The sequence below is a fragment of the Scardinius erythrophthalmus genome (assembly GCF_964197995.2).
Source record: "Scardinius erythrophthalmus genome assembly, chromosome: 7".
Lineage (NCBI taxonomy): Eukaryota > Metazoa > Chordata > Actinopteri > Cypriniformes > Leuciscidae > Scardinius > Scardinius erythrophthalmus.
Genome location: NC_138227.1, coordinates 33,518,730 through 33,590,818, shown reverse-complemented (window position 1 = coordinate 33,590,818; position 72,089 = coordinate 33,518,730). Strand labels below are relative to the sequence as shown.

Below are 72,089 nucleotides of genomic sequence, written 5' to 3'. Positions count from 1 at the left end.
AGGATAAAGCTAACATTAAACAAACCTAACATAAACATTGACCGACAAGTGAAGACTGAAACACTCAGGGCTTAAATACAGGGGAGAACAGATCAGGGAAACAAGACACAGCTGACAAGACTAACGAGGAACCAGGTGATACAAATGAACTAATGAGGGTAACCATGGAAACCAAGGAGTGGCGGGAAAACAGAACAAAGGAAGACATGTGACCAGTGACAAAAACACTCAAACAGAACAGAACTGTGACATAATTTCCCCCTCCCGGTAGGCGCGTCCTCGCGCCGTAGACAGACCAACAAATAGGGTGGGAGGGTGGGCGCCCTGGAGGCTGACAAGGGCGTGGCTTGGCAGGACAGGGAGCCTCCAGGGCGGAGCTGGCAGTTCAGGTGACCAGGGCGAAGACAGCCTTTCAGGCGGCCATGGCGGAGAAGACCCCTTGGGTGGCCATGGCGGTGCGGACCCTTCGGGCGGCCATGACGGAGACAACCCCTCGGGCGGCCATGGCGGTGCGGACCCTTCGGGTGGCCATGGCGGAGACGACCCCTCAGGTGGCCACGGCGGAGAAGACCCTTCGGGTGGCCACGGCGGAGAAGACCCTTCGGGTGGCCATGGCGGAGAAGACCCTTCGGGTGGCCATGGTGGTGAAGACCCTTCAGGTGGCCACGGCGGAGAAGACCCTTCAGGTGGCCATGGTGGTGAAGACCCTTCGGGTGGCCATGGCGGAGAAGACCCTTCAGGTGGCCACGGCGGAGAAGACCCTTCAGGTGGCCATGGTGGTGAGGACCCCTCAGGTGGCCATGGCCCCTCGAGTGGCCAGGACGGAGCCCTATGGCCCCCCCCCAAAAAAATACTTGGGAAAAGTCCCGGGTACCAGAGAGGGCTCAGTGCTGGGCAGCGACGAGGGCTCGGTGCTGGGCAGATCCAGCGACGAGGGCTCGGTGCTGGGCAGATCCAGCGACGAGGGCTCGGTGCTGGGCAGATCCAGCGACGAGGGCTCGGTGCTGGGCAGATCCAGCGACGAGGGCTCGGTGCTGGGCAGATCCAGCGGTGAGGGCTTTGTGCTGGGCAGATCCAGCAGTGAAGAGGGCTCTGGGCTGGACGGGACCAGCGGTGAAGAGGGCTCTGGGCTGGACGGGACCAGCGGTGAAGAAGGCTCTGTGCTGGATGGGACCAGCGGCGAAAAGGGCTTTAAGCTGGACGGAACCAGCTGTGAAGTGAGCTTTGAACTGGACGGAACCAGCTGTGAAGAGGGCTTCGAACTGGACGGAACCAGCTGTGAAGAGGGCTTTGAGCTGGACGGAACCAGCGGTGAAGAGGGCTTTGAGCTGGACGGAACCAGCGGTGAAGAGGGCTTTGTGCTGGGCAGGACCAGCGGCGAAGAAGGCCCTGAGCTGGGCAGGACCAGCGGCGAAGAAGGCTCTGAGCTGGGCAGGACCAGCGGCGAAGAAGGCTCTGAGCTGGGCAGGACCAGCGGCGAAGAAGGCTCTGAGCTGGGCAGGACCAGCGGCGAAGAAGGCTCTGAGCTGGGCAGGACCAGCGGCGAAGAAGGCTCTGAGCTGGGCAGGACCAGCGGCGAAGAGGGCTCTGAGCTGGGCAGGACCAGCGGCGAAGGAAGCTCTGAAAAAAGGTCAATTAAGTCCTTCTCGTCCGGACTCTGGCTGAGGACAGGAACAGGAGACACTGGGCGGACAGTCTCTGGCTTGGCGGGCACGGCGCATACTGCTTTGGACTCGGCAGATCTAGGCAAGGCAAGGCAAGGCAAGGCAAGGCAAGGCAAGTTTATTTATATAGCACATTTCATACACAATGGCAATTCAAAGTGCTTTACATAAAATAAATTAAAATAATAAAAATAAATAAGAATAATTAAAACAGTTAAGAAAAATAAAAAAATAAAATACAGTACAGTACAAACAGTCGGACGAGCATTGGCACAGTGCTCATTCAGTAAATGCATAGCTAAACAGAAGTGTTTTGAGTCTGGATTTGAAAGTGACTACAGTAGGAGCACGTCTGATCTCCTCTGGAAGCTGGTTCCAGCTGCGGCTGGCATAATAGCTAAAAGCAGACTCGCCATGCTTTGAGTGAACCCTTGGTATTTCTAGCTGATATGATCCTAGTGATCTGAGTGATCTGTTGGGTTTATATTCAGTGAGCATATCTGCAATGTATTGCGGTCCTAGGCCATTGAATGATTTATATACCAGCAATAATACTTTAAAATCAATCCTAAATCTAACTGGGAGCCAGTGTAAAGACCTGAGGACTGGTGTGATATGTTCATATTTTCTAGTTCTGCTCAGAATCCTGGCGGCAGCGTTCTGTATGAGCTGCAACTGTCTTATGGTCTTTTTGGGAAGGCCAGTGAGGAGTCCATTACAATAATCCACCCTGCTGGTGATGAAAGCATGCACAAGTTTCTCTAAGTCTTGTCTGGAAACAAAGCATCTAATTCTTGCAATATTTTTCAAATGATAGTATGCTGATTTAGTTATTGCTTTGACATGACTACTGAAACTAAGGTCTGACTCTAGTGTCACACCAAGATTCCTGACTTGATTTTTAGTTGTTTGACCCCTAGAGTGAAGGTATGCATTCACCTTGAGAACTTCATCTTTGTTTCCAAATGCAATGACTTCAGTTTTGTCTATGTTTAACTGAAGAAAGTTTTGACACATCCAACTTTTGACTTCATCAATGCATTGGCACAGGGAGTCAATGGGGCTGTAATCGTTAGGCGATAGGTTCTAAGTAGAGCTGTGTGTCGTCTGCATAGCTGTGGTAAGCAATTTGGTTCTTTCTCATTATTTGGCTCATTGGGAGCATATACAGGTTGAACAGGAGTGGCGCAAGAATTGAGCCTTGAGGTACTCCGCATGTCATGGATGTCCACTCAGACTTATGGTCACCTATACTCACATAATAACCTCTCCCATCTAAGTATGACCTGAACCATTTTAGGACTATCCCAGAAAGCCCCACCCAGTTTTCCAGCCTGTCAAGAAGTATGTTATGATCGACAGTGTCAAATGCAGCACTGAGGTCGAGTAACACCAGCACTGATAGTTTGCCTGAATCAGTATTTAAGCGAATATCGTTTATTATCTTTATGAGCGCTGTCTCTGTGCTGTGGTGCGGTCGGAAACCAGACTGAAAATTGTCAAAGTATCCATTCGAGCTTAAGAGTTTGTTCAGCTGATTGAAGACAACTTTTTCAATGATCTTGCCTATGAAAGGAAGATTTGAGATCGGCCTATAGTTGCTTAATATGGTCTTATCCAGATTGCTCTTTTTCAGGAGGGGCTTGACAACTGCAGTTTTCAGGGAGTTTGGAAAACTCCCAGAGCGAAGTGAGACATTTACCACTTCTAGAAGATCTGCTTCTAAACTGTTTAACACACTTTTGAAAAATGATGTGGGAAGTGTGTCAAGAGCGCATGTTGATGTTTTAAGGTGCTGTACAGTTTCTTCCAAAATTTTGCCATCAATTTCTTTGAAATCAGACATAGTAACTACTTTCTCAAGTGGTTTGATCTGTCTGACCCCTGAGCAACTCAAGCATGTGCTGATCACCTTTCTGATATTACTGATTTTCTCAGAGAAGAAAGAAGCAAACTCACTGCACTTGTTCTCTGAGAGCATTTCACTGGGAATCTGGCTTGGGGGGTTTGTCAGTCTCTCTACAGTAGCAAAAAGAGTGCGTGTGTTGTTTAAATTGCTGTTTATAATATTTGAGAAGAAAGTCTGTCTAGCTTTGACTAGTTCCATATTGAAAGCATGAAGGCTGTCTTTGTAGATGTTATAATGGACTACAAGTTTAGTCTTCCGCCACATGCGCTCTGCTTTTCTGCATTGTCTTTTCATAGTCTGCACAGCTGTTGAGTTTCTCCAAGGTGCTTTTTGTCTGCCACTCTTCCTTCTGACTTTCACAGGAGCAATATCATCAATTATACCTTTAACTTTTGAGTTAAAAGAATCAAGGAGAAAATCAACAGAGTCTGCAGATATGCTTGGTGTTAAGGATATAGCCTTCATAAATAGTACACTAGTGTTCTCATTTAAGCATCTCTTATTGACAGACACAGATCTAGCTTCAGTGGCAGGAGAGATCAATATATCAAAGAAAATACAGAAATGATCAGATAGTGCTACATCCTTAATAACAATCGATGGAATGTTTAGACCCTTCCTGATAAGTAAATCTAGAGTGTGTCCACGATTGTGTGTGGGTCCATGTACATGCTGAGTCAGATCAAAAGTTTTTAAAACACTTTTGATTTCTTTTGCCATATTTTTTTCTGCATTATCTATGTGGATGTTAAAATCTCCAGCAATGGCAAAACAGTCAAACTCTGAGGTAATTGCTGATAACAGTTCTGTAAAGTCCTCGGCAAAGGCTGGAGAGTATTTTGGAGGCCTGTAAATAATGATAAGTGAAATGCGTGGAGCACCTTTTAACACAATACCCAGATATTCGAAAGAAGGGTAATTCCCAAATGATATTTGCTTACATTGATAGATATCTTTAAAAAGAGCAGCTAGACCCCCACCTCTCTTAACAGCTCTGCAGACACTCATAAAAGTAAAGTTAGGAGGGGCTGTTTCATTGAGGACTGTTGCACTAAAGCTGTCTTCAAGCCAGATTTCATTTAGAAGCATAAAATCCAGGTTGTTTGTGGTTAATAAATCGTTGACTAGAAGTGATTTATTTTTAAGTGAACGAATGTTTAAAAGTGCTAACTTAACAGTCTTACTTTTTGTCCCCACATCAATCTTACTTTGACGTGTAATAGGCACCAGATTAGTTAGGTTTGCTGCACGGCTATTGAAGGCCTTAGACTTTCTATCTTGTAATAGAACAGCAATAGAGAAAGATACCGGCACACTGGGTTCCCGCTTGTTCTGTAAACATTTGAGAAAGTTACTGTTATGAGAGCGGGGACCCAAAACACATCACTGAGAGCTGGTATCAGTTGTTTTTGGTTCACCTCAAACAGATGGAGGAGGGTGTGGGCCCTTGCGTTGTGGCAGAGGCCAAAGAGCTCTCACAGGAGGGGGAGGGCGAGCTGGGCCCGCAGGCTTTGGTGCGGGTGGTAATGGTGCCTGTCGTTTTTTGGTTGGTATCTGGGGGCTTGCAGCAAAAGAGTGGGATAGTCTGGTTCCAGCATACACCAGTTCTTCCATTTTCTGTGAGAAACACAGAAGAGGCGAGGCTGGAGAGAGGGATAGCGTATCTGGTGAAAGGGGCTGTTGCTCTGGTGTTATAGGAGGCTGTGATATGCTGTCCTGGCTTCCCTGGGTGTTTTCCAGGAAGTCGTCCTTGGGTGCTGAATCTTCAAGCAGTTCTGATATGTTTCTCTGCGGGCCGGGCTCAGCTGAGATTGTGTCCGTGAGCAGAGGTTGTTGTGGCGGAGTGGTGTTATCATTGTCCTTGTGTGATATGTCAACCGCATGTCCATTTTGCTGCTGAAGTGAAGTCCCGTGGTCATTCATACTGTGTCCAGGTGTGTGTGTGCCGTTCAGATTGAGTGGATTGGCAAAAACTGCAGAAGGATGATTGAGGGAGAAGTAGATATTGTCCTTTAACACTCTTGAACCAAATTTGTTTGGGTGATGGCCATCCCGATGAAACAGTTGTCTCTGACTCCAGAAAAGATTGAAATTGTCAATGAAGTTTACTCCTTTTATATTGCAGGTTTTTTGTAGCCATGTGTTTAGCCCAAGCAACCGTGAAAACCTATTTGTTCCTCTTGCTGGGAGAGGTCCACTGATGAATGTTTGAACTTTCAGTCTTTTAAGTGTTTCAAAAAGTTCATTGAAATCCTTCTTAAGGAGTTCTGACTGCTCTTTATGAATATTATTCTTCCCCACATGAATGATGAGTCGATTTGCAGTCTTATGTTTCATCAGAATGTTTTGAAGTTCCCTGTTTACATCAGAAGTTGTTACTTGTGGAAGGCAGCACGTAGTTGTATCCCTGCCGCTAATGTTTCTAATTATGGAGTCCCCCACTATCAGAGTCCTGGGCTCGGCTGCGCTCTGAGCTGAGTGCCGCTGTCTGCTCGACCTTGAGCGCCAGTTAGCATCAGTGTTAGCTACTGGCCCATTCAGTCTGTGTTCGATCACATTCATCACATTTGGGGATTCCTCATTTACATTCATTAGCACTTCAAATCTGTTCTCAAGATGTATAGGCGGTGGTAGGAGACCAGTGTTTGCAATCCTTGTCAGAGCTGTATCTGGGGTAGAGGATGCTACTGCAGGAATATGTGATGCTCGTGACAATCTGATGTCTCGAGTGCCTTTGGGTCTCGCTCCCTGTTTGTGCCATCGATTAGTAAGTCGATCGGCTTGTTTCTCTACCTGTCGAGGAGCACTAGTTTCATGGGACTCACCGGTATGCTGAGGGTGTTCATGACGAAGCTCTGTTGTGTGCTCCGTCTGGTTTGATGGTCCCGTAAGTAACTTTGTTTCGAGAACTGCAATCCTTTGTAAAAGTCTGTGGCAGTTAGTGCAGCAAGTAGATTCTTGAACCTGAAGAGGCATTTTCTCTCTTATCCGTATGAATGTAGGCAGTTGTGTTTTCCTTTCCCGGAATGTAAGCTGGTCGGGTAAAAGAATTCTGCGTTTTTGTAGTAATCCAAACTTTGTTGTCTGAGCACTGTGCTGTTTGCTGAGGTTAAAATTAGGTGATAAAAGGAAATAAAATATAAAAATATAGGAGATAAAATGTAAAAGCGATAGAGCAAAGCGCGGAGCAGTGAGCAAGAGCGTCCGAACAGTAGCTGAGCAGGAAGTCGAATCTAGCGTGAAGTGCGGGCTCGGCTGGACTGGCGTGAAGTGCTGGGTTGGGTGGTGTTCTGGACCGGGTCGCAACACTCTCCAGACACCGGGTTACCGTCTCCTTCCAACTCAGTCCGGTGGTGTCTGGGAGGTTGAGAGGACGATGGAAAGAGGCCCCGATCCAGAACAGGGTGCTGAGGGTTTCGTCCTTCAAAGAGCTTAAGAGGGCGAGCTGCCAAAACTCCTTGGCAAAGCTCAGGATGTCGTGGTTCTCCTGAGCCACGAGGATGAATTTGAGGTGTTCATCCATTACCTTGGTCGGTCAATCTTTCAGGCTTCCTGGGTGGAAGAAGTAGGAGACGAACACGAAGATGATGAATTCCAAGATTTTAATTCTAAATATAAACAAATACAAACAAAAAGGGAGCATGCGCTCAGAACAAGGATAAAGCTAACATTAAACAAACCTAACATAAGCATTGACCGACAAGTGAAAACAAACACTCAGGGCTTAAATACAGGGGAGAACAGATCAGGGAAACAAGACACAGCTGACAAGACTAACGAGGAACCTGGTGATACAAATGAACTAATGAGGGTAACCATGGAAACCAAGGAGTGGCGGGAAAACAGAACAAAGGAAGACATGTGACCAGTGACAAAAACACTCAAACAGAACGTCTCGGTTACGTATGTAACCCTCGTTCCCTGAGTAGGGAACGGAGACGTTACGTCGGATGACGACGAATGGGGTTTCGCTTAGAAATCCTATCATCTTCGAGTATTAAAACACGAGCCAATGGCAATGAAATGCCATGGGTCTGCGGAATTTGCATAGCGTAACTCCGCCCCATGCAGGGGGTATATAAGGAAGTGCGCGAGCAACATGCAGACTATGTCTTCGCTGAGGAGCCGAGACTGAACTCAGGCGTTCCAGCGGTACAGCGGAAGTGGCAGGGAGACGTAACGTCTCCGTTCCCTACTCAGGGAACGAGGGTTACATACGTAACCGAGACGTTCCCTTTCGTTGTCACTCCGAGTTACGTCGGATGACGACGAATGGGGTTCCCAGTGTAATCACGCCACTTCTCGACTGTCTTCCAGTGCCCTGCGTAAGTCTGAGCTCCCTGTCGTGAGACTAGCACGGACGAAGGACTCCTACTTAACACAGGAATACCAAGGTACACTGGGAAGCATATCCAGTAGAAATATGCAATCATGCCCAGCCCGAAGGGGGGGACTTAAGAATACACATATGACCCGAAGGAACTGCATAAGGAGAATCACTGGGGTGTCCAGCCGCAGGTGGAATATTTCAACCCCAGGGGTGGCAAGGTGGCTTGCCAAGGGAAAGACACATGCTCAAGGAGGCTTACAGTGGAATACACATGTGGGGGTCGCCCGGAGGGGAACCATGCACATGGAGGCACCTAGCCAACGCGAAAGCTGCCGGTGGCATAACTCTGGCGTTGACGTCGTCAGTGCTGGAGGAGACTCAGGGCTTATTAGGCTCACCTGAGGAAATATCGCACGTATCCCGTCCGTGGAGAGGAATGGCGAACAAACGAAGACACCTGAGCAGAATCTAGTACCGGCTAGTTGAGGCGAGTACATGAGAAGAAACTGGCTCCACTCGGAGATTGTAGAATCTCGCGAATGTGTTAGGTGTCGCCCAGCCTGCAGCTCTGCAGATGTCTGTTAGCGAGGCGCCATGCGCTAGAGCCCAAGAGGATGCCACACTCCGGGTGGAGTGGGCCGTCACACCAAGGGGGCATGGTCGACCTTGCTGCTGGTAAGCCAAGCAATGGCGTCCACTATCCAGTGAGACAACCTTTGCTTGGAGAGAGCCTTTCCCTTCAGCTTCCCACCATAACAGACAAAGAGCTGGTCTGAGGTCCTGAAACACTGCGTTCTGTCTACGTAAGCACAGAGGGCGCGTACTGGACAGAGCAGTGCCAAGGCTGGGTCTGCCTCCTCCAAAGGCAGCGCTTGCAGGTTCACCACCTGATCTCGAAAAGGTGTGGTGGGAACCTTGGGCACACATCCAGGCCGGGGTCTCAGGATCACGTGAGAGTTAGCCGGCCCGAATTCCAGGCACGCTTCGTCAACCGAAAATGCCTGCAGGTCCCCTACCCTCTTGATGGAGGCCAATGCAACCAGGAGCGCTGTCTTCTTCATTGACAGGAACTTAAGCTCCACTGATTGCAGAGGCTCAAAGGGAGCACTCTGCAGGGCAGTTAAAACCACTGAGAGGTCCCAAGAGGGTACGAGGGGAGGACGAGGAGGATTCAATCTCCTCTCTCCCCTCAGGAACCTGACGACCAGGTCGTGCTTCCTCAAGGACTTACCATCAACTGCGTCGTGATGAGCGGCAATGGCGGCAACATACACTTTCAGGGTGGGGGGAGACAGCCTTCGCTCCACCCTTCTTGCAGGAAGGAAAGCACGACACTGATGGGGCATTTCGTGGGTTCAAGATTTTTAGAAGAACACCAGTTGACGAAGAGGTTCCACTTCAACGCATAGACATGTCTCGCGATGCTCTAGCGGAAGTGATGGTAGCCACCACCGCTGGTGGTAGGGTACTCAAACCTACCTCGTCCCGTCCAGGAGCCACACGTGGAGGTTCCACAGATCGGGACGAGGGTGCCATAAGGTGCCCCGTCCCTGAGAAAGCAGGTCCTTCCTCAGGGGAATAGGCCAGGGAGGTGCTGTCGCGAGGAGTACTAGTTCTGGGAACCAGGTGCGGTTGTGCCAGTATGGGGCAACCAAAATTACCTGCTCCTCGTCCTCCCTGATCTTGCGCAAGGTCTGCGCAAGAAGGCTCACTGGGGGAAACGCATACTTGCGGAGGCCCCGCGGCCAGCTGTGCGCCAGTGCATCCGTGCCGAGCGTGCCCTCGGTCAGGGAATAAAACAGGTCGCAGTGGGACGAGTCGTGGGAGGCAAACAGGTCTACCTGTGCGTCCCCGAACTGATCCCAAAACAGCTGAACCGTCTGGGGATGGAGTCGCCATTTTCCAGCGAGAGGCCGAAGCCGAGACAACGCCCGAAAGCGGTGCAGGGCAAGGCGTACAGCCAGCAACTCGAGGCAATTGACATGCCAAAGGCGCTGGGGTCCTGTCCAGGAGCCCGCGGCAGCATGTCCATTGCACATGGCACCCCAACCCGTGGCGGAGGCATCTGTTGATACAACAACATGCCTGGAAGCTCGTTCTAAGGGAACTCTGGCCCGTAGAAAATTGAGGTTCGACCACGGGGAGAAGGTCTGATGGCAGGTCGGAGTCACTGGGACTCGGAGCCTGCCGTGTTGCCATGCCCACCTCGGGACTCGATCGCGAAGCCAAAGCTGAAGCGGTCTCATATGAAGCAAACCGAGCGGCGTTACTGCGGCTGTGGATGCCATATGCCCCAGGAGCCTCTGAAAAAGTTTCAGTGGGACCGCACTCTTGCCCTCGAACTGACGAAGACAAGTCAGCAGTGACTGCGCGCGCTCGCTCGTAAGCTGCGCGCACATGGCGACCGAGTCGATTTCCATACCGAGAAAAGAGATCCTCTGCACTGGCAGAGTTTGCTCTTCTCCCAGTTGACCCGAAGGCCCAGACGAGCTAGGTGCCGGAGCACAAGGTCCCTGTGTTCGCAAACCTGGTCTCGAGAGTGAGCTAGGATCAGCCAGTCGTCGAGATAGCTCAGGATGCGAACCCCGTGTTCGCGTAGGGGAACAAGGGCTGCCTCGACGACCTTCGTGAAGACGCGAGGAGACAGGGCTAGCCCGAAAGGGAGAACCGCGTACTGTATGCCTGTCCCTCGAAAGCAAACCGTAGAAACGGTCTGTGTCGAGGAAAAATGGAGACATGGGAGTAGGCGTCCTTCAGGTCGATCGCTGCAAACCAATCCTGCGGCCGCACGCATTTGAAAATGCGTTTGGCCGTGAGCAACTTGAACGGCGTCCTCTTTTTTGAAGGGAGCGGTTCAAGACGCGCAGGTCCTGGATTGGTCGTAACCCACCGGATTCTTCGGTACAATAAAGTAGGGGCTGTAAAACCCAGACTTCATTTCGGCTGGAGGGACAGTCTCGATCGCACCCTTCGCCAGTAGGGTAGCGACCTCCGCTCTCATGACAGGGGCATTGCTACCGGCCATAGTGAGTGGATTCCCCTGAGGCGGGGAGGAGACCACGCGAACTGAATCACGTAGCCGAGCCTGATGGTTCTCCGACCCGGCGGGACAGTCCGGAAAGCTCTAGCCAGGCCTCCAGAAACTGCGCCAGCGGGGTTATTCGAACCACAGACGTACCGTCGGGGGTGCAGCGAGGCGGAATGACCGGCCCAGGCGTGGGTGGCATAGCGGCCCGGTGCGGGGGCACGGCCATAAACCGCGTCCTGCCAGAGGAGGCCAGGGGAGGACCAGCGTCCCACGGGGGCGTGCTCTGGCAGGGGTCTGGCGACAGAGGGGGATGAGAGGAGCGTGGCCCGTGGGCGGCGCGTGCTGTCATCCACAGCCTCTTGGGGCTCAGAGAAAGAGCATTAGTTCTTTTGTAGAGATCTTCACCCAGCCCTCAAGCGGGGGAAGGAGTGATCCTGCTACCAGCTCCTGAAGAACTGAGCCCTAACTCCAAGCTGCCTGTCTCAGGTTTTGTGCTGCTCAGCCAGGTGTTAGCCGGCTAAGGGGCAGAGACAGGCGGTGCCAGCCTCCAGCGACCCCCTTGTGCTCAGGCCAGTGAAGGCTCGAGGGGAGGAGCCGCAAGGAGGCGGCGTCGGCGGGAAGCAGACTAAGCAGACCACACCGACAGATGACCGTCAGTGCAGAAGCCTCAGTCTGCTTGTGGATTGATCGAAGACTGTTGGGCGCAGTCCTCAACCACCCCGCCGACCAGGCAGCCCACCTCAAGGTGCTGCTTAGGCTGGCGTGGCAGTCTAAGGGGCGGAGACGGGCAGCGCCGCCCTCCTGCGGCTTCCTCCTGCTCAGGTCCGTTTGCAGGCCAGAGGGGAGCAGCCGCATGGATGGGGGCTTGGCGGGAAGCAGACTGAGGAGGCCGCACGGATGGATGACCATCGGTGCCGGACCCGAGTCTGCTTCAGGTGGTCGAAGCCACACCGCCAAAGAGCTCAGCCTGGGACATGGGGGAGCTGAGAAAATGAATTCTCAGACCCTGCCACATCAACCTGGCTAAGCCCATGTCTGGACCACATAGTGGACATCACCTGACCCAGGATCACGCAGGTACCGATGTCGCCCGAGAGCGAGGTCAGTAGTGTGCGTGGCGGAACAACCAGGCCGGGCATGGGAGGCATAGCGTCCCAGCATAGGGGCGTGGTTAGAATTTCCGCGTTCTGCCAGGGTTGGCCAGGGAAGGACTAGCGTTCCACTGCGGCCGGTTCGACAGAACTCCCGGGACAGCACTGCATCGAAGGCGCAGGCGACACACAGCACTGCATGACCGTGCCACTATAGTGACAGGGAACATACAGACCATGATCGCCGTGCGATCGAAAGCAGCGAAGGCGGAGGACACCCGCGGGCCGCGAAAGTCACGTGGAGTTTCGCGCAGCGCAGGTGTCCTGATGCACGTCCGGGAGAAGCTTACAGCGCTCGGGGGGAGGGCGGGGCCACTCCAGCCGATGCTTTCAGCTGCCCGGGAAAGCATGGCTGACAGCTCTGGATCGGTCCCGGCAACGATGGCACTCCCGTGGGAGGCAACGCAGTCGAAACTTCATTTCCAGAGGAATCAAGCCCGCCTTGTGATGCTGTGAGTGCATGGTCTGCGATGTGGAGGGGGGTGTGGCCCGAGGAATTGACTCGTCGGTTGTTGTGCCACACCAAACCCTCAGATCACCCTGGCCACCAGCCAAAGTATCCCTTCTCGAGGAAGAGATAAATTGGGGTGTGGCAGAGGGGACTCTACTCACATGGAGATCATTGAGTCTTGATCTATAAACATCGCGATGGTCATGTTCCCGCAATGAAAACATGACTCATCAACGAGCGCTGCCAAGCGTGATTAAGCCCAACACGCAAAACAGCGCTCGCGACCGTTAGGCAGATGACTGACGCACACACATCCAGAAAATACACGGGCGAACCGTCTTGAAAAAGACGTGCCGCGTGCAGCTCTTTTAGAGAGTGGAAAAGCTCAGCAGAGTGCTGAAGCACCCAGGGAGAAACACACTCACTGTCGGCAGATTACTGCACAAATCAGCAGCAGGAAATGCGATCTCGCTGGAAGCGCCGTCACACCAACACACTGAAGAGCCGCTCGTCTCGAAGAGATTTGAGATGACACTCAAAAGGCTTGTGGAGTGAAGTACTGAACTTGGCTCCGAAGCGAAAACATAGTCTGCATGTTGCTCGTGCACTTCCTTATATACCCCCTGCATGGGGCGGAGTTACGCTATGCAAATTCCGCAGACCCATGGCATTTCATTGCCATTGGCTCGTGTTTTAATACTCGAAGATGATAGGATTTCTAAGCGAAACCCCATTCGTCGTCATCCGACGTAACTCGGAGTGACAACGAAAGGGAACAGAACTGTGACAGTATCAGCCCACTGCTTGACTTCACTGATCCACCCTTGAAGCGCATCGTCTGTTACTGTCAGCTCTCTCTTTATTGCATCAAGGTTTAAGGACTCCTCCTGAATTTTAGCTTTTGTCTAATGAATAACAAAACACCATTAAGTGCATTTATTAAAACATAAAAACTACTGACAGATGCATACATGATTCATAAACATGGGCATGGAAAACTGCATAAAAAAATTATAAGTAGCAATTGAGTTTTGACTTTCTAAAGTTTTTTCCACATACCACTTACCTAATTGTTGGCACTACAAACTGAGACAGACATAATTAAAAACTAAAAAATAACTTCACCTGTAAAAGAAAAGGGCAATTTAGAAATATACCTTCATTAATCTTCGGGACAGCACTTTTGCGAGGTTCTCAATCTTGCGTTTGTTCCATGCCATGGCCTGGATGGTAATCAGGTCTGTTCTAGCTAAACAATACAGAGAAAAACAAATCAAGTGTTAAAAAAAAAATCAATTGTTACTTTTTTCATTTTCAATTTATTTAGAATGCAAATATAAAAATGGTCTTGGACTTGCGCTAACACCTCTTGGCACGGATACAGGATCAGGCAAAAGTTTAATTCTTCTGTATTTCATGTGTAGCTTTAACTTATATTTGGTAACTTTGTATTGTATTGTATTGTATGTTTGCAGCTTACACTTACCTCCTTTGGTCATTTATTTGCTGCATATAGCAGTTCTTGACAAGAAGCTATTAACTTGTTGTACCTCTTCACCCAGGGTGGTGCCTGCTCCATCTTGGTTTCGACCTCCCCACTTAATCTTGTTCATGGATCAAATATTTAACAGGGTTAAAATAATCTCAACATTGTGTTTTAGAATATAAGTAGCAATTACTGAAAAATAAATAAAGAAGTCGCAAATTGTTATCTTTATTTTCTGTAAAACAGTTTACCTCACATTTCCAAGAGTGGGCCTTTGCATGCATCACTGACAGGAATGGCTTCATGTCCAGGAGAGGAGAGAGCTCTGGACAACCATTAACCACTCTCTGTAGGTATGGCCAGTACTTGCAGATTACATCAGTGCACATGAACTGCACATTCTTTGGAGTCATCTCTTTTTGTAGATACATGGGATATGCAAATATTTCTCCCCTCATCATGTTTAGACTCCTCAGAAGCACACCATGTCGACAGACAGCCACCTCCATGCCCTCCTCATCCAACTTGTTGACTTTCTTCGGGACGGACTCCCGTGCTGCAGTCCACTGACTCGTTCCACAGACACCTTTTCTAACTGACTATCAAGATGACAATAAAGTGAAAGAAAAACAATGTGATGATTTAACACAGTATTAAATTTCCTTTAGGATAAATGTCTAAATAAATATGTGTAAAGATATTGTAACGATCACCAGCTGGAGCTGCCCTTGTGAGCCACCAGAGGGCAGTCCACATCAGACTATCATATTCACTCACTAACTACATTTCCCATAACTCACTGCCCGGACTCATCATCACTTATCACTGATCACATTCACCTGTACCTCATTCACTGATTGCATTCACCTGTCTCATCCTGTTAGTCTGTCTATATATACCTTGTTCATTCATTCACTCACCGCGAAGTCTTGTTAAGTGTTACACTGCTATTCTGAGCGTTTCCCTGGTTGTCTTGTTTCTTGTTTTTGGATATCTTGCCCTGTTTCCTGGATTACTCTCTTGCCTCTGGTCCCTGGATTACTCTCTTGCCTCTGGTCCCTGCCTGTTTTGTTTGTTTGTTTGTTTCTTTGTTTTGGACTGCTTTCCTGTGTATGACCCTAGTCTGTATGTTGGATTACGCCTCTGGATTGCCCCACAAAATAAAGCTGCATTTGGATCTCCTACTTCGTGTCTCTGAGCAGTACGTGACAGAAGACTTCGCCACACTTCAGATCCAGCAGCTATGACCTCCTGTAATACAGCAGTACGGATCTCACCTGATCTTCCCAGTATGAGCCGGGAGTTCGCTGGACAGATCGCAGCCTTAGCCCTGGATAGCCTCGATCTGTTCCAGTACACCTGGGGTTTTTTTCCTCTCGCTGCCTCTTGCTCTCTGGGTGACGAGGCTATTAAGTTATGTTACCGGCTGGGGGCTAAGGAGGTCGACCCGAGGGAGCTCCCCGATCTCTCTGGTCTGGATTGGAGAGAGCCACTCTCCAGATTTCTGGAGAGCTTCCTTCCGTGGCACCCCCGTCCAGCCGAGCCTGCACTTCACGCCAGTCCAGCCGAGCCCGCACTTCACGCCAGATCTGCCGAAGCCAAGACAGCAAGCGACATGCCCGCCAAGCTAGAGTCTTCACCGCTGGTCCCGTCCAGCACAGAGCCCTCTTCACCGCTGGTCCCGTCCAGCACAGAGCCCTCTTCACCGCTGGTCCCGTCCAGCACAGAGCCCTCTTCACCGCTGGTCCCGTCCAGCACAGAGCCCTCTTCACCGCTGGTCCCGTCCAGCACAGAGCCCTCTTCACCGCTGGTCCCGTCCTGCACAGAGCCCTCTTCACCGCTGGTCCCGTCCAGCACAAAGCCCTCTTCACCGCTGGTCCCGTCCAGCACAGAGCCCTCTTCACCGCTGGTCCCGTCCAGCACAGAGCCCTCTTCACCGCTGCTTCCGTCCAGCACAGAGCCTTCACTGCTGGTCCCGTCCAGCACAGAGCCTTCACTGCTGGTCCCTTCCAGCACAGAGCCTTCACTGCTGGTCCCGTCCAGCACAGAGCCCTCTTCACTGCTGGTCCCATCCAGCACAGAGCCCTCTTCACCGCTGGTCCCGCCCAGCTCAGAGCCCTCTTCGCCGCTGGTCCCGCACAGCTCAGAGCACTCTTCGCCGCTGGTCCCGTCCAGCTCAGAGCCCTCTTCGCCGCTGGTTCTGTCCAGCTCAAAGCCTTCTTCATCGCTGGTCCTAACCAGCTCAGAGTCCTCTTCGCCGCTGGTCCTACCCAGCTCAAAGCCCTCGCCGCCGCTGGTCCCGTCAAGCTCAGAGTGCGCTTCTGCTGATCCAGAGACTGTTCACGTCGCTTCTGCTGATCCAGAGACTGTTCATGTCGCTTCTGCTGATGCAGAGACTGTTCACGTCGCTTCTGCTGATCCAGAGACTGAGCTTCACGTCACTTCTGCCGATCCAGAGACTGAGCTTCACGTCACTTCTGCCGATCCAGAGACTGAGCTTCACGTCACTTCTGCCGATCCAGAGACTGAGCTTCACGTCACTTCTGCCGATCCAGAGACTGAGCTTCACGTCACTTCTGCCGATCCAGAGACTGAGCTTCACGTCACTTCTGCCGATCCAGAGACTGAGCTTCACGTCACTTCTGCCGATCCAGAGACTGAGCTTCACGTCACGTCCGCCCGTCAAGTGTCTCGTCCCGCCGAGACTGAATCTGTTCCTGAGCCTGAAACTGATCCGGATACTGAGCTTGAATCTGTTCCTCTTCCTCTTTCTGCGCCTGTGTCTCCAGACACGATGACCTCCGCCACCAAACCAGTGTCTCAGGACAAGATGGCCGACTCCACGCCTGTGTCTTCGGACAAGATGGCCGACTCCACGCCTGTGTCTTCGGACAAGATGGCCGACTCCACGCCTGTGTCTTCGGACAAGATGGCCGACTCCACGCCTGTGTCTTCGGACAAGATGGCAGACTCCACGCCTGTGTCTTCGGACAAGATGGCCGACTCCACGCCTGTGTCCTCGGACAAGATTGCCGACTCCACGCCTGTGTCTTCGGACAAGATGGCCGACTCCACGCCTGTGTCTTCGGACAAGATGGCCGACTCCACGCCTGTGTCTTCGGACAAGATGGCCGACTCCACGCCTGTGTCTTCGGACAAGATGGCCGACTCCACGCCTGTGTCTTCGGACAAGATGGCCACCGCCGAGCCAGTGTTTCAGGACAAGATGGTCTCCGCTGAGTCGGTGTCTGTTCCTGAGCCGGTGTCTGTTCCTGTCCTTGAGCCAGTGTTTGTTCCTGTCCCGGTGTCTGTTCCTGTACCTGAGCCGGTGTCTGTTCCTGTCCTTGAGCCGGTGTCTGTTCCTGTCCCTGTGTCTGTTCCTGTTCCTGAGCCGGTGTCTGTTCCTGTGCCCTGGCCGCCTGAAGGGTCGTCTCCTCCCTGGCCGCCTGAAGGGTCGTCTCCTCCCTGGCCGCCTGAAGGGTCGTCTCCTCCCTGGCCGCCTGAAGGGTCGTCTCCTCCCTGGTCGCCTGAAGGGTCGTCTCCTCCCTGGTCGCCTGCACAGCCTGCTCCGCCCTGGCCGCCTGCACAGCCTGCTCCGCCCTGGCCGCCTGCACAGCCTGCTCCGCCCTGGCCGCCTGCACAGCCTGCTCCGCCCTGGTCGCCTGCACAGCCTGCTCCGCCCTGGCCTTCCGCCCTGCCGGAGTCTTCAGGTCCCCTTCCGCTGCACGGGCCTGGCCCTCCGTACCGCCCCCGGGTCCGCCTCCGCTCCACCTCCCTCCTGGACACTTTTAGGAGCGTCTGGAATCCGCTCCTTAAAGGGGGGGCTATGTAACGATCACCAGCTGGAGCTGCCCTTGTGAGCCACCAGAGGGCAGTCCACATCAGACTATCATATTCACTCACTAACTACATTTCCCATAACTCACTGCCCGGACTCATCATCACTTATCACTGATCACATTCACCTGTACCTCATTCACTGATTGCATTCACCTGTCTCATCCTGTTAGTCTGTCTATATATACCTTGTTCATTCATTCACTCACCGCGAAGTCTTGTTAAGTGTTACACTGCTATTCTGAGCGTTTCCCTGGTTGTCTTGTTTCTTGTTTTTGGATATCTTGCCCTGTTTCCTGGATTACTCTCTTGCCTCTGGTCCCTGGATTACTCTCTTGCCTCTGGTCCCTGCCTGTTTTGTTTGTTTGTTTGTTTCTTTGTTTTGGACTGCTTTCCTGTGTATGACCCTAGTCTGTATGTTGGATTACGCCTTTGGATTGCCCCACAAAATAAAGCTGCATTTGGATCTCCTACTTCGTGTCTCTGAGCAGTACGTGACAGATATGTCAGCCTGTTAGCATTTTTTTTTACACATTTCAAATTCCCACAAGTGAATTTTTGCTTTACTGGAAATTCAAGCCATGCAAGATGGCAAGATTTTACAATTCAATGCATTGTTCTTAATTTTGCTATTGTAGTTAAGTAAAAATTTGCATTCCTATTTTTTGTTTAGGATACAATTTCAATGATCATTAAGACAAAACAGACAAAACAACTTACATGCTTTGTCTTCTCATTAATGTAGTCCACAAACTTGGAAACATCGTCATCCTCACAGACAAAGACACCCTTAAACAAGCCATGATCTTCATCCCTTGAAGATAATTAGAAGGGCTTCATTTAATTATCTAATGAAAAACTAACTGGAATAAAATATTATTTTGAAATGCTTTTTGAAAGACAGATATATAACTTCTCCTACCCTCTTTTGAAGCGATACATTTTTCTGTTACCATCTACTGCCACAGCAAGCATAAATGGAGAACAGGCTGGACAGTCAAACACTTTCAGTCCACAGAGCTGATCGATTTCGAACTGGCAGTATCTCCATTCGAAAAAACTTCGTTGAAAATCATCTGCGCATATCTTTCCATTCTATAAAACAAAACCAATATAAAAGTCAAAAACAATATAAGAAATAGCTCACTGCCAAAAAAGAAAATAAATTATTTGGTAATTAATTAAATTCATACTCTGCCAAAAAACTCTGTCCGCTGTTCTAGTAAACTGGTGAAGGACTGTCTAGACATTCCAGGGGCAGTCAGTTTCATGTGGTCATAGGAAACAAATACATCTATTTTATATAATGTTTCACAGCTTGCTGTGGCAGGCCAGTAACCAGATTTGATCAGTTGCGGGACGCTGGTATTTCTGCTCACAAGACATTTCGGACATTTGAAGTGTGGCAAGCTGACATTGTAGCGACCTATTGAAATAACAATGTATTTATAATGTATTTGCAATATATATATAAAAAAAAAACAATAATTAAAATATTTGTTTTATACTGGACTCACCATCGATTCCTATGAGAATGGCCCTTTTACCTTCTGACACCTCAATGGAATCAGTGGCACATTGGCACATTTGCTCAGGAGCCTCAAGATGCAAAAGGCAATCTAGAAAAAAGAAATTAAGCTACCGTAAATAACATTGTTCCATTATTATTTTGACTACATGAAATCCACATGATAGATTCTAAGGTTTTATAATTCTGGAAAAAAAATAACATACTTTTTTCTTCAAATTGGAATTGGCCTTCAATATCCACCTTGACCAAAGTTGTTGGGGATAGGGGTTGAAAGAATCCTTTCACATTTGTCTCTCGGTTGTGAAGTTTCCTTTCATGGGCCAGTATATAACAGTCTGCACAGTACAGCTGTTTAGGAATGCAGTCCTTACAGCGGATAATAGATCGCTTTAGTCTGCAGTGCTGGCACTGCTGGATCTCTGTATACTCTGCCCTTAATAACGACTCCACTATCTCTGGCCTCAAAGCTGCCCACTTGTTCTTACTCTGGTCCATGCGAATAGACCAAGTGTTTGAGGAAGTCGGATCTGTGTACTGAATGTCTTCACTATCAGCTAGCAGATCCTCTACCTCTTGATGAAGAGTTTCTGTAAAATAAAAAACTAACACAATATAGTGTACAGTACATGCCAGTTAGTTAGATTGATCATTACAAAGCAGTAATGACACAATAATACACACCTATATCTTCAACAGCTGACCAAACAGTGCGAGCAGACAGTGATGGCCTTTCACCTGTGAACAATGAGACATAACAAATAATTAATAATTATAACCTCTGCATGATTTGTGAAAATTGTTGGTGTTATTACTCACCATGATCAATGTATCCTTGCCCAGACTCCAAAGATGATGTACTGACTGGATTGTTGATCTTTGTAGCTACAAATAGAGATTTATTAGAGATTATTAGAAATATACAGTACAGACAAATGATGATGATACACATTATCAAAGGGAGAAAATGGTATGAAGTGCTAAAATACACTGTGCAAATTATATAAGACATACCATTTAATTTTTTTGCCTTTGCAGATATTGGCCTTCTCCGTTTAGGCACAAGATGCCCATACTCATCCCTCTCCACAAAACAGACCGGCTTGAGAAGAGTGCCACTGGCTCGTTTGGTCTACTTTTTCGGCTGAAAAAAATAAATAAATAAACATGTTGAAAGAAATTGCTAAAAGTGATTGAAAGTAAGGACTTGGAAATCTATTGACAGATAAAACAATATACATGTATTAAAGCAACTTACTGTAAATACAAATGTAATTAAATGAAGAAAACTGAAATGTTATTAACATTACCAGTGGAGGATTGAACGTTTGTAGAATTTGTTCAGCCTCCCTGGTAGCCGCTTCAAGTTCAGCATTGTCAGCTTTCATTTTAAGATCCTTTGAAATAATTGCAGCTTCCTGACATAACTGGTCAAAACCTGAAGATGCCATATTGAAGAAAAGAAGAGAAAGAATGCAAAGAGAAATAGGCAAAGAAAAATTGAAAGACAGAAAGACAGACAGACAGACAGACAGACAGACAGACAGGGGGGGGGTGTCTGGGAGTGTGTGTGTGTGTGTGTGTGTGTGTGTGTGTGTGTGTCTGTTTGTGTGTGTGAGTAAGTAAGTGAGTGAGATAGCGAGAGAGAGCAAGTTATGCAAGTGATGGCTCTTAAAAGAGCCGTTGGTTTAAATGTAGAGCGCGTGTAGATGGAGTAAGAGATGTATGTAAAGAAACTGCAAGACAAATAAAAATAAAAAAGAGTTACAACTTTAGGATATTATTTTCTGAATCTTTATTTATTAAACATTTTGTGTGTATAACTATTTACAACAAATCCCGAGATCCCCCCACAATCATAAGACTATATTAAAATAAATAAATAAATAATATGGCAATAAAATAAAACTGATGAAAAAAAGAAGGATCTGAAAGTTTCAAGATTTCTGAATTGTACATCAAATGTATTAAAAGCATGGTAAGTGTTGTTGTAACTGTTTTTACTATGTATAACAAGGCTGTGGTAAAAGCAAAGTAACGTTTGCTGTTACTGTAAGTAAGTTACTACAAAATAGTAACGTTACAGTAGAAGTGGGCTAATTGCGGTAAAAACATGGTAGGATTTGTGTACCAAACACAAATACCACAGTGGAAGTACAGTGGTAGTTACTACTTCCATTAATTCCCAAAAAATATTAATATAATAAAATGATCGAAGATCTGTCACGTTAAGTTAATGCTGATATGCTAGCAGTCACCCGCTAATTGATAATATGTTGGGTGGGTTGAACTTATTTTGAACAAAAATAATGTAATATTGATGACCAATACAATTCAGAGAACATTCAGAAGCCGATCTGGATTAATAAAGCACATATAATGAACTTTATATCGAACAAAAAGACACCGCCTGGTATATACTCACCGAGATATGTGGCGTGCCGCGTGCGTATGCGAAAGCTGCTGATAAATAACGCGATGTTTGTGCGAACGAGAATTGGGTCACGCTTCTTGAATGCGATGAACAAAATCGTATGATATAGTACGATTTAAACAATTCGTATTATTTAGCACGAATTCGCTGATACACTGGGATGTGTTAATGCGATGAACCAATCGTACGATTTCGCACGAGCCAGCTCCAATACAATTCAGAGAACATTTAGAAGCCGATCTGGATTAATAAAGCACATATAATGAACTTTATATCGAAACACCGTCTGGTAGCCTATACTCACCGAGATGTGGCGTGCGGCCTGCGTAAACTGCTGATAAATAACGCGATGTTTGTGCGAACGAGAATTGGGTCACGCTTCTTGAATGCGATGAACAAAATCGTATGATATAGTACGATTTAAACAATTCGTATGATTTAGCATGAATTCGCTGATACACTGGGATGTGTTAATGCGATGAACCAATCGTACGATTTCGCACGAGCCAGCTCCAATACAATTCAGAGAACATTTAGAAGCCGATATGGATTAATAAAGCACATATAATGAACTTTATATCGAAACACCGTCTGGTATAGCCTACTCACCGAGATGTGGCGTGCCGCCGCGTGCGTAAACTGTTGATAAATAACGCGATGTTGTGAGAACGAGAATTGGGTCACGCTTCTTGAATGCGATGATCAAAATCGTATGATAAAGTACGATTTAATACATTCCTGCGATTTAGCACGAATTCGCTGTTACACAGGGGTGTATTAAATGCGATGAACAAAATCGTACGATTTCGTACGAGCCAGCTCGTATGATTTCGTACGATTTAGCCACTTGGTTAAATCGTGCGAATTAGTACGAATTCACCGTGAGATAGGGTTGGCTGTTCAGGTGGGATCTTTGGACATTGCACAGAGATCTGCTGTGTTAAGAAAATTCCCAGATGTGGAAACAGTCTCTGTCACTCGTAAAGTGCAATTCTTTGGAACAGAATATGGTCAAGGCATGATCATCACAGCTGGGCAATGCTATGGTCAGCCACAGTTTTTCAAGATTTTGAGCATTTTAGTTGATGCTGACAAAGTGTCATTCCTATCCAAAAAGCTTGTAGCATGGTACCTTGAACATTATAGGTCTTTTCAACTTGATGACAGCAGCTATGGTGAGGTCATCGTTCTTGATATGAATGACTTGAATCATTACTATCCTTTGACAGCCTACTCTGTTGGAGGAAAGCTCTGGGTGACCCTTAGAACACATTCGCGCTGAGAGAAAATGGTGAGCTATCTTAAGATTTTTTTCAATGTCAATTGATGAAGATATCAAAATTTTACTCTAAGCTAAAAGTCATTGTTGTTGTTTCTTTGTAGACTTTGCTACTCCGTGTTGTGGTTTCTGATGATGAGGCACGGCGTGTTCATCTTTCACAAGTGCCAGAGTCAGTGGATGCCCTTATAGACGTGCTAAAAGAAAAGCTACAGCTACAGGGGGACTTTACATCACAATTTGAGGACCCTGATTTCGCAAACGCACTTTGCACTTTGTCAAACATATCCGAACTACCCCATGATCGTGCAGTTTTGCACATTAAGTGGAAAATTGCATCCCAGCCTGACAATAGTGATAGTCAGTCCCTTGGATCCATATCGTCGTTGGATACGGCAAGCTTAAATTCTCCAGTGCACACCTCAACTAACCCCTCACCAACCACTTCAGGGAATTTGCGCAGCACTTCAGTTTGGCCTTCTCCATTTACTATCCCCCCTCTGTCTCATGATGTGGAACTGAAATTAAGAAAGGCAAATGAAGCTTATGAAAAGACCAAAACAGGGATTGATGTGACAAGAGACATAAAGACGGACATTCTGGACAAAATTACTCAAGTGACTTTTGACATTACGGCATATCCTAGGCCTCATGAAGTCGAATCCATTGCTGTCGCTTTGATATCCAAGTACCCGTGCCTCAAAGAGAATGATGGCAATGGTTATGAGGGATGGTTGACCAGCATTAGGAATAGGTTCAGTAACTTCAGAGCAAAGCTCAGAGTGGCTGGTTGCAGTGAAGTCTCTATCAATAGCAAATCCAAGGGAGACGGTGACATGACATACACTCTGAAAAGGGCTAAACAGTGTGAAATTAACCATTGTCCTAACCATCCAAATGAACATGATGATGCTTCACTTGAGGAACAAAGAATGCTCTTGGTGGAAGCATCAAAGAAAGCCCGAGTAGATGACTCACTTATCAGAGTGAAGATGGACCTGACATTCTCCCACAGGAGAAGGGAGGTAGTTGAGGAGCAACCCATGGTCATGGTGATACAAAATCAATGGCCTGCTTTATTCTTTAAAGAACAGGTATGTTTTTTACAAAGCTGACAGTAATGTTTTTACTCTTGTCATTTAAATAGCTGTAAACTTTCATTTACATGGTAATATTGTAGCGCGGCCACATAAGGGAAGAATATTTATATTGCAGTATATTAGTCAAATTAATCTAATAAGCCAGCTGCTATGTTATAATTATTCTACCTGTGTTTATTGCCCGGAAAAGTGATTGAGTTCCCGTTTACTCACGCGAGAGTTCTGTCGCACAGCTCCAGGGAATTCCCGTGACGTCATTTGAATCAGCTGTTTTTACTGGACTTCCGTTTAAAGGAGGGGAAAAAAACCCGGCGTACAGTAGCTACTTTTCAGTGCTCAGAGATTTGCGATCGATCGCAGGATTATATCTCATCAAGCTGTGCAAGACTGTGACTGGAAACTTCATTGTGGAATAATCAGAACTCTGGATTTTTTGCCTTTGGGATTTCGTCACAGGACAGCGTTGCTTCACATCGCGCTCCCGGACTTTTAGGAATTAGCCGGTGAGGCCGATTCTACTACACACACACACACACATATTGTACATGATACGGGACTAATAAGGACACTTCCTCCGCTTATATTACGAGGTATTTTTTGTTTTTCTTGATATGAGATGTATTTTTGGTACAGCTTGGTGTTTATTTTTTATTTAATTTTTTTTGTAAATACACTTTGGGTTTAACTGAATGGATGTTCTCCTTGAGTTCTTTTTGCTAAACACTCAGACATAACATTTAAGAAGGGTCAAGGCCGTAAAGTTTTATTTGTGTATTATCACCTATAATCTAGGCTGAGCGTTACAATATTCAGAGCAACACTATTGCTTTACTCACTGTTCTTCTGTACATGTTAACAGATTGGTGAGGAGTTTTTTCGCATCACCAATAAGAACTTACTGGGGACATTTAGAGCTGCAGTGGAGAAATACACTCCGAAACTCCTTCGGCTCTACCGTTCCCGGAAAGCATCCTTTGGAAAGGACCTAGAACACATCCTGATGAAGCTTGATGATGAGGTATGAGTTATAGTAGAGAAAATCCCTCTGCTCACTGAGGTGAATGTTTCTTTGTCTGATATAAAGACATTTTTCCCCTGTCTTTTTTGATAGACCTCTAATATTATCCGGCACCGCCAGGATGCTGCACTCAGAGGACTTCCCATTTTTCTCTGTGAGGAACCTGGACAACTTTTCAAGCAATGTCTTGTAAGTGTCAATTATCATAACAGAATAACCACTCATCATTCCAGAAATACATGGAGAAAAAAGTAACACAGAAAGATGGGATGGAAGAAGATTGCCTCAGCTACTAGTGAACACACAGAGAATCGAACCTGCAAGCCTTCGATTACAAGCCCGAACCCCTAGCCAGCAGGCCACGGCTGCCCCATTACAATTACAAGATGAAGATGATGTGTGTGTTTTGTGTTGTGTGTTGAAAATCACCTTTTAATGTTTTGACATCTCTATTATAGGAAACTGATCCAGATGATGTGGCCGTAAAGGGAGTGGCTGTGGGGGTGCTTTATGTCCTCGAGGACTGTGCTGTGGAAACCTCCTCTCCAAAGGTGCAAAACATTTCATTGATTGTGGAGGAATCTGTAGTTCTACAGGACATCGCTGATACTCCCACTGCTGTGGCATACCTTTTTGGCCTTTTATACGCCCTCAACATTTCCTACCCAAAACATCTCAAGTACACTTTTGATACTCTACAGAGCGTCTTTATGGAAATGGGACCTAAATGCACAAAGCGTGTCCGATCGCTTAAGAACAAACTAGCATTGTGAAATACTGGAAAATGAGGCCAAGGGCAATTTCTGTATAGGCCAATAGTAATATGAATGTACTGTTCTTATTGAGTAGCTCATGTTAACAATAGTTTGCACCTTCATGTGTGGTTGATTTCAATGTTTTGTTTTTTTGCACAAATGCAAGAGACACTTATGGCATTCTTAAGGATATCGTTAGGATATCTTTCAAGTTTTTTGTTTTGTTTTTTGGTGTATGGTGCTTACAGTACCATACAATATCCCAAATCTCTCCTGCCTTGGCCTTCTCTTCTGTTTTGCTCCTTGGCAACTCTAATGCTGATGGACTCTTCTAACCAAATGTTCAAACTTCCACACATCCCAAGAGGATTGGTTACAGTTGCTCAATAACCATCATAATACATGCATAAGATCATCACAGACAAACATTTACATTAAACACACAATCATATGCACACAGCCTAAAAAAACACCATATTTTATTTTGTATCATGATGCTCTAACGTAATGCTGGATGGGCTCTTTTAACCAAAATGTTTTTGAACTTTTCGCATTGCCCAAACAGTAATTCTGTGTAAGTTTCAGGTTTTTGTGGACGTATTTGATGTCAAATTTTATGTGTATTAATAGTTTTTCATTTATGGTGGTTGTGTTGATTGCATATTTACACTTTTCACATTTTAATTGTAATTTGACCTGTATAGGCCCATGTTTCTGAGCCCCAGAAGTTCTGGATTGTAAACCTCTTAAATTGGTATCCTTTCTGTGGTTTCATTTTGGAGTTATATGGTATGTCATTTGACATGCATTTATAGTTCTTGTATGTTGGTTACAATGGTAACATTTACTCCCAACACGATTTCATGTTCAGCTACTGTGAATTACGGCTGTTAGGGCTATGTTCTGAGTGCCAGAACACTGTGACAATGTCTACTGTGACATTTATCTTAATTGAAAACATTTATGTGGCCTTTCTGTGTTTATTTTTCATTAATATTATTTTGAAGAGGTTTAATTGCATAGTGCCACCTATTTTTTTGTTTTTAATCAGTAAAATACACCCTTGGTCACAGTGAAATAAAATACTTGAAATGTATGACATTGTTTGTTATGGATTTATTTTAGTTTGTGAATTAAAAAAAGATATGTAGGCCAAAGGAAAATAAGTGAGTTTCCAGTATAGTGGAAAGAGAATCAATATATTCTTGATAAACATTTTCTAGTGCTGTGAACGAGGCTATTGACTGAGCAAACATATATTCATTGGTAGAACGAGGAATTTAAAGTGCTGTTCATCAACAGAACTAAGTAATATTAGTAAGGACAACAACATTATTGTTGTTGGGGTAATCACATGGCTAAAGCGCTGTCCCTTATCAGAACTAAATAATATTAGTAAGGACAACAACGTTATTGTAATTGGGATAATTACATTGCTAATCGTTGGGAAAACATAAAAATGTGAATGCAATGTGTTGCCTTGAATTTTTCAATATTAGCAATGATTTTTTTTTACAGTGTAGTGATAGTCGTGGTGACGATTGTTAGATAATTATATGTTTAGTGCCATTGATCTATTGGTAGAGAATGCTGTGTTTTGCATCATTCACTGAAAAAAATGATTCGTTGAATTTAATCAAATTTTTTATGGTAAGTGGTTGCACACAATTGATTTTAGCTACATTTAAACAAATGCATTAAGTTTAACTTAATCAATTTCAGTTCAACTTAATGCATTTGTTTAAATGTAGGTAAAATCAATTGTGTGCAACCACTTACCATAAAATAATTGACTAAATTCAATGAATAATTTTTTCAGTGTTGTTAGTGCACTTGACTCACATGCCGCTGATTGATTGGTGTTCGAGGCTGATTAGGAGAAGGGCGGGTTGGATTGGAGGGTGAATTTTGGAGGCGGAGCAATGAAGAGAGGGGTGTGATTGTTTGGGTTGATTCATTATCAACAATGTCCAACAGCATTTTTGATATATAGCTAAACCCATAAAGGAGAACTCCGGTCAATTTTAACATTGAGCTATTTTTTTTGTACATTTGGAGTGCTGTCAATACAGAGAACAATGGCAAAAATCGGTGTTGCCTACACTGAGTTATTCTATTTTTAAAATTTGCACCCTGTTGACTTCAATGGGGCAAGTACTAAACCTGCTTTTAGCCTCTTAACATCCTCGACTCGGCAATCGACTACTTTGGACTTCAACCGAAAAACAGGATGTAAACACAGGTATTTGCGCTGGCTTAAATAACATCATTTTTATACATATCTTTCACATCTACTGCAGTCAGATTCACTCGTGTTCACTCTGAAGGAATCACTCACATTTTCTGTGCACTTGTAATGACACATCAAGGATGTTAAGAGGCTAAAAGCAGGTTTAGTACTTGCCCCATTGAAGTCAACAGGGTGCAAATTTTAAAAATAGAATAACTTGGTGTAGGCAACACCGATTTTTGTTGTTGTTCTCTATATTGACAGCACTCCAAATGTACAAAAATATGAGCTCAATGTTAAAATTGACCAGAGTTCTCCTTTAATGAGACCTACTAATATATATTGTTAGTGCCGAGAATATTCACATGAATAAATGTTTTAACAAGGACACTAAGATCTCAAATATTTTCCAAATAATATTCTATACTGGTATACTATAGTATACCTATTTAAATTAGTATAAATTGGGTCTTCATAAATTAAATTATATAGCTTCTCCTGAGGATGATCAGGGTTCTATGGCATCTAAAAGATCGAAAACCCCTGAATTAGACCACCCAGATTACACAGGATTTTTAGACTTATTTGAGCTAAAGTAATTAAATGTGTGTTATTATTATTGTCTTGATCATTAAAAAATGTAAAATGTCTATATCATCAAAAAGCGTTATATGCTTACTGCCTACACGGAAGGTGACAGGGCTTTTCCATGTTGTCTTCCACAGCTGGTATGCAGGCCCTGTTCAAAGTCTCATCCTGCAGGGATAAGATAAACTCCACAGTTGCTTTCAATGGGAAGCTTAGAAAGTATTTCTTTGCTGCTGAGAAGGTTCGGTGGGACTACGCACCATCAGGAATGGATAAACTGACCAATGAGTCGCTGACCAAACCTGGGAGGTTAAATATCTGATTATAATTCAGACATGCACTGCAATTAGAGAAGGTTTATGACAATTGACAAATAATTCAAAATATCATCCTTAGTTTTTCAGAGGTGTTGTTTGGGATGGATGGTGGCCGACTTGGTGGAAAGTATTGGAAAGTGGTGTACAAAGAATATACAGATAAGAGTTTCACTTTGAAGAGAAAACAAACCAGTGCTGAGACTCATCTAGGCATTTTGGGTAAGCCTTTTCATGTGGATTTAAATCATTTTGATTTAGATAACATTTTCAACCTTGGTTAGATAAAAGTGTTACATGAACTGAACCGAACCTTTGTCACATTTACATTATGGTGTCTGTAGGTCCAGTTCTGAGGGTTGAGGTTGGAGACACCCTTCAGGTGATGTTTATGAACAAGGCTGACAGAATCTGCAGTATCCAGCCACATGGTCTTCAGTGCGACAAACCATTTGAGGGTGTCTTTTATCAAGACAGTGAGACTTATTTTACCCCTTCTGGCTAATATGTCAATCAAAATGTTTGTTTTGTCCCAGAGAAATAAACGTCTTTTAATGTATTGTAGGTATAAAGAGGAAAGGATATCAAGTTCAGCCAGGTGAAACGTTCACCTACAGGTGGCAGTTGAAGGAGGGACCATCTGAAAGTGACCCACACTGTATTTCTTACCTGTACTTCACCTCCAGTGATCCAGTCAGAGACACCAACTCTGGTCTCATAGGCCCCCTGCTGGTGTGTAAGAAAGATGCACTGAATTCCAATGGTGCTCAGGTAATATGGGAGTCAAATGTGTAGCATCATCAAATAAAAGGAGAGATTTAAAATAATTAGCATACAAACTGTCATCTTGACCCATATGCAAATCAGCCAATTTATATTAAAATACTTTTATTGAACAATATTACTTTTATGCAATATGATTTTTCTTACAGAAAGATGTGGATTGGGAGTTTTTTCTGCTGTTTTCTGTGTTAGAAGTGGATTTTACTATTCTTCCAATATTGTGTATCTCCGCTTCATCTATCAGTGGTGGTGCAGGTCCTCTGCCTTCTTGCTGTTGGCGGAGGAGAACTCACGTTAATTTCAGCCTAATTAGAAAATGTAACAGGTTGGATTAGAGACCATTTAATTATGTGAAAAGAGCATTATACTACATTGAAACAGCTGCGGCACATTAATATAGACACTGAATTATATTTATTTACAGTTTTTCTCGATTGCTTAAACACTATAACCAGGCTTTTGAACTAAAATTTCAAAACCATAATGCCATTTATCAAAAAGCACACCCATTTCACTAAACTATAAACACTATTCCCTGTTTTGACACATGAGTCAGATTTGTTGAACTGTCACTGCAAAACTCTACACACAAATCCCTTCATTTCTCATTGCTAAGACCATGTTCTCATATAGAAAGCACTAGCATTCAAAATTGTTCACTCAATCAGCACAGCTTTAGCTCAGTTAGCACACAATTACCCAGGTGGAAACACTAAGAGTCAAAATTTAACACACATCAATCAGAACCTTCAATAGATAGATAAAAGGGCCCAAATCAGTTTATTGCGTTTTGGAACAATGGATCCAGAAAGACATGAAGGAAGAGATCGAGGAGGGATAAGAATGAGGAGGAGGAAGGGCAAGGATAAGAAGACAAGCAGTCTCAGATGAAATTCAAGCCACTCTAGTTGCCCATGTCTTTGTCAATGGTATGACTATGAGGGAGGCTGGGCTACGAGTAAGGCCAACTTTGAGTCGCTTTACCGTCGCCTTGAGAGCCTTCAGGGAGGTGTGGTGACAAACAAAATTCTATCACTGAATAAGAGACAAACATTTCCAATAGTCTTTGATGAGGTTTATTTTCTTGCAAGAAAAGGCCAGCAGTCGTACAGTCACACAGAGTAACACAGAGTGTGACAGTGAAGGGAGGGCATCCTTTCTCCTTTATAGTCTGGACTCCCAGAATGTTATCTTTTCTACGCAAATGATGGTATTTCAACCACATGTGGAACATTCTTAGACGTGTCCATCATATTGTATCCTTGAGTGGAGACCCTCCTGTCACGACCAACACTCTTTACCATTCCAATAAAATTCGTATTCCATATTAGAATATGGTTTGTGTGTGCTCTTTTACTGTCATATGGTGGTCACACACATCTTACTGTAAGTAAATATAAAAAACATTTTTTTGAGGAGAGAGTAAAAAAAAAAAAAGAGTAAAACAGGAAAAAAAAAATATTTTTGTGTGTGTGTGTGTTTTCTGTGTATGAATAAAAATGTGCCAATGTATCCACTGGTTGTGTCTTTTGTGTTCATCGTGTGAAAAGGTTTGTGAGGGGGGAACCACAAGCAACATAACTTTCCAGTTTTGGAAATGTTGTTTTGAATTTATTGCACCAGTGTCTTAGACTATGTTGTAGTGTGTGTGATTTTGAGGGCTTGTGTGTCCTGTCTGAGGGCATAGTTTGGTTTTTCAGCGAGAGTGAATGGTTTTGAGTGTAGAGCTTCATTTTGACCTGAAAATAGGATGTTTGGGGAATTGGGTGAGACGTTATGGATTTGTGTTTATAGTTTTGAGAATACGAGGCATAGTTTCAAGAAATGTGTTTAAGCAATCGAGAAAAACTGTAATATGTCAAATGTTTGTAAAGTCATATAGCCTACAACCATGGACGTTTTATGCTTAAAGGGGGGGGGGGGGGGTGAAATGCTCATTTTCACTCAATCTCCTGTTAATCTTGAGTACCTATAGAGTAGTATTGCATCCTTCATATCTCCAAAAAGCAGTGTTGTGTACTCGAGACTCGGACTCGGTCTCGGTCTCGAGACCATATTTTAATGGTCTCGGTCTTGTCATGGACTCGTGTGCATTTTGACTCGGAATTGACTCGTACTCGAACATATTAGGACTCGGACTTATTCCCGAGTCCACTCGAGTCCCATTCAAAATATTTCATGATTGTTACTGTATGTTAATATTTCTTTAAATTGTTGTTTGATTGAAACGTCCATTGATTGCTGACTTTCTTGTGCGCAACTGCGCATGACTTGAGACTAACGTTCGCGCCATGCAAATGCAGCAGGAGCCTGGTCAGATGTGATGTGGAGCCTCTAGCTCAACTATGTATTGAAAATGTCTGCCTTATCATCCATAATTCAGTTTGCATATAAGAGCCACACAGAATTCGTGTGCAGTAGGATGCGCGACTGAGTCGAATTCGCGTCCACCACGCCGCGCTAAACGCCCTGGATGCGCGTAAACGCTGTTATTTCTTGATATTTCTTGATAACAGTCCGCTGCGAAGTATAATAACACACCGTTGCCATGAAAAACAGAGCGTTGCTATGTGGACAAGAGCACTTACTGATTGTAATAATTGTAAGTAATAATTGTAATAAAATGACCTTTACACACCACCTACTATGTGGCCTTTTTACCATTACAGTGTACATGATTCCATGGTATATTTGATTTACTGTTTGAGTATGGTGCCAATTTTATTGTTACCACCAAATATTTTACATATTCTTGAAGATATCTTTAGGTCTGTTTTTTTAGACCCAACCTTAGGTTATCCAACCTCTCTGGTCTCCGTCTCGACTCGGACTCGACTCTCTTTGGTCTCGGTCTCGACTCGGACTCGACTCTCTTTGGTCTCGGTCTCGACTCAGACTCGACCCTCTCTGGTCTCGGTCTCGACTCGGACTCGAGTGAGCTGGTCTCGACTACAACACTGCCAAAAAGTCTTTTGTTTTATTATATTTTTAATTGAAAGATTGAGTCTTTCCGGAAAAAAACGAGCGGCTGGGGGCGGGCCGTGTGGGCGAAGCTTAGCTGTGCTAACGAGCCGAGCTAACAACACACAGAGACATTTATTCAACAGTTTTACTCACCGTTCCAACGCACGACCGCGAACCTTTATCATTGTGACTGCTCGATCCTTAAGCATTAGACGATCTGCGATCTTACCGGAGAAGTGCCCTTAGGACCCATATGAGGAAATTCCTCTCTATCTTACGTAAGACAGAGCCATACTCGAAAAAAAACTTTCCGAAACTTGTGACAAACCGGAAGGAGTATTTTTGGAACAAAAATACTCCTTCAAACGTACAACTTAGTTTTTGAAACTTTGTCCATGTTTAGCATGGGAATCCAACTCTTTACCAGTGTAAAAAAACTCAGTATGCATGAAATAGCATTTCACCCCCCCCTTTAATGATTTAACTGATTGAATTATGGTTTTATTGTTCAATTTTAGTTGCTGCCACATTATTTTATTATTATTATATATATAGATATATATTTTTGCCTGTGGGATACCATGAAAATGAGTATTAGTTCAATAACTTACCGTTCTGCCAGCCTTCTCCTCTGATATTATAACAGTGAATAAGAATTTATCGGCTGATATCGATATGTGGTCGATATATTGTGCATCCCTAATTCAGATTATCTACAATGTCAGGCTCTGCGAGAGCGGATTGGAGATTATGACAGATTGTGTTTTGGGATAGCCCGGTTTAAAACCATGTTCGAGGCAGTACAGCAGATAATTGGTGAAATCGATATCCGGGTGGTGAGAGGCAAGAAATATTCACAATAACAGACATCACTGAAATTTAAGTGGAAGAGGTTTATGCAGTGGTAATCAACCTTCTTGTTCCCTGGATGAGAACCAGAGGTTTAATCCACCCATTTCCATCAGTTTGGATGTGGATAAGTGGTCTTGCCATTCCCAACATAATAAACGGGCATTATCCCATGTACCTGGTAATCAGCAAATCACAGAAACAAAGGGACTGTATGCCTCATCTCACATGATTTTTTTTCTGCATTTCAGTTTTTTCATATAACACTTTAGGATCTCAGGGAGAACACTAAGCTCAATGGCGGCAGAAGCAGCTGTCATTGGACAGCATTACATTCATTTTATCTATAGAAAATGTAATTTTAAAAAATTTGTTCCTCTGTAATAGCTATTAGCAATCATTTCAGATTACTAGGGCCAGAAGATTGTCCAGATTTTAAAGACGGATGATGCTCCTATTCAGAAATATTTACAAAAAAGTTGATATTTCCTATATTCAGTGAAAGGCATAAACAGCACGTTACAAATACAAAGATTTATTTGTAGAGAGATGTACATAAGGAATGTCAAGGTTGCACAGCAAATTATTTTTTACTTGAAACAATAATGCAGACAGAAAAAAAAAACATCTGTACTTTCAGTTCTTCCTTTGGTTTTCCAAAAATATCACAAAATATCTATCTTTTTTCCACCTCAAAAATCAGGTACACTCTATTTGACCCTCTCAAATAATCAACAAAAATATGTATTATTCTTTCAAAACACTAATATACTTTACATTTCATGAACTTTGATTTGGATCTAAATAGGATTATGAAGCGTATTCAATCAGACAATAGTACACTGAGGATATTTTTAATATACACTCAGTAATAACAATACGATATCACAGTCTCAATTAATATTGACTTTTAATTAATAATTAATTAAATAATTAATAATTGCCATTTAATAACCTTGCTAAATCTAAAAAAAAAAAAAAAAAAAAATAGTATGGCAGAAATGGCTGTACAACTGCATCATAGAACCAAATAAATAAATAGAGTATACCGGTATATCGTTTGGAATAAATAATACCAACTAAAACGACAAAGAACTGCCCAAATAATTAATTTCTTAAGTGATTGAGAACTGTTAGGAAACAAAACTGTCAAACAGTAATGTGACCAACTTTTCTTTTCTGAACTTCTGTTTTATAAATTCTTGTTTTAGCATCCAAACAGCTAAGAGTGAATAATTATAATCCTTCTCTTTATCTGTTAGAGTGCAATGCCGTGTTTGTCTCGCTTGCAAGGCAATAGCACTTATATAACTTACTGCAACTTGCACATTGTGTATATAACCCACAAAAGACAAATATGCCCATGAAACTATGTACAGCAGAAACCAGAAGTTTCAAAAACAATTTCTTCATTTTCCTTTACTCAGTGCGTATCCAGCATGACAAAGACAGCAGAAGTTCAGCAGCGCAACAATATGCTGTTGTTGCTGATCCTGTTTCCTTTTTGATTATCAACGCATATAACACTACATATAGGGTGAGTGTCAATGCACCTTGCAACACATGAGAGCATCAACATATATATTTATATATTATGGACAGGTTTATGAGAGCACAACAAATACACATGCTCACAGAGCTTTAAAAGGTAGCAGCAGCAACTCTCAGCAAAACCTCAGAGAACAAAGAGCAGATCATGGGATCAAATAATATATGTAATATAATGCGGAGTGATATTCATGAAATCTGGACACAAGCAAACATCAAATCAAATTAGGTGGGATAATACAACAGAAGTAATGGTAATAATGTGGCATTCAAAGATCAAGTTAAGACAATTTTTTGAAAAATGTTACAGAAATAAAATCAAACCCTCGTAAATGTCCTTCTCAGACCAAGACACATTCAACTGAGATAAAAAAAAAAAAGAAAATCGATCATGACAATATTTTTTGTCATATATAAACCACTGAAATGAATAGGCTGTCATATTTACTTTTTTTGTTTGAGAGCCATGAGGTGATAATGCTTCAAATAATTTCACAGTGATAAAACGACATTCACAGGACGGTACACTGACAGGCCTTTTGGGACTGGTTTACATGAGATGCCCATGAGGACAACAATCTTACCACGACTCACGAGTTAAATAAAGCTATACTGATCTGCGAAGCAGGTTGTTCTTGTCAGGCTCAAGAAACTCTTCAACTAGAGCAGTGGTCACTTTTCTTAACTCCTCCTCCAGACAAGAGATATCACTGCAATGCAATTGAAAAAAAAAAAAAAAAAAACATATACATAGATCAAATTTATTCATAAAATTGCATTTTCTCCTATATATTTAAGATTCGAGAAAATCAGGTAAAGTCTGTAAGATAATACAGCGGCCTCAAAGAGTGTAAGGACATTTAAGCCACACATAAATGGCATTGTATTAGATATCACAAACAAATGATGCTTGACTTTCTCGGAACCATCTTTAATCATGAGCCATTTTTGCAATGGCATTTAATGAACTGAACAAAGTAGTGGATCCATGTCAGATACTCAAGAACACACAGGTGTCCCAACTAGTTATCACCTTAACTATGGATATGTTCTAAATCCATTTTCTTTAATCTGAATCCTTTTTGGTTACACTTTATTTCGATAGTCCACTTAAGACATTCTATTAACTATAATTACCTTTGCAATTACATGATAACTAACTTTGAAGACAACATACTTTAAAGATAATTTGCAAAATGTCAACTAGTGTTAGTGGACTGTTAGGGTTAATAGTAGAATAAGCAGACATTGTTTATCTGTGAATAAAAGCCTAAATTCAATTGGTTCCTCGTATAAAGTGATTGAGTCTCTTCAGACAATTTGGACTAAACCACTCAATTCATATGGATTAGTTTTATGCTTTCTTTATGAACTTTTTTGAAGCGTCAAAGGGGTAGTTTCATAGCTGTCTATGGAGGGACCGAGAGCTCTCAGATTTCACCAAAAGGATCTTCAAAGATGACCAAAAGTCCTATGGGTTTGAAACGACATGAGGGTGAGTAAATAATGACAGAATTAAAATTTGTGGGTGAACTAACCCTTTAAATAGACAGTCTAATGACTAACATTCTAATGTCTCATGGACTATCGAAATGAAGTTGCCACTTTTTTTTTTTTTTTTAATAAATGCCACTTGATTTGGCATTTTATCTAACAAAGACTTTCATACATTTAATTCAAAATTAAAACAAAACCAGCTATCCAGTAAAGTAGTCTAGTGCCAACAAAACCATCCATTTTAAAACTTCTAATAGAAGATACAAACCGTTCTCCTGGTGGTGCACAGAATTCCGTGTAATACTTGATCTTTGGCTCAGTCCCGCTGGTCCTAAGCGTGGCAACAATGCCATTCTGAAATGTGAATGTAACCATTTGGCTATTTTTTGTTAATGGAAGGACCTAAAAGGAAATATTAAAAGAACAATTATTCCAGTCAAACTGTTTGTCATTGACCTAAAATCAAGAAATATACAGGAGATCTGCTATGACATACACATTTTTTGTCAGGCTGACTGCTGTCATAACCAGTGGTCACATCTCTGATGTGTGTGATGCAGTAATCACCACATAATTCTGGGTATACACCCGGGCCTCCGAAGTTGCGCAGACGGCTAAATATTCTGTAAATAGTGGGTGGGTCATTGCAGAGGACATAGGATGTTCTGGAAATGTGATAGCCGTATCTGGGGTACAACAGTGAAGAGAACAATCAGAGTATTATGATCAAAGTAAAATGTGAAAGCAATGGTACAGAATCACACTAAAATATTTCATAGTTCTTTGAAATCTTCAATAATTATCAAGTACTTAAAGAAAACCAAAGAAGTGTAGCAGAATAGACCCTCACATTTCATAGATGTTGCATAGTTGTTGGTTCAAGGAAAGGTTTTTGGTGTGCAGATAAGCAGCCATCTCAGCCACAACAGCTGATGTGCTGACTCCATCCTTATCAAGAACCATGTTCCCACACAAAAACCCTGGCATCAAAATAAAGGATGAGACATAACATTATTGTTCCAAATAGTATTGTTTTGAAGCCCATTGACTGTGTGGATTTTACAAGCCCTGTTAAATTTTAAGCAACTTAAAATGGTGTTCACAACCCATTGTGTGACATTTCAAAGTGACAGAGGAAGCTAAAAAAAGATCCGACTTTATCCTTTGGGAATCGATTAGATTATGAAAAGTGTGTTATAAGGAGAAATTTGAATAATTGTTTTGTCCATACAAATTCAATGTGCTTCAAAACAACACTGGACCCCACTGACTAAACGGAATCCGTCTCCCCCCAAACGCTGAAACTACTGTTTATGCAACGCGCATTGTTTCCATGACTGTCCAAAGCATGTGAATATAAAGCATGTGACTGGCTGCCTGTTGCGAAGCGTCAAGTCTTAACATTTAAACATCGTTTTAGACAGTTAGTCAGGTTTGACATTGTGTGAAAAGTCCTTAAATGTTTGGAATGACAAGGTGAGTAAAGGACAACAAACTTTTTAATTTTGGATGAACAATCCCACTAATTTAAAGAATAAACAAACATGCTGGCGACAGCATTGCTTGAACTTTATGTGTATCTGCAGTTAAACACTTACCAATGGATTCTTCAAAAGAAAAAATGACCTCCTTTCCTGCTTTTGTTAATTCATGGATTCTATTTCCAATCCATTTGAAGCCAGGCAATGTTTCCTAGGATGAAAGACGGCAAAGTAAAAATACCAAAGTGCAGTAAGAAGTTAAACTATTAAGCAGTGGCCTTGTATTTTGTTTAGCAAACCAATTAATTCAGATCAGGGGTTTTCAAATCTGAGGGAAAGTGCTGCACAAGGAAGTGCTAGGGTGTATGTGGAAATTTTTAGAAAAACAGAATAAAGGTGTTTTAAAGGTGCTCTAAGCGATGTTGGGTGTAGTCACTTCTTGTTGACGTTCAAAGTATTTGTTCCCTCCCTTCCGTGCTTCCTGAAACAGTCATGAACCATTTAGAAAAGCCAAACTGGATTCACCTGTCCAGCAAAAACAGAGCCACCTGAACTTCGGAATGGAAGCTCTTCTGCCGGCGGAGTTCTCGCCACCTTTTGAACGCTTTTCTGATGTAACTTCGGGACTTTGCACGTTCCTTCTCCTTTTCCCTATCCTTTGTTATTTGTTCATCGGAACGTCGTCTCTTTGGTCTCTTTTAGTCGTGTGTCATATCAAAATTCTCAAGAATATACATTTTTAACGTTAGTCGTTGTCGTTTTCTAGGACACCTCTCCTCTCCCCACACCTCCCTTCATGTGCACACACACACTAACCCCCCCCCAACCCCCACCCCCAAATCATTCTTGTCGTTTATTGGCTGGAACACTGTTTATTGTGTTTCGTGGTCCAGGCTGGGCCAGTTTGTTTTTCTTGCCGTTTGTGGAGCCTGGGCTGTCCACAGAGACCGCGTTTTTTTTTTTTTTTACAGTGTGTTCAGGGGACAGGCAGCTAGCGGATAGTGAGGAGATGTTTGCTGTATGTGACAAAAAAATTTTTGGCCTAAAAAACGTGTGACATCGCTTAGAGCACCTTTAAATAACATTTTACACATATTTTATTGGGTCTTTATACATAATAAATTATAGCTGCCTTTTTAAATTTAAGGATGTGGTCCTTATATGAGCATCCTAACCCCTGATTTAGATCATAATCTCGATTCAAGAATAATAAAGCACTCAATATATTTTAAGCCTTAGTATAGTACAAACTTCAAACTGAGACTTGAACTAACCTCAAAATGAAAGCCTTCAATGCGTGCAAAGGCATTAAGTATTTTGGAAGAAACGGTGGTGGCCAGCATGTATACTCTTTTAGTGTCTGCTGGGTCAGGATGTGTTTCCTTCCAGTTAAACAACATCCACCAGCCGAGCAATGCAGCTAACTCATTTCCCGTGAACACTTTCCAACTGCAACTGCCCATAAAAAACAGAGAATACTAATTACTACTTAACTCAAGAGTTCAGAACAAGTACTGATACTTCTACGTTTTACTGCTGAGGGTATTAAAGATAAAGTACTTGTCATTCTGCTCTGCAACAGCCAAGCGATCAGCATCAGGGTCTGTGGCCACGACAATCCGAGCCTCTTCTCTCTCAGCCAAACGAAGGGACAGCTCCTTAAACGGTCAGTGCAACACAACTCAATGGTTACAGTATGTCCGCATGTTAAACTAGCATTGTTTTCCCCTTCACTGTGCTATAACCAAGGGGTCATGGTTTGGCTAGCTGGTTTTGGCAGGACGCAATTACCACATATAGCAAGAACCCTTGGTCTTTCAAAGACAAACTTAATAAATCCCTAATTAAGAAGCAATTTTTTTGTAATTGTTATTGTAATTAAATACATTTTGTAGTTATTTAGAACTATGTAACTTAATATAAAGTTATAAAAGTCGAAATATAAGAAGAAAAAAAAAAATATTTTACCAAGACAGATTCTCCTTCCTCTGGGTTAGGACAACTGACAGTTGAAAATTCTGGATCTGGATCTTTCTGTTCTGGAACAGGGATCGGAGGTGGGAAGCCAAACTGCTGAAAAGCTCTCTGGACAAAGTTGTGACCAACACCATGGAAAGATGAATGCACAAACTTCAGGGGAGACTTTGTGTTAAGTTCTCTGCAATAAAAAATAAATAAAAATAAAAAATAAAAACTTTGTGAAGGAATGCATTTAAAAAAAAAAAAAAAAAAATTAAAATCCAACAACCCCCTGTATGTTAAAACACATACTTGAAAAATAATTACTTCTAAATACTTAGTTCCTCTAACTAAAATAAATTATTTAGACTTTGTAGATCATAGTGCTTCTGAAAGTCACCATGAAATAAATATTGACCGTTCTTATCTTTCATGAAATATTGCAGTATTTATATAAGTGATTTATCTGTGCACACACACACATATATATATATATATATATATATATATATATATATATATATATATATATATATATATATATATATATATATATTCTGTGTCCTTGTAATGTTTCATCAAAATAACTTCCCCTCCCTCTTGCAGCTCATCTCTTCTCTGATGATGTGTTTACTGGCATGAGGGCGGGTCAACCTGTCACTCATATGAGATCCACCAATAGCAAACCACAACCATCCAAAAAAAAATTCTTCATGGACAAAACCCTACATCAATTCATCTGCCCCACATTTTTCTTATTCGAGAAGCCGTTTCACTCAGATATTTTTTAAATATATATACACATATACATATATATATATATATATATATATATATATATACACACACACACACACACACACACACACACACACACACACACACACACACACACACACACACGTATATATATATTAATGAGGGTCCTAAAGGGTTTGTTGTGGTGCTCAGTCCAATCCACTTTAAACAGCGTTTCTCAGAAATCGCTTACTGCATCTTTAATTTGTTTCCTTGAATAATTACTTGAATATTTAGCAATTTTTGGTTATTAAAGACAATACTTAAAGTAACGTGTACAGATTAATTTAAAAGTATTAAATCCAATTTATTAATATTTTACTTTGTAGATAAATAAGAAAATTAGAAAACTTTTTTTTTTCAGTACATGGTGATCTCCAATTGTGGAAAAATGGACAATTTTACTGTTATTGATATCACCTAATAAAATGTTGATTTTGTGATTTTGTCTTATATACAAATAAGCATACCATTTTGATTGTAGTAAATACAAATGCACCTAAAAAAAAGTCTAATACACACAAAAAGATTATTTGTCAGGATGTGAAGAACCTTCAAACTGCACAAACTGTTCTTTGTAAAGGAAAAAAGGTTTTCTAGAATATAAAGGTTCTTCACACTCAATGTCACATTTATGGCACCAAAACATACTTCTAAGAACACTTCTCTTAAGTTTTTTGGGAAACCAAAAACGGTTCATCTATATCATTGCTACGAAAAACACTCATCGGTTCTTCCGGGCACTTTATTTTTACGGTTTAAAAACACCAACAGTACACTCTCTTAGTACAGGTGAGAGACTGCACCTGTGGAAGCAGACAGTGTTTAGCTCTTCCATGTACCAGCGGCAGACGTCCTCCAGTGGGTCACTCCTTAACAGGCTGCTCTCAACTAGGTCCGCATTCCAGGACTCGGTCCACGGTTCAGTACTCTCCTCAATGCAATGCAAGATCCCCTTATCGTGTGGCGAGGAGATCTGTGCACCATTGTGCCAGTAAACCTACAGAAAAACACAAGGTTGAATCACATCAATTGAACACCTTGTTCCTGTTCTGAGGTATGTAGAAGACATACTTGACTGCGCGCTTGTGTTACTTTCAAAAGTCAGTGCTTTTAAACTCGTTTACAGTCCCTTGCAGCAACGGACCCCTTTCAACCCCTTGAAACATTTCAGAATGCAACAATGAACAAAATCAAGATTTTAGGCAGTTGGACAGGTCTATTGTAATTAGGGTTGGGTATTGTTTGAATTTTAGTGATTCCCTATTCCCAGTTTCAATTACAACAAGGTAAAAAAAAAAAAAAGGTCAAACATTCAGATATCAAACCTATTTATTCTGTCTTTTTGCAAAACATTGCATTGCAGCTGAATACCATGAACAAAAATCAGCAGCCAAAAGAACACTTACATAAACTTTTGCCTATGCCATTAACAAAAATACCACAGCAACAACTAACTAACTAATATATAGGCTAGTTCAAACATAATTAAAGAAAAGAAAACAGTCAGAAATAAAATAAGAACAAATAAATACAACTGAACAAATAAAATAAAGTGTTTTATTTCTCAGGTAGTTCTAGTACATACATTGACAATCAAATGTCATCAAATGTAAAATAACACTGCATTGTCTTCACATTACAAATAAAATATAGGTAAATCCTTATTAAAGTTACAAAAGTGATTTAGTCTAGAATGGAGTAATTTTTTCTTTGTCTTTTGATTAACATTAATGACTGCAGAAGGTATATTAGGCTGCTTTCATAAGAGCGAATGCACAGGTCCAATATACTGACACACAAGCGTTTTCTTTCTTAACTGTTTACATTCACAAAATCAGCTTTGTTTAAAAGGATATTTTGACAATTTTGTGTATGTTTGTCCATTCAAGCGCATGAAGACGTGAAAGAAGTCAATTCAGTATTTGCGTACTATATGAAAGGCAGCTTTTCTGTGCACACACATAGTATGCACATTACTGTATTCACACATATTCATAGTGTGAATACCGAATTATGTTCTTGTGCTTGAAAAGTTTAAAAATAACATCAAAATGCGCACAAAGGAATTGATAGGCGGAACCAAAATTTTTCATTGTTTTTCCACCACACGTGAAGTGTGTGCCAATAGTAAAATGCAATGTTAAGTCTCAGAAGAAGGATCAAAGGACTCCTTATTTTGGTTTTATATTATTAAGAAGAATTTTACAAAAAGAGAAGGACATTTCTGACAATATACACTTACTTTGCCACATTTACAAAGTCACTGCATTATATCTATAAAAGATCCTGCAGAAGAAAGTAAATGATGACAATTTTCATTTTGGGGTGGATTATACCTTTAAGTTTGCTAGGCTTAAAAGCGTGTATTATCGAAAAAACTAAAAAGGGCAAGTAACAAGAATAGCAAGTGTGAGAGTGTTATAACTCCTCCAGCTCTTTTATTGCGGTTTTTATTTTACACTTTCAAGACAATTCTCTTACTGTGATGCAGCAGAATGATCTGAAATAACTGAAAACTGTAGGTTTGAATTATTGAACTCAATTTATTAAAAGCTGCTCACCTTGTACCCATTGTCCTCTTTTCTGTTATGAGAAGCAGTGATCATGACTCCAGCTGCAGCTCCATACTTCATCACAGTGTATGGCTGGAGGACAAAAAAAATGGAAAGACAATTCACAGGATTCAAGATAACTTTCACCTCTTTTCTTTATCATCATTGCTCCTAGGGGTAATTCCCAAGACAGACAAAATATAACTGTAATTAAAACAAAATCTATCAATAACATTTTCTTACCACAAATGGGGTAGGCACATATGTAGAGAACAAATAGACAGGGATATCTTTACAAAGCATAACAGCTGCAGTCAACCTTGCAAGCCTGCAGATAAACCAAAGGGTGGGAAATGTTATTTGCACTGTTTTATCTGATGTAATAGAAAAAATATTTATTACAGCAAATGTAGAGTACTGTATAGACATACACAAATATAATTCTAAAATATAGACGCAAGCAGCAATTAATGGGCTAAGCACAAATGAATAATAAGTTATCAGACTGCAACAATAAGTAGGCTAATTAAAGAAATCTTTAGATAAATTTGATGCAAACCAGCTGGAAAATCATAAATAAAATTATACAATCACTAGTAATTTGATTTAATTGCTTAGCACTTTGGACCAATAGGTGGCGCTGTTACCAAATTGATGTGTGGTCAGTGTTAGGTGACAATGACACATTCAAAGTTTGGTGTCAAAGCCTAAGTGTTTCAGAGTTACAGCCACCATGCAATCAAATTTGTTGATGCGTTATTGGAGAATGGTTTCAGCCCATGCCGGAAAAAGTTCAGGGCTTTTTTTCTAAATCGATTTTGGTAAAAATCAGACCAACTGTCTAGGGAGGAGTTTGAAAAAATCTTTGTTCAAAGAAATGCAAAATGGCAGACAGCAAGTTCAACCAAACATTGCATAATTGGTATCATTGTTCTCAGTATGACTCAAGGAATTGATAAAGGCCAGTTTCATTAAAATATGATAAATTAATCAAAAGCTTTTAGCATTTTTATTTTATTTTTCATTATTATTTGAAATCAAACATTTTACTTAAAGTTTTGGAAAATTTCTAATGAAATTTTAAGTGCCTTCAGGGTATGGTCCTGCTGACACATACCGAGTTTTAGTAATGATATTCTGATAAGTTCAAAAAATACAGTTCATACAAAATTCGAAATGACTAAAATGGCCGATATGGGAAAACTGGGTATCATTCAACTCGGTATGCTGCACTGAATTAAAAGAGACCAATTTATGACTTTTGGGCAAACAGTTAAGAAGTTAGGCAAAAATATAAATTTTTCATATCTCCTGACCAGAAGGTGGCGCTGAGCCAAAATTGTGCATGCTGTTTCAGGACATGCTTGAGATGACATGTACCAAAATTCATCTCAATACGCGAAAGCAGGGATAAGCAACGTCGGTCCTAAAGTACTGCTGTCCTGTAGAGTTTATCTCCAGCCCTAATCAAACACACCTGAACAAGCTAATCAATATCTTCAGGATTACTAAGACTACAGACAGAGGATTTTTTTCAGGGTTGGAGCTAAACTCTGCAGGACAGTGGCTCTCCAGGACCGACGTTGCCTATTCCCTGCACTAAACGGTTGCGGAGATATAACCTTGCAACTAATTTGGCATGCTCTTCGTCAAATTTGTTTGTGTGTTATTTGAAAATGGTTGTTATCATCAACAAGCTTTTAATAACTTTTTGCCAGCATGATCTGAAGAAGATCTGAGCCAATTTTGGTGGAAATCAAACTTGGTGGAAATATTTCCATGACTTAAAATTACATCATAGGCAGGGTATAATTAATTTTTTGTTTCTAGCACTTACGGTTCAAAATTTACTAGAATAAATGTAAGTGCAACTTTGGACAGTTGGTGGCGCTAGAGGGATTGAGTTAGAGACTCCAAAATTGCTGTGGTTAATGTTCAGACTCTCCTCTATCAGTGTACCCAATTTCACAACTTTTGAAACAACGATTAACAGATACAATAGATGCCATCGCACCTTCGTTGCTGGGCCCCTAATAAGTAGTTTAAGTTTGTATGATCCAAAATTCCAGTCGTATCCTGTCTAATCTGGCTATAGCAATTAGGTTAATGTGTTTTCAAGACACATAACTAATCAGAATATTATATATAATGCAGTCAAGGTCATGATATAACAGAAATTACAGTACATATTATGCAGAGTGGCTAGGTGAAACATTTTAACAGTAACCTCTAACTCTATTGCATTGACTCTAGAAATGTGCTTTCAGAACAAAGAATGCAATTGATGAGTGCGCTCAACATGTGCCTGAATGCAGCACTATTGTTAAGTGCAGGGAGAGAGAACTCGTATTTTTGCTCTTGTCCAAAAAACAGGCAGTTTTGCTGGTTCTTTTTGCAGACAATTTTACTGGTAAAACAAGACATCTACTTCTACATCCACCAATGTTCAATTCCAACAGAGTTCTTTCCTCAACAATCCAAATATATTAGGGTGAAGGTGAGTTTAAAGGGTTTTCTTAATCAATTACTCACCCTCACTTTGTTTAAAACATGTCTTTTTGTGATTCACACGAAAGAAACGTACAGTTTTCAAAATCACATAAGGTAGGAGATCATGACCGAATTTACATGTATTGCATGAACTATACCTTTAATTGAAAACTGAAAATTAAATAAAATTTAATTTGTCACCTACTATACTATATAGTTTTGGGATTACAGTACATATGCCATCTAGTTATGCATCTCCACTTGCATGTGCAACAAATGTTGGTGCAAATCAAAAGATAAAATACTAGCCTATAAAAATATTTAAGAAAGAACATTGGAGAAGGCTATTTTGTTGATGCAGCTATGAAATATGCCAGGTTATAAACACTGTGAAGGTGTAATTGCATGTAGACAGTTCATATAATGGAGTGGAGAATGTTACCGTTCACTGGTGCAGCCACTGCTTGCTTGGGCACGAGTGTCATATCCAATCACCAGCCCTCTTGTTTTCAGGTCAGGGAAATATTTGGCTAAATAGTTGTGCATTCCCTACAACAATGAAGGAAAGACAGACTTATCATAGTTATAAAAACAGAATGGGCCATGAATAGCCTAATACTTGTCAAATAAATATCAAACAACTAGACTGGGTTTGTGTTCATAAACAGTATTCCAGATAAATGTGCCCTTGTTCACTGTTGAAATGGACCATTTTCACATCTCTGGGGTTCTCACAAGCGAAGTCGTCATAGTTGAGTACATTTTTATAGTGGTGAAACGGAACCTACAACAAATATAATTTTTGCGTTCTCATTTGCCCCAATAGCAAAAGAAAAAATCCATAATAGCGTAAAAAATAATGGGGTTAAAATAATTCAGCAGAAGCAGGGATGTTTAGACCAGAAGGAAATCCCCGTCCCCCCTGGCAAATCGCACCTTGCTCAAAATCATGTTTATAAAAACTCTTTCTGTATAGGGAACCCCAATATATATTTTAGCAGAACTGCTTTTGAAATTACGATTGGAATTATTATACAGATGTAAATTCAGTCATTCTGTTGGATAATATTTGTTCCTTAGTGTAAAATGGAAATGCATGGTAATTTTATTTTATAAATATAAGCAAATAAACAATATGGTGTTACAGAGTTTTAGAACTAGACAAATCTCTCTGCATTAATAATATAAAATGCATTAATAGCCTAACATAAAAATAACAGGAGTCCACGTTTGTTCGGGATTTGAACCCGTGTCATCTAAAATGATCGAAAGCTAAGTTCTACCACTCGGTCACGAATTCACAAACTGAGAAATGCCCAAAAGTTTGTTTGTCCAGCAATTAGTGCTCGCTCACACGAGCGAGAAACACTCTTCATTCGTCTCATTCCTCAATAGAATAGTAAAAATAATCAGCTTCATTGCACCCAATTTATTTTTGTTTGTTATTACATTTATTTTTTTTTTGTTATCACGCTGCTCCCCCGGGGATTAGGCTTCTGTTGCCCACTGACGTCTACAATATGAAATATAGGCTATATTGTTGTCGTCTCTATTTTTAACTTTTGATTCTATTTTTCTGTTCTAAAAAATGTTTCTATTCTGTTTACCATAGTTGTAGTATTTCATCGACATTAACCCCACTTACATTTCAAAATGTGGTAATTGCTGCTGTTTTGCACAATATCCCTTTGCGCCACCTGGCGGTCATTTCGCGAATGACTTTGAAATGTGACTGGTTTATTTTTGCCGCGGTGGTAATAGGCATTCTGGTTGACTACCTAATGTACACCTAGAATGACTTGAGGGTGAGTAAATCATGGGCTAATTTTCATTTTTGGGTTAACTATCCCTTTAACTGCTGTATTAAAAACACACTCGCAGAAGGGGTCATGAATTGAGAAATCACATTTTCCCTGAGGTCACTGTATTTTAAAGCTATCCTGTGAGTTTCAGAAGTCAAAACTTCCTTGTTAGTCCAAAAACAGTACTGAAACCAGCAGGCAAAAAAGTAAAGATTTGAAAAGCAAATGCTGAGAAAATGGGAATGATTTGTATATGTAAAGTATAATGTACAATGAGCCAGCAAATCATTATCGTAAAATAAACCCTGACAGCCAGGTACATAACATGTATTTTTGTATGTATATGATGACATTTGGAATCCCCCATTTTACTGCTAAAATGGTTACTCTTAGTATTACTTCTAACCGTATCTCCTTATTATCATCATTATACCATATGTTTTTCGGTTTTCACTATATCAGTCCATTACTATGGAAGCTCGTTTCCACCACAGAATAAAAAATTAAAAAGGTAATTGTGACTTTTTTTTTTATCTCACAATTCAGACTATTTTTCTCAGAATAGTAAGATAATATAAACTCACAATTCTGAGAAAAAAAAAAGTCAGAATTGTGAGAGAAAAAGTCGCAAAGTTTGTTGGATGAAGAATGCAAATAGTGTGTTTTTACTTCACTCTTGGTGTAAACAGGCCCTCACCACATTTAAGGTCAAAGACTTATGCCTTTGTTAATATCTTTTTCACGCGAGAAGGAATACCTGTTGTGATCTCATCTGCATGCTGTTAACCTGGACTTACCTGTGTCGACTGGATGACAGTTAGGTCATTGATGCGAGCAAACCCCGCTCCCATCGGGGCTCTCAAGCCAGCTGTTCCAAACGTCATCCTGGAGCACAACCTCCTCCTCAGCTCCACCACACGCCCCTCTCGCACCAGACACTCGATCTGTTCCCGTGTCTGAGGATTCTATAGGCACAAAAACTAATGTTGTCAATTCAAATTTCATACAAGTTTTTTGAAAGGTTTAGTTCACCCAAAAATTACACTTCTGTCATAATTTACTCACCCTCACATCAATCCAAACCCATAAGACTTTGGTTAATCTTCAAAACACAAATTAGGACACTTTCAATGAAACCTGAGAGGTAGAAGATCCAAAAGGACATAAAGGCATCATAAAACGATTTAGGCGGTTTAATCCAAGTCTTGTGAAGTTAAACACTTAATATGATGAAGAGATTTAATTTAGATTTTTATTTAAATCTAAACAATAATTGACACATAGAGTGAAGTTATGGTTACCCGGATAAACCCTCTCAGGATTCATTGAAAGAAATTGTGTTTCAAAGATTAACCAAAAGAGTCATTTTAAGGTGAACTAACCCTCAATACGATTATGTAAAAAATAAAATAAAATAATAATATATATTATTATATATAATAATATTATGTAGACTTCTTTGACATTAATGAGTTTATGCATGGGTTCAGGTTCTCTTATATATATATATATATATATATATATATATATATATATATATATATATATATATATATATATATATATAGATTGATAGATAGAGATAGAGATAGAGATAGAGATAGAGAGAGAGAGAGAGAGAGAGAGAGAGAGAGAGAGAGAGAGAGAGAGAGAGAGAGAGAGAGAGAGAGAGAGAGAGAACCTGAACCCATGCACAAACTCATTAATTTGTTATTTGGAAGGATTTTTAAGGACAAACAGGATTCTGGTACACCGCAGGCCATAGCAAATGTTAAACTATTGATCTGATCAAAAATCAATAATATCCTCACATATAAAAAGTGGGCAGCACCAGACACTCTTCCCAGCTGGGATCAGTAATGATGAGTCAGCGCGAATGCATCTAATCATAGATTTTTTTTTTCAACAGTCAGGATGGAAAATTAATATTATAATTTTTTTTTTCCTTCTGTTGCTTGAAAGCTTATCTCTGTGGCATAGACTGAACAGGCTTTCAAATAATCCAAACATGTAAGCTAGCTGTGAGCCACCCAAATATGTGAACACAAGAATGTCTAAATAGCATTGGAAGTAGCCTACACAATTAGTAAAAAAAAGTACCACTTAAACATATCACAAAAGGAAATGTGTTACTTTCCGTCTATTTTTGCTGAACTAATGGCTTTTTATTACAACTGCCAGCTGACAGCTGGTTGCTCTGTAGAGTACTACTATACACCAGTCATCCAGTGCAGGCCGAGTTTGACATTTGCAAGAAGAGGTCAGCCAGGCATATGACTATTAAATTTGCCTGAGCTAAAAAGAACAAAAAATAAATAAAAAAAATGAAAAAGAGCTGCAAACTTTACTTATATCAATACAAAACAATGTGTAATTTCTGAGAATATCACAAAAATAGCTGTTATAATGTACCACATTCTCTGAAGGCTCAATATTTAAAGCACAAGCTCCCTTTGGCATCAAATCTCACTCTCTTTACAGTATGATAGAATAACAGATTGACAGAGAGGCTGGTCATACTGACTCTGACATTCAGGTAACAGGATATGACATGCAGGATGACACTTATTTATATGATACTTCATAGTACTTACTTCAATCAACTCGTATAATGTAATAATATAGTCTTTTTGGACAAGTGCCTTACAAAAAAAGTAGGCCTATGTCAATTTACAACCAGAGTTTTTGCTACCATGTTTTTTAAGCATTGTATTTCTGGAAGAATCTTAGAAAACCATGTAAATATACCATAAAGCATCAATTTTAGTGTCGGAATTCTGATTTCATCACTGTGGCATGGTGCAACAACAGTACTTTTTGTAACGGGGCAATACCATGCTTTTTGTAGACAAGTAGGCTACCATCTGTTACAAAAGAGTACTTAAATGGTACTTAAATTCATACGCCAAAGAATTTACATGGTACTCCAAGGTACTTCCAGGAATACTGTTGTACTACTATGGTACATTATTTATAGTGTTTCAAATTACCATGGTATTACATTCTGATACCATATATCTACCACAGCCCAACATTTGAATGACTCAAGTTGGTACTGCAATGCAGTGAAATGCAACGTGATATTGAATGTTTCAGAGGCTTTATCTCTTAACTTTGCATTGTATGGTCATAACACAAAAATGAATTGCATTTATGAGCATATGAAAAATTAAAAATTAATGCTCAGCCTCACAATGACAAACAACGTCTGAACAATATAAAAACACTTTGCAAAGCGGCTGCCAGTCGCAATGGTTGGCAACCAGTCCTAATATCAGTGTGATGAGGTTTAAAACTAGTTGCATTCTCACCTTATCCCAGGTCATCCATTGACTGATCGCTTTGTCCAGGACCAGGTCTCCAGTGCTACTGAGACACTGTGAGTTTGCGTTGAGGTCTCCGTTAGACCCCATTTTAGCGGTAGATCCAGACCTCAGATTCGTAGCTCAAATCCAGCTGCTTCGTTCAAACCGGTGCGACTGAATGTTATTGCGGACAGCGTGCTCGGAAATTAAAGATTAACGGCGTGACGTCACCATTCAAATAGGTCACAGACAGACTCACAACTCAATTCATCGCGCTATGTGCGTATCAAAATAAGACTGTTGTCCATCACGTTAGTCGTGTCCATGTACACAGAGCAAATCGCATTTGAATCTAAATGGTTTTAAAAACTAGATTTTCAAATAAAACAAATAATTCAAGAGTAAACTCACTGCAGCTGGATAGTTTACTTCAGAGCTAACAGCATTTCCTGCAGTAAGAGAAGCTAGTGAGCCACATGCAGTTAGCATTGATGGATTTAGCCGAAGTGCGTTTGTTGATGATCGGCAGTTCCGTTATGAACGCACGTCACGTCGCAAAATATTTTGTAAATGTTTCTCTATATCTATAAGAGTGTTGGTGTGGCTTTATATCACGTAAAAACTGCTGTGTCCATCAAACTTTTAGCTAAGATGTAGAGACAACTCATGGGTGGGATGGGCTTAGAAGGGGATGCTGGGAAATTGATTTTTTTTCCCATGTTTTCAGGCAATACACGGGTTTCTTGTATACAAACAATACCGGATGCGCGCGCATCCAGGAGGCAAAAAACCCGCTATCTGTTATGCCGAATTCTGTAAAGATATTGTAATTAACGTAGATTTCCCATTGTTTGTAATTTCTTGTTGACTTAATAATAAACTGCAATTTCAGAGTTGGATCTGTTTGTTTGTGTTTCATATTATTATAACATATGTAAAACGTCCAACTGTTTACGAATCCGGACATACTGTGATGCATGTATGAATTATCATGTTAGACTAAGTTAGTAATGTAATGTTAGCAGTGCAGCATTTGCTTTTATATAAGTTAACCTTGTTTACGTTACGTTACTTTACGACCTGCAGCATTTCATGACTGCACATATAACGTTACATTAGTGTAAATCAAAGATTTGACGATGGATTATGTAGCCTTAGTACCTCCGACCGTGGCGATTATATTAAAAAACTTACTCTCAGCAATGGTGAGATCTTGCCGGATCCCTACGCAATACATGACGATCTTTGGATTGTGGATGACAAATAGTGGCCAGCAATTGTATGGCCTGATATAGGCTATATAATTATCTTATTCAGACACCAAGTGTGTATACAAAATAAATGATTAGAGCGTACAAATCCATTGATGCATACAACTACGTGCTATGTGGTCATGTGCAGCTCGTCAAATTATGAATAGAAAGAATAGCCTATAACATACTTCCTTCTTCTGTCCCACTCTTCCATTTGCCTAAATTTGGAATTACTTGCAACATGTATAATTTAAATGAGCAGATAAAACACAACAGATAGGCCTGCATATAAATAAATTACGCAACAACTTCTTTGCATTTTGACTTAGAGACAACACCACCACTATGCTACTAGCCACCCTTTACTCCGATACGAAGACCGCGGGTCTATTGCCTCCTGGTTGCGTGCGCAAGCAGTGATGACGTCGCCGAGAAACCCATGTATAGAGTGAGCCCTAGGCTAATGAATTTAAACACTGCATCTTGTGGTTGTTTATAATGTTATATTGTAATATTTAATATTATGATGGAACATAATATTATTGATATTCAAGATGACAAAACTTTAAAGAGGTTATTTTTTTGATTCTGTCGGCTATTGACCAGGGGTGCGTTTCCCGAAAGCATCGTTGGCCAACTATGGTCGCAAGTTCATCGCAATGTCCATTGAACTCTATTGGTAACGACGGAACTTGCGACCATAGTTGGCCAACGATGCTTTCGGGAAACGCACCCCAGATCTCTGAAATGAAAACTGAGGATGTCATAGTAGTACAGTGGTGAAAATGTCACTTTCTATAACGCTTCAGTTTTAACTATGAAAGTGTGAGGTAAAATGTAGCTAAACATAATATTTAACAACTGTTACTGGGTGGGAGACATATAAGCCTGAAAAAAGTTTTTATTTTTTACTTCAAATATTAGGCATAAAAAATATTGAGTTGTGTTGTACTGACTCTTACTTTTCCCACAATATATGTGGTCTTTTAGATTTTGTATTTGTAATTGGATTTATTCACCAATTTGTTGCATTCGTGCCTAAAATTGTCATATGGTGTGACATAAAAGTTATTCTATATAAAATGAAAATGGGATATACTCTCCCTAATTAACTAACTTCAACATAAATAGTTTTCATTACTCTCTTAAGATTTAACATTTCTTTTGTGCAGATTCATTAGATTTTGTATTGTTTTTCTAAACCATCATGCAAAGTAAGCCATCTCTCCTCAGCCTTTCCAGATATTTTAGATTAATTATGTTAAACCCAGTTATAAATCTATGAAAATGCTTGTGACTCTTGCTGATACTATTTCTCTTGTGTTCTGTTGACCTTTTTATGATTTATAATTAAGAAAGTATTTTTACTGGCACAATTCTGAATGTCACACCAAATTATATAGTGTCACGCTATATGATAAACTGCACCACTCCACAATTTGTCAATGCAAAAAACTGTATTTTATTTGCATTCAACATTCAATTAATTCAATTCAGTTAACATTAATCAAAAAACATACTAACATTGTTTTAAAACTTTTAAAATTATAAGAAACTCATAAATATGAGTAAATCAAACACCATCTCACTTCAAGAACATTAAATTAAGTATAAAATTGAAAAGAAATACATTCATTGTATAGGTAATTTAATGATCACTATTAAACATTCACTATTATCATTGAATATGTTTTGAATAGTTATTTATTTATCATTAAAAAAGGTGTATGTAATATTGTGTGACAAAAATATCATTTGGTGTGACTTAGAAAAACAGTCAAACCATATGATACAGTGTCACACCATATGACGTTTTGCTCAGTTAGGCTAATCTTTTGGTTAACTAAAAACAGCTAGCTTATACTAAGCATGTAAATTGCCACATGGCAGGAATGATTTTTAAGAATTAATAAGTAAAATTCGTATAAAAGTGTTTCATTTTTATGTAAATAATGTCACACCATAAGACACAAAACATTGACCACTAGTGAGCATGTCAGATACAGAGCTTTTTAATTAAAAATTAAAAAGCCAGAACTCAACTCTTGACCTTGCAAACCACTCCAGAGATGAAACTGCAACTTCCTGGTTGAGTGTGGACCTCTTCATCATAATGATATCCAAATTATTACCCATTCAAAATATAGATTGCAGTGTCTCATCATATGAAGCCCATTTTACGGACAAAATGTATTTGGCCAGAACTTGCTTTAAAATCATACACAGACATCAACACTTTCTGTGTCTGTTGAAATGGCCTAATTCTGTTACTTAAACTGTAAATCTATCAATTATTTATACTTTGCTGATATATATTGTCATATTAGTAAGGTCACACATATCCCGGACAGTCACACCACATGACAATTTTGATGTTTAGATAAAAATTTGAAGTAGAGGTCTTTATACACCAACTACAGCTATGGTATGCTGTAATAATATCTTGTCTGAGGAACAACATGAAGATTTATATTTTTAAAAAATACCCATTTTTATTAGGTTATGACATCAAGGACGGGTAGAATTGCATGTCATGTCTCCCACCCTACTATAAAAATGTTCCAAGGACCAAAGCCCCGTTCACACCGTCAGCGACTTTCGCTGTCAGTTGCTAGTCTCTGTACTGTGAGTTGCTTGTGGGCGTTCCCACCCAGCAAACACAGAACGTTCCCCTAACGTTCCCTTTTGGTTCCCATTTGGTTATTTTTTTGGGAACCAAACAAGAACGTTCTGGGAACGTTCCCTGTAGGTTATTTTTAGGATCTATGTTTATAACATTAAGGGAACGTTCCCAGAACGTTCCCTGTAGGTTATTTTTAGGTCTAAATTTATAACCTAAAGAGAACGTTCTGGGAACGTTCCCTGCAGGTTGTTATTTAATAACCTAAAGAGAACCTTCCCAGAACGTTCCCTGCAGGTTATTTTTTGGTTTAATTTTTATAACCTAAAGAGAACCTTCCCAGAACGTTCCCTGCAGGTTATTTTTAGGTTTAATTTTTATAACCTAAAGAGAACCTTCCCAGAACGTTTCCTGCAGGTTATTTTTAGGTTTTATTTTTATAACCTAAAGAGAACCTTCCCAGAACGTTCCCTGTGGGTTATTTTTAGGTTTATTTTTTATAACCTAAAGAGAACCTTCCCAGAACGTTCCCTGTAGGTTATTTTTAGGTTTAATTTTTATAACCTAAAGAGAACCTTCCCAGAACGTTCCCTGTAGGTTATCTTTAGGTTTATTTTTTATAACCTAAAGAGAACCTTCCCAGAACTTGCAGGTTTTAGGTTTTATTTTTATAACCTAAAGAGAACGTTCTGAGAACGTTCTCTGCAGGTTATTATTTTAATATCACTTACTATTAACAGGCAGATTCAACTGACAAGTCGTCAGTACGGTCCCCTAAGGTTATAAGACAACCAACAACGTTCAGATCTATTCGCAATAACTTTTTATTAATGACATTTTAAATTATGTTATATATTTTAATTCTATATGTTAAATGCTGCGTGACTTTGAAGTGTTTTAATGCGCATGCGCGTGATCAAACACTGGAGCACGTGCGCTGCGCGAGAGCAGATGGAAACGTCATCGACAACTGACAAACAACAAAACTCCCGTCTCTCGCTGTTGGTTTCACTGCTTTCAGGTAAGTTTAGACAACAAAATCTCACAAATAATACACACAAACGCCCCTGACACATTTCTTACGTGTAATTGACACGCTTCTGTTAAATATTTATTTAAAAAAAATGGTTTTATGTCTTTGAAAAAGTCCGTTAGCATCTATGCTAGCTAACCGTTTTCAAAAGACAACGTTAGGCCTAAGTTACGTTAAGTTGAGGTCTTATTTATGAAAGTTTGGGTTTTTAAACACATATTTAGTGTAGATAACAGTTTTTGATAGTTTTGCTGGTAATTTGTCAATGGGAAGTAAGCTAATTTATTTAGGCTAACCTAAAATAATGCACTGTATTGTTAACTTAATCAGTGACGTCACTTACCAATATTGCTAAAATGTGATTTCAGAATAGCGAGAGAAAAAATAAAACTCTACAACAAGGGGTGAGTTATTGTTTAATCATGATGATAATTCCATATGCATTTATTTCACAATATATTATCTTAAGATTTGTATTTATCTTTTATGCATTTCACCTCTGTTCTAGCTTGGTTCCTTGTAATAAACCTATCACATGTAATATTTTTGGCTCTGTGACAAACAGCATGTTATGTTCCTAGATCATCATGCTGTGATGGCCTGCTGCACTCCCTGTCCAAGAAAATCTCTATGAACCATATGACTAGTAAGCAAAACCACCTCAAACATACAGTGCACTGCTGTTCAAAGGTTTGGGGTCTGTAAGATTTATGCTTTTGAAATAAGTCTCACATTTTAAAATCATTAACCCCAAGTTTTTTCAGTGAGATTGTCCTTGAGAAGCCTGTAAGCTAAATAATCAGCTAAATAATAGGCGACTAATACAATATTATAATGGTCATAGTTATAATAATTCATTTAACTATTATGATAACATGATATCCTGATGATTACTATATTTTATTTTATTTCTTTAGGTCTGTTTTGAATTATGTTGGCCAATGAGACTGACACCATACTGTCCAACTCAAAGGTATTTATGTATTTTTTTTTATTGATCAATACTGAAATTCTTTGTACTTTTAAATGCGGTTCAGGGGGTCGACAACTTTAGGCAGTTATTTTTCACAGATTTATTTATTTAATGTTTATTTGACAGGGACAAATGCATAGAACATTGCTTTATAAAAAATACAAAGTAGATGCCATGCATACAGGTTTATAGCCATGACTAATTTGCAACCCCTTGATATCTTGGGCAGCTGTGGCTCATACTCTTAGCCTTTAAAAATGTTTGAATTGATATCCCCAATGCAATATCAGGGGGTAAATATATCAGTAGAGTTCTTAAAGTTATGGCTTTGCTCTTGTTACCAGATGAGATAAAATCCCTATTGTTTGGCCCTGTATTCTTCAGGACAAGACCTTGATGCCATCCACAGTCAGTAGATGAAGAAGGTGAGTTTAGCCGAATTAAGTTCTCTTTCACTTTTTTTTTACAGACACGTGCAGGCAAAATGAAGTCAAAATGGCGAGTTTCCTCTTGTCTTGTGTTTTAAACAGAAAGAAAACGGATGCGTGTCATTTATATTAGTTCTGCGCATTTGTCTTAAAGGGACAGCAGCCTAATGTACCCGCAGCTGTTTGTGTCGCCAATGGTGATCAAACATCAAAAGAGAAAATGACTTGTAGCTTTAGCAAAGATACATTAATTTTATAGTTATTTTATTTTTACACTGAAGACTTATTTTACATTTTGATAAATCAATTTCTGTACCTGATAAGTTAGATTTAACTGAAAAACATAATGCACTGCTTATTTCAACTGTGTTTTTCTTCTATTGTATTTATCTATGCTTGTTATCTATTGTAATTTTCTATGCAGGTTCACTCCTCTACAAAATCCCCCCAATAGGGGTTATGCGGAGCGCCCAGCGGTTGAACCGGAAAGAGGTCTAAGCATTTCCGCTTTTCACTTCCGTACACATCTGCAGCGGTAGGTGATCTCTGAGTTTACTGTTAATTTTTGCTTATTACACTAAAATTCTTACTTCTGTTTTAATTAAAATGTCACAAAGGCTAAAATATCAGAAAAGGGAACATCCGAACAGCAGTTTTTGTTGTGTGCCGGTCTGCTCTATGTTGGGGAAAATGAGTAGTACAAATAGGTTCTGTACTCATAAAGTGACGTCAACATCAGCAGTAGCATTCGCCGTCAGGCAAGTGTTATTTAAATAAACTCCTGATGTACTTACAAACTTTCCAATGCCTCGTTTAATGAGTACAGAACCTATTTGTACTACTGTAGTAGTTTGGTACCATTCTGGGCATTATTAGTGGGGTAATTTACCAGATACAAACCTGGAGCCGTTAGCGCATGCACTAAACCATACGGCTGATATCTCTAAATAAACTCTAAATTTTTCAATATCGTGCAGCACTAATATTGAGCATATCTTAAAGGGGTGGTTCGGGATTTTTGACATCGGACCTCATTTTTAAGTCAGCCTGGTTGTTATTCATCAGTGGAGACATTTTTTTTTTAAAATTATCCAGTCCTTATATTTGGATAGTTAGCCGATGCTAGGCTAGCGCGAGTTAATGGTAGATGTTAGCCAGCCATTAAAAACCGTTTTACCCACTTCACAGTGCACCAAACGCAAATCAATTATATCACTAGACTATCGATGTATATGTCCGTTGAGAGAATAATGTTAGAAATCAAACTTACCTTTCATCACATTGCATTAGTTATAATTTGTTCCCTGTAATCATAAGCCTTGTCTACAGCAGCAGCGGAGTGATATTGATTACCTAGGCAACCGAGTGAGCCGGTACACACATGTACTACACACACTGTAGTGCGCGTCTGTTCTGTGTTTACTTTTCGCCGCATTACTAACTGGAGCAAAGTAAAATTCCGCAGCTGCTGAGAAACTAGTTCCTTTGGGATCATTGAGATGAAAGGTAAGTTTGATTTCTAACATTATTCTCTCAACGAACATTTGCATCGATAGTTTGGTGTTATAATTGATTTGCGTTTGGTGCACTGTGGAGTGGGTAAAACTGTTTTTAATGGCTGGCTAACGCATCTACCATTGACTCGCGCTAGCCTAGCATCGGCTAACTATCCAAATATAAGGACTGGATAATTTTTTTAAAAAAATGTCTCCACTGATGAATAACAACCAGGCTGACTTAACATTGAGGTCCGATGTCAAAAATCCCGAACCACCCCTTTAAAGTGAACCTGGAATGATAATTTGTGATACCAGATGAGATGTATGTATGATAGATTTTGAACTGTACTATTTTTTTTATTTCAGGTTCCAGCGGAAGGCATCAAGGCATCAGACGTTGGCCTGGACAGATGCACCTGTAAACTACACCGACCTTTGCTTTTGCATGGATGGCTGATTATTACCATGTTCTGTGAGGGTTTCATTATAGCAAAACTGAGCACCTGTGACAGTGGAATTTGTAGGTGTAAAGTCACAGAGATTAAAAAAAAAAAATTGATAGCAGTTTCAAACTTTTTTTCACTTTCTTTCTCATAAACAACACAGCAGTTACAGGTTTTCAAATTCTTCATTGGAGGTGAGACTTATACATAAAAGGTAAAGCGAATTCGCAGGTCAGAGTTCACTAGACTTAAATATTATTTTCTCTGTTTTTTATTTGACTTCAGAGAGAGAGGCTTAATGGGTATCCTTACCCCTATATAAAACATTCCTTTTTTGATTTGTAGTCTGAAATAATAAATAGTGCAATATAAATAAATGCAATGTAGTGTTTTGAAATATATAAATTTTTCTATACACATTGATGCTGAAATATCTGAATAAATACATGATACCAGCAGCGCTCGTGCTCTCATATCTCCTACAGCTTGTGACACACAATCCCACCTCACTCTTTTCATTTGCTCCGGATGAATATTAATGCCATTACAGGGCTTGAATTTTGGCATGGGATTGTGTGTCCATGTAACACGTTGTCTTTTTATTTTCTTGTTAAATTTGCAGATGGTGTTGGGAGTTTAAATGTTTTGAGCGGTGTGAAGATTGGCACATTCATGTATATTGTATATAAATAAATACTTTTTCAACTTTTTAGCCAAAGTTATAGGCTACAGTTTGCAAAAGATAGTTTTAATTAAAATGTTTGTGCAGTTTTATTTATTGAAATATTTTCATGTTTGAAATATTAAATGTAAATTACTGTTCCTGAATACATTTTGCTAACGCTGTTTTTAATGACTTATTTTAGGTTGATAATTAAACAATGAATCAACAAAAACATGGATTGTGTGCTGATTTATTTATTTAATACAAACTGATTGATTTACTTATTAATGATAGTTTCTGTAAATTCAATTTATTGTAATAATATATTCATAGGATTCTTAAGTGTTTGAACAATAAACAATGTAGAATATGTTTGTAGACCTATAATTTGTGTACAGGCATATCAGGATGTGTAGACGTTAGGAGAACGTTCCGAGAACCTTCCGGGAACGTTCTGGGAACCTTTCGGCAACGTTCCGGGAACGTTCCCCTAACCTTCCGGGAACGTTACGAGAACCTTGCGGGAACGTTCTGGGAACCTTTCGGCAACGTTCCGGGAACGTTCCCCTAACCTATAGGGAACGTTCTATTAACGTAAAGAAAACTTTCCTGGCTAACCAATAGGGAACGTTCTTGGGAACGTTCTGGGAACGTTCTGGGAACCAAAAACTAACGTTCCCAGAACGTTCCCAGAACGTTAAATTGTTAGCTGGGCAGTGCTGTCGCTATGTTATTGGTAGACTGCACGTTTGGCCATATCTATAGAAAGTACAATCTTAAGTGATATAAAACTAAGATATCATTATAATTTGAATAAAAGTTGCATGAAGTTGAAATTTATGAAATTCCGCGTTGTTTGACGCCCACATTCTGTCGTCAATGGTCACTGTCGCTCGTGTCGCCAGAAGTTGCCAGCCCTCCATTGAATTTAAGGTACGTTCACACTACACGCGACCAAGCGACGCGATACCATTCATTTTCAATGGGGAGCGGGCGACTTCCAGCGACACGCGCGGTCGCGACCATTGGCGACTGGATGGGGCGTGTCTGGCGACGCGACAAAGTTGAGAAATGTTTAACTTTATGCAAATGAAGAGCGACTTTCGCGAGCGACAACCAATAGGAGTGAAGTCAGTGGAGCAAACGTGATCCGTCACTCTTCAGTGCAGCATCTGGCCGAGGCAAGATGAATGAGAAGTTTATTTTAGCAGTCAGAAACTGTCCAATAGTTTATGATATGTCTCTGTGTACATACAGTGGTACTCGCCGTGCTGACTCCGAGCCCGAATGGTTTCATGAACTCAGAAAGACCAGTATTTGCCCATTTTCTGCAGTTAAATAGCCGCGATAGCACAGGGCACTCACTGTTTCTCATTCATCTTTAATATTATGCATTTTATGTACTGATCCCATTTATATTTAGTTTTTACCTTCCAAAATGTTAGCTTGTAGCGCAATAAAACAGATTTGTTGTCTACAACACGTAACATCCGTGAATGTCACTCACAAACATTACCTAGGCAACCAGAAGTGAGAACGCCCACTAACGACCTCATCGCCAGCTACTGGCGACATGCAGCGATAAAGTCGCTTGTAGTGTGAACGGGGCTTTAATGGGATCATGTTGCTTTGTCACTGCGTGTCACTGGCGGTGTGAACGGGGCTCAAGAGTGACTCAAACGACTTTTTTGTTTGTTTGTCAAATTTCACCATTTTATTTTATGAAAATATAGGCTAGTCATTTTTATGTAGCTCATTACTGAATGTAACTAGACAAGAAACAGTAACAGAGCCATTTTCTAAATATTTGGCATAATATTAAGAGTTAATGTGTGCATAGGCCTATATAAAGTATTATTTGCAAATGCTTAAAATGGATAACTTTGCAATAAATTCTAGGGTTTTGCCCATTACTAAAAGGCCATAAAAATGAAAAATCTTTTAATGACACAAAAAAATATAAACATTCATCAACGCACGCATAGGCGCCGATACCGTGGGTGCTCCGGGGCTCGAGCACCCACGGAAAATACCGAGCACCCACGGAAAATACCGAGCACCCACGGAAAATACCGAGCACCCACGTGTGCCAGACTGCCAGTAGGCGCTCTGTCTACATTCATTTAAAATTAATCATTGCAGTCGGTGATATGTGAAGCGTCTGTCACACTGTGATTGGTTATGTCGCAGTCAGTCGAGTAGTATCGCCCATAGATATCTATGGTATCGCCTGCTCCATATCCTATCCACCAATCACAGCGTTTCTCGGATGAAAAGCCTCTTTAGTGACCCTGCTCTGTGCGCAGCTGCAGCGCAGTTCTTTTAATTCTGTTCCTTCTGAAGAATTAACCGCAATGGTGAGTTAACAAATCGAATTTTTACTGTGTGGACTTGACAGAGTCCTGCGCGGGTTCGGGTAGCCTACCCGCAAATTTTGCTTAAACGGGTGCGGGTCGGGTCGGACACGGGGGAAACACGGGTCTAAACATGGGTTTAAAACAATCATGTGCAAACGTACAAATATATGCACATCTTTAGGAACACATCTACAAAAATATGCCCGTATTTCAAGTTAAAAAAATAATAATTTAAAATCCACATCAGTTTATTTGTGCCCACGCCCTCCCAACTTTTAAAAAGTCATGATAACCGCGCGCGCACGCGATCTGCTTGCAGTCGTCGAGATGGATGCTGAGGAGTTGAAGAAAAGAATAGCTAGATGGTAAAGTTGTCGACAAAACTGAAGAAAACAATGTTGTGAAAGGCTTTGCTGCATGCATTTTCGTGTTGGATAGCCGCAAATGCGGAACTTTATCGCGGAGGAAGCACGCAGATAACTGTTACTGTGGTAACAAACCAAGCAGTTCTATCGAACAGTATTTTTCAAATTTAAGTGTCGGCCGCTGTCCATTTCCTAAGGTTCTGAAGTGCAAAAAAATTGATTTTTTTTTTTTTTTTTTTTTTTTTAAAGGGCGTACGCCCATGAGCACCCACGGAGGAAAACATAAATCGGCGCCTATGAACGCACGCATCAGTTATGGTAAATGGAAGCTCAAGCTTGCTTGCATGACGTGCGAGAAGCAATGAGGTTCATTCTCTTGTGAGGTTCATTCTCATGTGTCATGCAGCATGTTTGAGCTTCTGCAAGAACCAATGAGGTTCATTCTCGCGTTACGCAGCACGTTTGAGCTTCTGCAAGAACCAATGATGTTCATTCTCATGTGTTACGCAGCACGTTTGAGCTTCAGCAAGAACCAATGAGGTTCATTCTCATGTTACGCAGTACGTTTGAGCTTCTGCAAGAACCAATGATGTTCATTCTCATGTTACGCAGTACGTTTGAGCTTCTGCAAGAACCAATGAGGTTCATTCTCATGTGTTACGCAGCACGTTTGAGCTTCAGCAAGAACCAATGATGTTCATTCTCATGTTGCGCAGTATGTTTGAGCTTCTGCAAGAACCAAAGAGGTTCATTCTCATGTGTTACGCAGCACGTTTGAGCTTCAGCAAGAACCAATGATGTTCATTCTCATGTGTTACGCAGTACGTTTGAGCTTCTTCAAGAACCAATGATGTTCATTCTCATGTTACTCAGTACGTTTGAGCTTCTGCAAGAACCAATGAGGTTCATTCTCATGTGTTACGCAGTACGTTTGAGCTTCAGCAAGAACCAATGATGTTCATTCTCATGTTACGCAGTACGTTTGAGCTTCAGCAAGAACCAATGATGTTCATTCTCATGTGTTACGCAGTACGTTTGAGCTTCAGCAAGAACCAATGATGTTCATTCTCATGTTGCGCAGTATGTTTGAGCTTCTGCAAGAACCAATGATGTTCATTCTCATGTGTTACGCAGTACGTTTGAGCTTCAGCAAGAACCAATGATGTTCATTCTCATGTGTTACGCAGTACGTTTGAGCTTCAGCAAGAACCAATGATGTTCATTCTCATGTTGCGCAGCACGTTTGAGCTTCAGCAAGAACCAATGATGTTCATTCTCATGTTGCGCAGTATGTTTGAGCTTCTGCAAGAACCAAAGAGGTTCATTCTCATGTGTTACGCAGCACGTTTGAGCTTCAGCAAGAACCAATGATGTTCATTCTCATGTGTTACGCAGTACGTTTGAGCTTCTTCAAGAACCAATGATGTTCATTCTCATGTTACTCAGTACGTTTGAGCTTCTGCAAGAACCAATGAGGTTCATTCTCATGTGTTACGCAGTACGTTTGAGCTTCAGCAAGAACCAATGATGTTCATTCTCATGTTACGCAGTACGTTTGAGCTTCAGCAAGAACCAATGATGTTCATTCTCATGTGTTACGCAGTACGTTTGAGCTTCAGCAAGAACCAATGAGGTTCATTCTCATGTTGCGCAGTACGTTTGAGCTTCAGCAAGAACCAATGATGTTCATTCTCATGTGTTACGCAGTACGTTTGAGCTTCAGCAAGAACCAATGATGTTCATTCTCATGTTGCGCAGCACGTTTGAGCTTCAGCAAGAACCAATGATGTTCATTCTCATGTGTTACGCAGCACGTTTGAGCTTCTTCAAGAACCAATGAGGTTCATTCCCATGTTACTCAGTACGTTTGAGCTTCTGCAAGAACCAATGATGTTCATTCTCATGTTGCGCAGTATGTTTGAGCTTCAGCAAGAACCAATGTGGTTCATTCTCATGTGTTACGCAGCACGTTTGAGCTTCTTCAAGAACCAATGAGGTTCATTCTCATGTGTTACGCAGCACGTTTGAGCTTCTTCAAGAACCAATGATGTTCATTCTCATGTTACTCAGTACGTTTGAGCTTCTGCAAGAACCAATGATGTTCATTCTCATGTTACGCAGTACGTTTGAGCTTCTGCAAGAACCAATGAGGTTCATTCTCATGTTACGCAGCACGTTTGAGCTTCAGCAAGAACCAATGAGGTTCATTCTCATGTTACGCAGTACGTTTGAGCTTCTGAAAGAAACCAATGAGGTTCATTCTCATGTGTTACGCAGCACGTTTGAGCTTCAGCAAGAACCAATGATGTTCATTCTCATGTGTTACGCAGCACGTTTGAGCTTCAGCAAGAACCAATGATGTTCATTCTCATGTTGCGCAGTATGTTTGAGCTTCTGCAAGAACCAATGATGTTCATTCTCATGTGTTACGCAGCACGTTTGAGCTTCTTCAAGAACCAATGAGGTTCATTCCCATGTTACTCAGTACGTTTGAGCTTCTGCAAGAACCAATGATGTTCATTCTCATGTTGCGCAGCATGTTTGAGCTTCTGCAAGAACCAATGATGTTCATTCTCATGTGTTACGCAGCACGTTTGAGCTTCAGCAAGAACCAATGATGTTCATTCTCATGTGTTACGCAGCACGTTTGAGCTTCTGCAAGAACCAATGATGTTCATTCTCATGTTGCGCAGCATGTTTGAGCTTCTGCAAGAACCAATGATGTTCATTCTCATGTGTTACGCAGCACGTTTGAGCTTCTTCAAGAACCAATGATGTTCATTCTCATGTTACTCAGTACGTTTGAGCTTCTGCAAGAACCAATGATGTTCATTCTCATGTTGCGCAGCACGTTTGAGCTTCAGCAAGAACCAATGTGGTTCATTCTCATGTGTTACGCAGCACGTTTGAGCTTCTTCAAGAACCAATGAGGTTCATTCTCATGTTGCGCAGCATGTTTGAGCTTCAGCAAGAACCAATGAGGTTCATTCTCATGTTACGCAGTACGTTTGAGCTTCTGCAAGAACCAATGAGGTTCATTCTCATGTGTTACGCAGCACGTTTGAGCTTCAGCAAGAACCAATGATGTTCATTCTCATGTGTTACGCAGCACGTTTGAGCTTCAGCAAGAACCAATGATGTTCATTCTCATGTTGCGCAGTATGTTTGAGCTTCTGCAAGAACCAATGATGTTCATTCTCATGTGTTACGCAGCACGTTTGAGCTTCTTCAAGAACCAATGAGGTTCATTCCCATGTTACTCAGTACGTTTGAGCTTCTGCAAGAACCAATGATGTTCATTCTCATGTTGCGCAGCATGTTTGAGCTTCTGCAAGAACCAATGATGTTCATTCTCATGTGTTACGCAGCACGTTTGAGCTTCTTCAAGAACCAATGATGTTCATTCTCATGTTACTCAGTACGTTTGAGCTTCTGCAAGAACCAATGATGTTCATTCTCATGTTGCGCAGCACGTTTGAGCTTCAGCAAGAACCAATGTGGTTCATTCTCATGTGTTACGCAGCACGTTTGAGCTTCTTCAAGAACCAATGAGGTTTATTCTCATGTTGCGCAGCATGTTTGAGCTTCAGCAAGAACCAATGAGGTTCATTCTCATGTTACGCAGCACGTTTGAGCTTCAGCAAGAACCAATGAGGTTCATTCTCATGTTACGCAGTACGTTTGAGCTTCTGCAAGAACCAATGAGGTTCATTCTCATGTGTTACGCAGCACGTTTGAGCTTCAGCAAGAACCAATGATGTTCATTCTCATGTGTTACGCAGCACGTTTGAGCTTCAGCAAGAACCAATGATGTTCATTCTCATGTTGCGCAGTATGTTTGAGCTTCTGCAAGAACCAATGATGTTCATTCTCATGTGTTACGCAGCACGTTTGAGCTTCTGAAAGAACCAATGATGTTCATTCTCATGTTGCGCAGCACGTTTGAGCTTCAGCAAGAACCAATGTGGTTCATTCTCATGTTACTCAGTACGTGTGAGCTTCTGCAAGAACCAATGAGGTTCATTCTCATGTTACGCAGTACGTTTGAGCTTCAGCAAGAACCAATGATGTTCATTCTCGTGTTACGCAGATGCAGTACGTTTGAGCTTTTTTTTTTTATAAGCTTTTATAATTTAAGTTCTTTCATCTCATGGAATTTCTGAAGAGAAAGAAAGGAAATTTTTTTCTTATAATCACAGAGAATTAGTACAAAACAGATTTTACATAAAATAGCTTTGAAGGTCCAAGCTTTAATGCCTTTAATTTTACTTTCTATATTTGGCCAGAAACATAACCAAAACTATCATATACATAAATGTATGTAATGCATCCAAGTGTATTTATTTGAAATATGGTATAATATAAAATACATATTTTAGCGAGGTTAGTGTAAGAGTGCTCCAAGGAAAAGGAAATACATCTACAGCAACAAACAGAATTTAGATATAAAATAAGAAATGTGAGCAGTTAGTGACACTGAACTATCAATGAATTGATTTAAAACAAACATATGAAAATAACCCAAATATAATGGTACAGTATATTCATCATCAACTAAGAACTAGTCCATATTTGACAATAGCATGTTTCCTTTTGTATCAGATTCGAATTCCATTCTATAAATAAAGAAGATTCATACAGAATGAACATGTGCATAAGCATAATGTGCATAAGCATTTATGGAGGAGATGAGGGATGGTGAAGCAGTTGCCAAAAATTTTGAAGATTTTTTATTTTTAAACATATTTATGTTTTCATTACACAACTAAGCTGCCATACATTTTATGTATATCATGGACATAAAGTTGCTATACAAGTTTATTTAAATGCTGTGTATGGGTGCTTGTTAATTAATGGTAACATTCATTTCTTGGAAAACTGTACACCATGCAATAATGTATTCTTCCTATTTTTTAATTTTTTTTTTATCTGAACTGGAGTCTGTTTAACTAACAGACTGGAAGTTTTTGAGAGAGGAGAGAAGGGAGCAGAACTGGGAAAGGCCTTTTTGCTTTTTATACATTTTATTATCTTGCCACTGCCCCACACTCACACCTTCAATTACATAGATAAACGTTAATCATCTAAACAATGAGTGAAACAAATGAGTGAAAATTTTATAACATTTAAATTTAAAAATAAGTTTATATGCATTTGGCAGATTTGACAGACTTACATTGCATTTGAGGTATTTGTGTACATTTATCAGTTAATGCACTCCTTGAGAATTTAACCAAGGAGACTATCCTTGGTTAAATTCTCAAGTAGTGCATTAACTGATACTGTTTAATCAACACTGGTGGTAGAAATGTTCATCACTTAGACGTATTGATTTTATAGAAATTATGGATTTTATATTAGCTTGGTAATATAAGTACAATGTGATGACTTGAGCCGACATTTACCATACTGTACAATTTCCATTCAGCAACTCTAAGGGTGATGTCTTGTATTACTGCTACTGGTAGAATTTCTAAACTGAAATCAGATCAATTATTGAACTATCCAGTGGTCAATTTCTGATGCTTAATTTATGGATATTCCCTATGTTTGATAAAGTTGTCTCAGAGTCTGTTGCTTATCAGTTCTTGAGCTTGCGTGAGGCGTTCCAGTCGCTTCTTTAGATCAGCTCTCCTGCGTCCTCGCTCTGAGTCTTCATTCAGCAGTCTGACCACATCTGCCCCGTTCCTCAATTCTAGCATCTGATGCCGCAATGTCTTAGCTGCATCCTTCAGCATGAAGAGAATTATCAGCATGGGCACATAGTCTGTAAGGCGTTGATAGACAATCCATGGAGATAGGACATGAATTACGATAACATTCACTTGAAAAATAAAGATATTTGAGCCACCTTTTAGGGTTGATTGGCCCTTTGGTGAACTTATAGTGCCAATGCACTAACCCAATACATCTGACCTGGATGCACATGGGCCTACTTGCTGATTCTTCAAAACAACAAGGGGTTTTCACAGCAATGCCATATAGAAAATGATTTTTGGTTTCCCAAAGAACCTTTGCACCACAAAAAGCCTTTGTAAAATGAAAAGGTTTTATGGATGAAAGGTTCATACATAATGCCAACGAATAACCTTTATTTAGAACCTTTATGTGAATATAATGTAAGTAAGCCATTTTTAGGTCCTCTGAAATGTGTAAACACTCTGTGATGATATGAAAACATAACTGTTTGTTTGGTTTCCCAACCAACACGATACAGCAACACTGACACAACCAGCATTTTGGGAAGTTGTGGTCGACCAGTGCCAGATGGGTTGGATGTTTGCATTTTTGTTTGGAGACAAAGAAAGAACACACTTAACCTTTAACCCTTAAACTCCATACCATGGTTCTTTAGTGACCTAGGATGTACACTACCCCCCCCCCCATAATTATTATTATTATTTTTATATTAGACACCAACATTCTTAGTGTTCCTCAATCTGTTCATTATAAACAATACAACAAGAAAAAAACATTTATAAAATAATATATTTTTTTATAATGTATTTTTTGTAAAAGGTGTATAGTGGGGTATGCAATAGTATAAGTATTGTACTGTGCAACAATAATTGAAGTTCTGGTGACTCAATAAGTGCAATTCACCTTTATTCCTCCAGGTGGCAATGTCTGATAGACAATCATGATGTGATGTTTCACTTATAATTACCTTGGGCTAAAGAAAAGAATGGTTTTGCAATTGTGTTACCCGCCACATAATAAAGAGCCAGTTTGTCTGGAACTAGATTTCTCGTATCTTTTGTAAAAACCTTGTCCTGAGTGTAGACAAGTTGCTCCATATTAATAAACTCTTTGATTATTTTCTCCACTTTTGCCTCTTGTTTTGACTGGATGTCATCAATCTTTTCTGAGGAGTATAGCACAATATATCAAATTTAATAATAATAATGCAAAAGTTTTACTTTTGAGGTACTAAACAAAAGACAAAATGCATACTTCCCTGAACTTATTTTGATCAATCACTGAAAATGAAATGTTTGTTTATATGACAAGTAAAAAAATATATATACTAAAACAAGTCTTTAAAAAAATGTTTATGCTAAAAAATTATTAACTATAAAAATTGAAAATACTAACCCTCGTACATTGTGTTTCCATAGCTGGCTCTTGAAGGGCTGCCACATGGTCTTGATGACATTTTCAAACTAACAGAACTCACTGAACGAAAGCAATTCTCTGCCACAATGCATCTCATTATACTTATCTATCATTTCATTCACTCTTGCATTGACTAAATTTGTAATAATAATGATAAAAGAAAGTCAGGTTTAAGGACCTTGTTAACAACTGTTAACATCTTATCTTCACTCAAATGATACTTCAGTGCCTCTTAGGTAGATGTCTCATTTCTTGAACACAGGACGTAGAAGTGCATGAAAGTTTTTATCTTTTGAATGTCCTTTTTTACTCAGTTCATTTATTTGATATTATTATCTATATAAGAAATCTTAATCAATGAATGAATCAATCAATCAGTCAATCAACATTCAATAACTAAATAAATTACCGTAACATTATTTAAGGAAAGATAAGATTTAATTTGCTTTATCACAGAGTTCTTACCTCACTGAGAAAAGCTCCCATCTTTTCTTCTTCCAGAGGTGGATCTTGATTGTACTTTTTAAGCTCTTCTCACACACTGAGTAGCCAAGTATCAATCTGCTCAATTAAGTGTGGTACACTTTCTGTATCCATAAGAAAACATATTTGGATGAATATATTTAACATTTAGTTCAGTTTCTGTTTCCATTGTCATGATCACACTTGTAGTTCAGTTCTCTTGATTATTTTGGTCTGGACCAATAAAAGAAAACAATACATCTAGGCTAGTCCTGGTTCGCTTAGCGTTCACAGTATTTTGCGAGAATTAAATGCACTCGTCTAAATGTGCGTAGCCTATGATGTTTTTTTGACCGGCTGAGAAGAACTCATGAAGAACTTATAAAATGTGTAAAGGAGTCAAACCAGCAGGAATTCCTGCAGACTGTGTCTTGTTTCCTTGTTTTCTGATGTATTTTAGCCCTCAGTTTGTTTGAGTTCATTTGTCCTGTATTGTGTGTGTATAATGTAAAGCTGTTGCATGATTTTCCTGCTGCTCTTGCACTCCTACTGGATTGTAAATAAAAGTTTTGCTGATCTGATCGGAATTTTTCTGAATTAATTTATTCCGACTGATGAATCCAAACATAGTGTTTATGTGACAAATGTTAATATTCATGAGTAAATATTCACCATGAATTTTTTATTTATTTACTTTATACTAAATCGTCTAAGAAAATCCTATAATTTGGTTTTGAACATCAGTAGTGTTATTTGACCTTCGCAAAACCCCGCCCTCGAACGCTCCTCGTCCAATCCTAGCTCAGCAACTGTAACTAAGGAGAAGGACCTCCGTCAAACATTGCGATATCAGCACATGGTGAAACGATGCGCCTATGGCACCTGCAAGTCTGACACTAGGTACCCCAAAAGTTTAGAGGGAGGGGTCGTTTTTTTCGCCTTTCCAAAGCCCAAGACCCAAGCGGAAAGATGCCGACAATGGATTAAGCATTGTGGGAGACCTCACTCACAGCTAAATGCCTCGAAGATTAATAAGCATACATATGTCAGCGTATATAATACATAAGCGTCAGTCACGCCCGTTTCACATATACTCCGTAGTCCGTTTGCAGTGTGTTTTTTTTTTTTTTTCGCACCCATGTTAACAGGTAACTTAAAGCTTCCCCACTGCACGCGGATGCTGCAATCGTTTCCCACCGAGTCTATTTTTGCTGTGCTGCACGCGCTGAATTAAAGTGACAGCGCATGGTTCTTGGTCAAAACGAACACAGATTGACATGAAAATATAATAATCTCAACATAAATGCATTTAATAAAATAAAATGTAGTAAACTCACCATAGCCTAAATGTATTTTTGGACTTGCAGACTTGGAGGAGTTCCGTTTGCACACAAGCTCACACACACACACACACACACACACACACACACACACACACACACACACACACACACACACACACACGACTTGTTTAAATACATTTATATTGTTAATAAATAACAATAAATTGTTGTTGTACCAGCAATATCTTCAAGTTTTGTTTTTCACTGTATTAATCTCAAATGTCATGATTTGCCAATGCAAGAGAGTAACAGTTAGCCTACTGGCACCTTTTTTCCCCCACTTCAAGCACTGGCCTCGATTGTTGTAATATTCCCGTCTTTGCTTATTTTAACATTTTGAACATATCCCTCCACTGCATATTGCAGCCATTTCTGTCGTGCCCTGGAGGATATGTCTGCT

General features: G+C 40.6%; 2 protein-coding genes and 1 long non-coding RNA gene across 5 annotated transcripts; 2 read left to right on the top strand and 1 right to left on the bottom strand.

Moving 5' to 3' along the window:
• The first annotated feature begins 24,272 nt into the window (after positions 1-24,272).
• LOC308693157 (uncharacterized protein) lies at positions 24,273-27,068 on the top strand. Of its 2 annotated transcripts, none has more exons than XM_081369945.1 (4): positions 24,273-24,700; positions 25,057-25,215; positions 25,309-25,404; positions 25,674-27,068. In XM_081369945.1, the coding sequence occupies exons 2-4, from the start codon at positions 25,198-25,200 to the stop codon at positions 25,986-25,988; spliced, it is 429 nt and encodes a 142-aa protein (XP_081226071.1). In that variant the 5' UTR covers positions 24,273-24,700; positions 25,057-25,197; the 3' UTR covers positions 25,989-27,068. The 2 variants fall into 2 exon arrangements, with proteins under 2 accessions (XP_081226071.1, XP_081226072.1); XM_081369946.1 differs by having other exon boundaries at positions 24,529-24,787; positions 25,674-27,065.
• Positions 27,069-34,219: 7,151 nt separating this feature from the next.
• On the bottom strand, positions 34,220-51,831 carry pgm2l1 (phosphoglucomutase 2-like 1). 2 transcript variants are annotated; one of them, XM_081369731.1, is made up of 14 exons: positions 51,140-51,831; positions 48,626-48,793; positions 46,469-46,575; positions 43,780-43,864; positions 43,546-43,629; positions 41,788-41,981; positions 40,193-40,382; positions 39,785-39,882; positions 39,499-39,679; positions 38,342-38,435; positions 37,594-37,723; positions 37,240-37,429; positions 37,012-37,145; positions 34,220-35,956 (listed from the first exon to the last, which is right to left on the bottom strand). In XM_081369731.1, exons 1-14 carry the CDS (start codon positions 51,239-51,241, stop codon positions 35,854-35,856), a joined length of 1,860 nt encoding a protein of 619 aa, XP_081225857.1. In that variant the 5' UTR covers positions 51,242-51,831; the 3' UTR covers positions 34,220-35,853. The 2 variants fall into 2 exon arrangements, 1 of the variants encoding a protein (XP_081225857.1); XR_014030401.1 differs by having other exon boundaries at positions 35,819-35,956; positions 37,311-37,429.
• A 5,044-nt stretch (positions 51,832-56,875) lies between these two features.
• On the top strand, positions 56,876-57,977 carry LOC308693380. Its single transcript, XR_014030444.1, has 3 exons — positions 56,876-57,012; positions 57,397-57,437; positions 57,865-57,977. It is a non-coding gene; the product is annotated as an uncharacterized lncRNA (long non-coding RNA).
• The last annotated feature ends 14,112 nt before the right edge of the window (positions 57,978-72,089 follow it).

Excerpts from the sequence above, each read along its gene's own strand:
- LOC308693157 (XM_081369945.1), top strand. Across the intron at positions 25,405-25,673 it reads AACTTTTCAAGCAATGTCTT|GAAACTGATCCAGATGATGT; the intron begins GTAAGTGTCAAT and ends TCTCTATTATAG.
- pgm2l1 (XM_081369731.1), bottom strand. The coding sequence starts at position 51,241 with ATGGGGTCTAACGGAGACCTCAACGCAAACTCACAGTGTCTCAGTAGC. Across the intron at positions 43,630-43,779 it reads ATGTGCCTACCCCATTTGTG|CCATACACTGTGATGAAGTA; the intron begins GTAAGAAAATGT and ends TTTGTCCTCCAG. Across the intron at positions 37,724-38,341 it reads TTCTTTTGAAGAATCCATTG|GGTTTTTGTGTGGGAACATG; the intron begins GTAAGTGTTTAA and ends TTTTGATGCCAG.